At 37.9% G+C, this 72089-nt stretch overlaps 2 protein-coding genes and 2 non-coding genes across 4 annotated transcripts; 2 read left to right on the top strand and 2 right to left on the bottom strand.

The window, feature by feature from the left end:
- Positions 1–18678: 18678 nt before the first annotated feature.
- Positions 18679–22313, bottom strand: LOC136223363 (uncharacterized). Its single transcript, XM_066011313.1, has 3 exons — positions 21645–22313; positions 21098–21494; positions 18679–20999 (listed from the first exon to the last, which is right to left on the bottom strand). Exons 2-3 carry the CDS (start codon positions 21108–21110, stop codon positions 18943–18945), a joined length of 2070 nt encoding a protein of 689 aa, XP_065867385.1. The 5' UTR covers positions 21111–21494; positions 21645–22313; the 3' UTR covers positions 18679–18942.
- On the top strand, positions 22033–22243 carry LOC136225313 (small nucleolar RNA U3). Its single transcript, XR_010687033.1, has one exon. It is a non-coding gene; the product is annotated as a small nucleolar RNA U3 (small nucleolar RNA).
- A 3196-nt stretch (positions 22314–25509) lies between the features above and the next one.
- LOC136223298 (probable disease resistance RPP8-like protein 4) lies at positions 25510–28129 on the bottom strand. Its single transcript, XM_066011230.1, has 2 exons — positions 27675–28129; positions 25510–26878 (listed from the first exon to the last, which is right to left on the bottom strand). The coding sequence occupies exon 2, from the start codon at positions 26856–26858 to the stop codon at positions 25527–25529; it is 1332 nt and encodes a 443-aa protein (XP_065867302.1). The 5' UTR covers positions 26859–26878; positions 27675–28129; the 3' UTR covers positions 25510–25526.
- LOC136225309 (small nucleolar RNA U3) lies at positions 28002–28216 on the top strand. The gene has a single exon (XR_010687031.1). It is a non-coding gene; the product is annotated as a small nucleolar RNA U3 (small nucleolar RNA).
- Positions 28217–72089: the final 43873 nt, after the last annotated feature.

The following is a 72089-nucleotide window of genomic DNA, read 5'->3' on the forward strand; positions in this document are numbered from 1 at the left end:
GGAATTGACTGCATTTGCCAAACTTCCCATGGAGGAGTTCGAGAGTGGCAACTGGAAATGCTAGGCATTGGTATCAACATTGAAGACTCGAATGAAGCTATCAAGTGAAGCTTACAAAGCTGAGAGAATCAGAAACAATAAATACAACTAGGGGTGTTTAAAATTGGTTGGTTTATTATAACCAATCAAATTTCAACCCATCCAACCCATGGAAGATAGGTTAAGTGGGTTACAATATAATGGGTTAGATGGGTTGAATGGGTTATAAAACTTATATTTGATGGTTTATCATAACCCATCTTAATAACCCGTCTAACCCACTCAACTCATATAATTCTTTATATTCTCACTTTGTCTTTTATTTGTTTCATTTAAATTTAAAAAAAAAATGTGGTTATTAATAATATGATATTTTTTAAATTAAAAAAATGAAAATTGTAAAACTGGACAATTGAGAAAAAAAAAATCTAAAAAGGAAAAAATGCGTACTTGAATCGGACATGACGCCCAAATCGTAGGGGTGTTCAAAAACCGAACCGGACCGAAATAATCGACCGAACCGATGAAATTCGGTTTTTCGTTCTATTTGATTCGGTTTCAGTTCTAATATATATGATATTTCGATAACTTCGGTCGATTCGATTTTTGTGATAAAATTACCGAAATAACCGAACCGACCAAAATAAACTCTAAATAGATTGAAAATTATAACCATTTGAATGTGATTAAAATAAAAATCTTTCCAGTTTTATGTTTTTTTTATGAATTAAGTTATATGTTTTCATATAAATAGAAACAACCTAATTTATAACCTATTATTCTTGTATCTCTAACTTTATTATTAACTTCTAAACGGTAATTCTCAAAAATACAAATTTGTATTTATAAATTAAAAGTATAAAATTTATTAATTTTGAAACAATAGCCCAGATTAATTCATATTTTCAATATCCAGTTTAAATCTAACATAAATTCTGAAATCAACGTAATCATATAACATGATTTATATATAAAAAAAATTAGGCTTTTTATTGAAATTAAATTAATTACTTTTTTGTCTATATAGTTTATTTCAATTTAGTGAAAAATACAGTGAACCGATAAGCCGAACCGAACCGAATTATTCGGTCGGTTCAGTTCGGTTTGCTATTAGTATTCGATTAGGTTCGGTTCTATTTTATTGACTATTCGGTTTTCGGTTCGGTTTGGTTTTTAAACCGAACCGACCATTGAACGCCCCTACCAAATCGATGGTGAATCGAGCGAGTACACCGATTCTGGCGATTCATGTACTCCACTAAAAATAATATATTTAAAATTTTAAATGGATAAAAAAAACAAGGAAAAAGTACAAAAATAAACGTTGTGGTTACACTCATTTTCAAACAGCACCCACGTGGTTTAAAAGTTTGCAAATTGGTACCATGTGTTTCATTCCGTTAGCAAACATAGACATTTTTATCTAACGGTGTTAAAATAGCTGAGTTGGCAGTCAAAGTCAAAAGCTTACAAGGGTATTTTTGTCCTTTCATTTATTTTATATTTTATAATTTATTATAATTTTAAAATTTTAAATCTCACCCAATAGGTCAATGACACCTAACATTTTCCATCTCTCCCTCACGTCTCTCTCCCAAATCTTCATCTTCTACAAGCTTCTCCTGCAACCAAGATCAACTTAATCTCAGCCCAAGATTTGAATCCACCCACCGCCAGTTATCGGCGACCGCTTCAAAAGGCGAACAACTTTCTTTTTGGCTAAACCGGAACTATAGCCTACCCCCGTATATTACGCATTTGGAACCAAGCAAGAAAACTACTGCGCTAACCTGCAATCCGAGGCGGGGAGGAGAGGACAGTGAGTTGCCTTTGATAAAATAAAAAATGAGACAAGACAAAGCACACAAACCAAATCAGTGAAAAAAATCAAATCCGCTCCTTTTCATGAGTAAGGCAGAGAAGATCTTCCACTCTCACATGAAATAGGGGAGTATTCAGAGGTAACTTCAACTGGTTTGCCGGCAAATAAATATTTAAAAATAAAGAAGGGTAAAATAGATGCATGGGTCGAGCTTCCACCGCCTCTAAAGAAAGGGATCTGATTGCTTAATTTTGTGTCTGAACAAATTTTTGTTGTGATACACTAAGTTGGATCTGACGAAAACGATGAACATGCAGAAGGAAAAAGGTGGAGATCGGTGGCGGCACTTGATCGGCGGCGGAATCAGAGTGAACGGAGAAAGAGTTTTATATGAACATGATGATTTATCAAAACTTGAATATCTGCTGGCGAGGAAGAATATTCTGTTGGATATGTTTTCTTCTGCCATTGAAGCTTGTAGAAGATGAAGAATTGCAGGAGAAGCTTGTAAAAGATGAAGAGTTGGGAGAGAGATGAGAGAGAGATGGAAAATGTTAGGTGTCAGTTATCCATTTGGTGAGACTTAAATTTTTAAAACTATAGTAAATTATAAAATATAGAATAAATAAAAGGACAAAAATACCCCTTTAAACTTTTGACTTTGACTGCCAACTCAGCTATTTTAACACCGTTAGATAAAAATACCTATGTTTGCTAACGGAACGAAACACATGGTACCAATTTGCAAACTTTTAAACCACGTGGGTGCTGTTCGAAAATGAGTGTAACCACAAGGTTTATTTTTGTACTTTTCCCAAAAAACAATGTTGGCCTAATTAAAAAGAGTTCGAAAAGGAAAGATCACCCGTGATCGTGGAACAAGATTCGTCAATGGTTGATTGATTTGGCTTTTAATTTTTTTTTTATATTTTTCATCGGTTTGTATTTTGATATTCATATACTGATTTATTATCCTTTAACTATGATTTTGAAGTTTACTTATTATTATTATTATTATTATTATTATTATTATTATTATTATTATTATTAAATCAGCAGTTTAAAAAAAATTAACTCAGCAGCTTGTAAAAAAAATCAGCTCAATAAAAAACATAGAGTTGAATTGTTATATACAATTCATGATAAATATACAATAACCCATCTAACCCACTATAACCCAACCCGTCTAACCCACTTAAAAAATTCATACAACCCATCATAACCCACTATAACTCAACCCATCTTAAAAAAAAATTCCTTACATGGGTTGGGTTAAAATTATACTATAACTCACCCACCCAAGTTTGAACACCCCTAAATACAACAATTACAGCAAGTAGTCTGATAATGCACATAACATAATTCAAGTCTAAGCCTTCACCACAATTCATTATCTTCCAATGCCAATGCTGTGATTGTGTCAAGACCCCCGAGATGCAGTAGTGTAAAGGGAGCCCAGAAACGAGTGAAGGAAGCAGATAAGTTTCATTTGGATCATCCATTACATGTATTTATGTATGTAGATCTGAAACCTGTATTATTAATAATAATAAATAGAGCAAGAACTATTTGTGTATTATTAATAATAATTAATAGAGCAAGAACTATTTGTAACAGAATTGAATCATGCTCAAATTATGCACATTATCTATATCTAATTGGATTGGATGTTAATTCATGCTGAAATGGAAAAATGGAACCAGTAAATAAAAACAAAACAAGGCTTTTCTCAATTACTACTTGGCAGAGTAGAGGATTTGAAAAGGCAAAATATTATTTTCATAAACAACTCTATTCTTTCCAAACCAATTCGAATATACTGTATGCCCAGCCCAGAAATGTTATCTTTGAGGTTTTCATTAACTTTAAATCTTAGTAACAGTATGAATGATAAATCAAATCCACAACAGTTAGAAGCCAAAAACGTACCTGATAAAAGCATCTACCTCTCTTCCTGAGCTGATTCTACCATTAATTCTTTCATTTCCTACTTAGTTTTGCTCAATCTTTTCCTATCATCGATTGAAACAAGATCGCTTGAAACAAGATTGGAACACAACTCATACCATCGTCCCACATCGGTTGGAACCCAACTCAAGGTTCAGTTTATAACCCAGAACAAAATAAGTAATGAGCACGAGGAAGATCACGAAGGAAAGCTAAGTCTGGTGGAGAAATCATGACATATTGAGCATAATTTACGATCCAGCTTAGCTTACCGGAGTGATCACATATTTTCTCCAAATTTTTTCAAAACAAATATGAAAGAAGCTTTACCCAGCGCCGCCATGGATGTGTTTGTTTTTTTTTTTTTTTGGTTTGGAGAAACTGCTTTGTTGTTAAAACAAATCAATCCCACATCGGTAAAAAAATATAATTATGAAATATTACAATAGTTTTTAATTGTCTATTTTTATTTTAAATGATTTATCATCAAATAACAAAATAAATTATACTTTTAATTGTTAACATTTTTCAAATTTTATATTCTAAAATGATGAAATTACCACATTATCTTTAAAAAGAAAAAATTACTTCATTTTGCTTAATACTCTCGATGTTCGGTATGAATGTAGGCACAAATTTTTTAATTTTTCAATAGGCAATTTTATTTACTTCTAAAATTGACAAATTGAATCACTTTCAAACATCATTCAAAAAGTTGTATATGTTGTTCATGATTTTGCATCAGTTGTATATCAATTAGTTCCGAAAAATTCATATTTTCTTTTGTAAGTTAATAATAGAATGGGAGCTATAAAAAAATTAGAATTGAAGATTAATATTTTTAAATTCGACGAAATATTTATATTATTTTTATCCAAAGTCATACAAAATGCATTATATTTTTTTTATTTTTTTATTTTAAATAATTCACGTCGATCTATATGGTTGTGATCTGTTACTAATGAGTAATAAAATGACACACGTGTGAAGTCTAAATGACATAATTCATAGCTGCAAAAATAATTTGATGAATTATTTCTTAAAATTGACTCACAACGTTAGGGGTAAATATGCTCTTTGATGCATGCGTTAGAATTTATCAAGTCTATGTGTCAAAATATTATCACATATCAATAGAATAACAATTATGTTAAGTCTTCCATCTAAATTGAGTGAAATTGCACCAATTGGGATAGGGTAGGGGCTAAATGTTACCAAATAATATATCAAGAGCCAAATTATAAAATTTTAGATAGCTTGCGGGTCAAATTGTGGTTTAAGCCTTAATTTTACTAAAGTTATTACTTTGTTAAAAAAAATTATTAAATATGCGAAAAATTGAGTTTTCCATAAAACTTTACATAAATATTATATTTTTAGACATAATTTACATAAAGGAAAATTTAATTTACCTAAAATTGTATTCTTACAAAAAAAAAACTTTGTCAAAAATCGAGTTTCACATAAAACCATTAAACTTTATATAAATCTTTTAATTTTAGATGTAATTTACATAAAGTTTGACTTAATTTACATAAAGTTTTATTTTTACAACAAAAAAATATTATTAACTTTGCGAAAAATCGAGTTTTACATAAAACCTTTTGAGTTTTGCCCCAAATCTTTTAGTTTTAAATATAATTTACATAAAGTTGGATTTAATTTAGGGTCAATTTCATAATTAATTATTTTTATTGATCTAATTATGATCAATTTCATAATTAATTACTTTTATTGACCTAAATTATGTAATTTGGTGGAATCCGGATTTATTAAAATCAGTAAAAAAGAACTATAGGCCGAGGCACATAAGCAACTGATAGGGGTATTTTACCCATATCTTTTAGCGTGATTTACAGGTTGATTTTGGATAAAATAAATAAGTTTAATTACAAAAATAAAGTGTTTTGATAAAATAAAGAAATAAAAATAAATCTCATACTTTCAGTTTATTTTCCTCGTTTTTTATTAGTTTAGGAAATAAAAACGTCAAGCTAACTCGGCTCTCAAGTTTTGTATTTCAGGTACGAGAAAGGAGCAAAAATCCACTCCATACGCGGGACGTATAATCCTCTACGCGGGGCGTGAAACATGGTATCGGTAATGATTGCCTTATCCGCAGGCACCATGTGGAAATGACTCAGCATACGCGGGGCGTATGACACCTTACGCGGGGCGTATGACACATGTCGGAAATGATTGGCCTAATCCTGAAAGTCAGACTGCATTATCTCCCGGAGTCAACTCTCCATACGCGGGGCGTACCACCATTTACGCGGGGCGTAAAAGGCAATCCTTCAACGTAAAAAGATCAGAGACTCTTTTACGCGGGGCGTACTTCAGCTACGCACGGCGTAAAAGCACCAATTCAAGCAATAAAACTCCAGAGACTCAAACACGCGGGGTGTACAATCCTTTACGCAGGGCGTGCTTGAGACAACAAGACAACGAATTGGTCCACATGCAGGAGATTTCTGACGGAATGGGCATTTACGCGGGGCGTAGACCAATTTACGCGGGGCGTATCATGGGATTTCTGCACCAAATAATGTTACTCCATACTTGTGCTTTGTGAAATTACAAACTTGCCCTTGCTTGATGTCTATAAATAGGAAGCTCTTGAACTTCATTTGACACCAATTACATACTAGAGAGCTACACTATACTTTTTTCTTTCCTTGTAATTTAGATTCAGATTTTGTAAGTGAAACTCTCCCCATCGAGAGCTTGTTCGTTGTTCCGGCGTTCCATTGACGTTCCGTTCCACCATTCGTCACCAAGCTCGAGAGTTCCACCTCCACGACCTAGGAGACGGCTTTGAGTCCGGTTAGCTAGTTCCAAGGGTGGATTCTCCCTTTTTACTTGCTAATTAGCTTGAACTCTTCCTATGTACTAGGCTTGGTTGTATTTCATCTAATCACTTTCCACATTTATAATTTATGATTTATAATCTCTATTTCTCTTTATGTGTTAATGTTTATTGCTTGTTTTGATATTGATAATTGATAATTGATTATTGTGTAGGAGAACGCGATTACCGCCGCCATTCGGGCTATCTTTAGGGAGTTATATAGGTGTTGCCTTACCGGAAGTGACAAACCGAAAACCGTAGGAATTGACAAGCCACGGAACTTACGGGCCCTAGTTTCTAATTCCCCCGCATCAGACACGCCTTGACTAGGAATCACGTAGTCTAAGTGCTTCACGGGTCAGTTCTACTACACTTGGTCGTCTTTGCAAGAGTAAACTATTATCCGTATACATCTAGAGTCATTGTTTATCATAGCTATAACTTATCATATTCATCCCACTTCATAGAGTTTTAGCTACATGAATCTGTGTCGCCAATAGTGAGGAATAGTGTGTAGTTGTGTCTTATTTAACCCCAAAGTAATTACCGCTTAAATAACATACGAAACCGAGTCGTCTAATACTTGCAGTTATAAATCCCGTGGATTCGATACCCGGTCTTAACCGGATTATTACTTGATACGACGGGGTACACTTGCCCCTAAGTAGTCGTTGCGTCTAGTAGAGTTAGAGAATTAGAAATACCACATCCATATTAGTAGCACATTCATCGGAATACACATTTAAGTCGTCGTGAGAAACTCTACCACTAGGCGCGCCGCATCAAGTTTTTGGCGCCGTTGCCGGGGATTTATAATTTCTTGCAATATTAGACAAAAACGTTTTATTGTTAGTCTAAGCATTTGTAAATGTTACTTCCTTTTTGTGAATAATTTATTTTGTTTCATACTAATAATCTTCTCCATGGTATCATAGTTGTCATCTGTGGGACGATCTCATGGATGACGAATGTTCGCAATTTGATGTGGTAATCTCTATCCTTAAAGATATTCAAGTGAGATTATCTAACAATGAGGCATATTGCAGGGATTTGGGAAATCAAATCACTAGATTGACGTCTCGTATTGGTTCAACCGCGGACGAATCAATTCGAGACGCCAATCCGGGTGGTCAAATTGTAGGGGTCGAGTTAATTGAGCCCTCTCAAGAGGAGTCTCTAAGTCATGTAGGATGTCTCAACTGCGAGGAGCCGGAAGTCCTAATCGATAAGCCGGTTGTGTGCGGGCCCATGGAAATGAATGCAAAACTAGAAGAGTTTGAGGTTCCTTCTACCTCGGGTTATTTCACTCTTTTTGAGCTACCCAAGGAGTCAAAGAGGGAGCAAACTAAACTCTTCAATAATTTCTTTAAATATAGTTTTTGGTTTTCATTAAATTTCTTTGAATCTAACAATCCGTTTTGTAGGTACGGATTGTTCATTCAAGAAATTGCATTTCTAACGCGAGAGAAAGCATACACCTAGGAGGAAACGCTAAGTCGAGCTCACTGACTATAACGTAGCGCTTCTTGGGAGGCAACCCAAACTCGAATAAGGGAGTTTTCTTTCCCACTTTTATTTTCCGCATGTCATTTCTTTTAAAATAAAAAAAAATCCCACTTTATCCAAAGGAGAATAAGCCACGCGGGGCGTACACACCTATACACCCCGCGCACCGTGCTTGTTATTTCTGTTTTTGCGTGAGTTAATAACATTCACACGGGGCGTATCCCTGTTACGCCCCGCGTGCTCCACCTTTCCATAATAAGATGGCTCAGAGCTCGGAACACGCGGGGCGTCCCTCTACGTGCGCCCCGTGTATCTGAGTCTCTGGCCCCGGTGCACTTAAAAAAAAACCTCTTCTACGCGGGGCGCCCCCAGGGATACGCCTCGCGTAGGATCTGACCTTAAGGGTCCCTTTTTCAGCTCATTCTTTATTTTTGTTTTTGTTTTGTTTTCTGTTTGCGACGCCCTTGGAATAGGCGTCATTTTAATAACGCGAAGGGACGTGCAACCTCATACTTTTAGTTTGGTTTGCACTAACAAAAATAAAAATAAAAATCAAATAATTATCAAAATAATTAAACAAATTTATTAACTCTTGAAATTCTTCCGACACGCTACACCTCCCTCGGAAATTAATTAAAGTTCCGTTATTTGTCGTTAAAAATAAAAACATCGGAACACAAAGGATGGTTTAATTGAGAAATTTTAGTCTTGGTTTTGAAGTTAGGGAATTTATGAAAAACTTAGGCTAGTACTAAACAAAAGCATTGAGTCCTAACTCACATGTCACCTCCATAATGAACTTTAAAAAGGCAATAAAAACGGGATAGTTGAGAATTTAGCGAAGACTTGATAGTACACAATTTAAACCCAAATCTTTGTGAGGTATTTTTGAGCCTAAAAGAGTTCGTACGAGAACTCTAATTCTTTCACAATTTTTCGAGAGCTTTGACTTCACTCGACTCATAGAATTTGCATCCAATACCGGGTTAAGTACACTTATTTTTGGTAAAAAGGCAATAGATGATAAACCGAACCCATTTAGGCTAATTTTTCTTAATTTATTTTTCTCGTTTTCACTAAACATTAGGAAACCCGTTCGAGCCTATTAACCAACTTTTTTGTTAATACCCTTTTTAACATTTTACCCTTTTTAACATTTTACCCTTTTTCCTCTTGTTCAAATACCGACAAAATCAATTTGCACCCAAATCACTTGGAAAAAGTCACGGCCTTAACAAACGAGCACCATAAGCCTTCAAAATATTGTTTTTGTACCTCTATAAAAAACAAAGGATACAATAAAAACAAAAAGGCATTCTCAAGCTCCACCCGAGCAATTTTGAAGTATATTTTGTAAAAATCGCCAAGGCCGAAATAAATAAAAATACGGTGCGATCATAAGTTGGTATTTTGGAACTTGAGTCTCTTTAAACTAACCACTAAAAAGCCACCCACATTACAACCCCCCTCCGGGTTCATTTTTAATGTTGCCTAACCATGCTATAGGAGGAAAAACCCGGATGAAAATGCAAATTCAACATGATCTTGAGTAAGTGCAAGGAAGAGTGCTAAAACACCGACCCACCAAAAATTGAGCGTAAGAGTGAAATTCCTTGGTGAGGTACTACCGAGTTCTCAAAAGATGATCGGCTCCCGTTAATATCGCCTATTAAACTTAATCATGGAGGTCTCAAATAAGTTTTTTTTACTCAATTGCTTGCGTAGGTACTTACCGAAACCTTTGCATAAAACCGTAACTTTGAAATCACGCACTTGGTAAAACCAACCTTCGGTTTGTTTCTCAATTATCTCAATCCCTTGTCTTTCGATTTCTTTTACTTGAGGACAAGTAAAACTTTAAAGTCCGAGGAGGTTTGATAGGGGTATTTTACCCCTATCTTTTAGCGTGATTTACGGGTTGATTTTGGATAAAATAAATAAGTTTAATTACAAAAATAAAGTGTTTTGATAAAATAAAGAAATAACAATAAATCTCATACTTTCAGTTTATTTTCCTCGTTTTTTATTAGTTTAGGAAATAAAAACGTCAAGCTAACTCGGCTCTCAAGTTTTGTATTTCAGGTACGAGAAAGGAGCAAAAATCCACTTCATACGCGGGGCGTATAATCCTCTACGCGGGGCGTGAAACATGGTGTCGGTAATGATTGCCTTATCCGCAGGCACCATGTGGAAATGACTCAGCATACGCGGGGCGTATGACACCTTACGCGGGGCGTATGACACATGTCGGAAATGATTGGCCTAATCCTAAAAGTCAGACTGCATTGTCTTTCGGAGTCAACTCTCCATACGCGGGGCGTACCACCATATACGCGGGGCGTAAAAGGCAATTCTTCAACGTAAAAAGATCAGAGACTCTTTTACGCGGGGCGTACTTCAGCTACGCATGGCGTAAAAGCACCAATTCAAGCAATAAAACTCCAGAGACTCAAACACGCGGGGCATACAATCCTTTACGCAGGGCGTGCTTGAGACAACAAGACAACGAATTGGTCCACATGCAGGAGATTTCTGACGGAATGGGCATTTACGCGGGGAGTAGACCAATTTACGCGGGGCGTATCATGGGATTTCTGCACCAAATAATGTTGCTCCATACTTTAGCTTTGTGAAATTACAAACTTGCCCTTGCTTGATGTCTATAAATAGGAAGCTCTTGAACTTCATTTGACACCAATTACATACTAGAGAGCTACACTATACTCTTTTCTTTCCTTGTAATTTAGATTCAGATTTTGTAAGTTAAACTCTCCCCCTCGAGAGCTTGTTCGTTGTTCCGGCGTTCCATTGACGTTCCGTTCCACCATTCGTCACCAAGCTCGAGAGTTCCACCTCCACGACCTAGGAGACGGCTTTGAGTCCGGTTAGCTAGTTCCAAGGGTGGATTCTCCCTTTTTACTTGCTAATTAGCTTGAACTCTTCCTATGTACTAGGCTTGGTTGTATTTCATCTAATCACTTTCCACATTTATAATTTATGATTTATAATCTCTATTTCTCTTTATGTGTTAATGTTTATTGTTTTGATATTGATAATTGATTATTGTGTAGGAGAACGCGATTACCGCCGCCATTCGGGCTATCTTTAGGGAGTTATATAGGTGTTGCCTTACCGGAAGTGACAAACCGGAAACCGTAGGAATTGATAAGCCACGGAACTTACGGGCCCTAGTTTCTAATTCCCCCGCATCAGACACGCCTTGACTAGGAATCACGTAGTCTAAGTGCTTCACGGGTCGGTTCTACTACACTTGGTCGTCTTTGCAAGAGTAAACTATTATCCGTATACATCTAGAGTCATTGTTTATCATAGCTATAACTTATCATATTCATCCCACTTCATAGAGTTTTAGCTACATGAATCTGTGTCGCCAATAGTGAGGAATAGTGTGTAGTTGTGTCTTATTTAACCCCAAAGTAATTACCGCTTAAATAACATACGAAACCGAGTCGTCTAATACTTGCAGTTATAAATCCCGTGGATTCGATACCCGGTCTTAACCGGATTATTACTTGATACGACGGGGTACACTTGCCCCTAAGTAGTTGTTGCGTCTAGTAGAGTTAGAGCATTAGAAAGACCACATCCATATTAGTAGCACATTCATCGGAATACACATTTAAGTAGTCGTGAGAAACTCTACCACTAGGCGCGCCGCATCAGCAACCCAAAACTAAGTAGGAAGAGGGAGTTAGTGGGCAGTTGTTGGGTATCCTTGAGCATGGGGATATTTTCTTTGCTATTGTTTGTTACCAGATTTGGAAGTGGAGGAACGAAGAAATATTTGAGAAGAAAATTGTTTCTTTGCCTAACTTAATTGAGTTCTTCTCGGGAAAAATGGTCAATATTACTGATAGCTTCAAAGGAGATTCTCTTGCTAGGTCTACCCAGAAGAAGGTTGTTCATCTCATTGGTTAGTGCAGGCCTAGGGAAGGAATGGTGGAATTAAATACAGATGGATCTTGTCTGAAGGATGGTAGGATTGCTGCAGGAGGTTGTTGTAGCTCGAACTCAGAAAAACAGGAATAGACCGAACAAAATTAAATGGGCAGAGTCGCGGACAATGTCGCTTTCTTTAAGACGTTCGCGGAACTGTCGGAAATTAGCAAACAGTATGAACTCCGATCGCCTCCAATATAAAACAGCCCTCTGAATATACGATTTTTGTATTGCACCGTACAAAAATCGTTCTGTATACACTCTCTGACTATTTGCTCAGTTTCGAAAAAAACACAGAATGAATGAAAAGTAATTGTTGGTGAAAAGCAGTCTCACATCACCTATTTATACAGGGAAAAAAGAGCTGTTGAGCTCTGATTTCATGGAGAAGGTGAAGGAGGAAAATCAGGAAGGTGGAGGAGACTGAAGACACGTTCAGAAAAAATGGACGTTATGAACAACGTTCACAAAGACTAAATCAGAGTAAAAAATAATTAAATAAAAATTGATTTCCGAAATTAAAAAAAAATAATAATAAAAATATTATTAATTTTTTTCAATAAAAAAATATACATTTTACACCACACCAACCCAACCCGGCCCGGTCGGACGGACGGCGCGCGCGCGTGTGTGGTGGTCAACCAAAGAGATGGGTCCTCACCCTTTCACAAAAGTGGGTACCCCTTGGGGCACACCCCAAGCATGTAAGGACCTTCATTATAAACATCTCCACCAAGTGCTTTGAAAGCAATGTGGGATGTTTTTTCACTTGAAAAGACTTAAAGACAAATGAAGACACATGGGTGGGCTCATTTCATAAATTATATTTGGGCCAATCCCAACAATCCCCCACTAGAATTTTTGAAATCATTTTACTGAGCATTTACATAAGGTCAGACATAAACAGAGGTATCTTTCGATTTGAACCTTTGCGTAGTGAGTATAGTTCAGATTTTACTAGAGTGACTCGTAGTCTTGAACTTTATCTCTGATGTATATCACGCCATAACCTTTTCAGAGTGTAGTTCTAGTAGCCCGTGCGTTTATGGCCATGCACGTCTATCCCGGTTTGATGAATGCTCTAGAGTTTTGCCCTAAACTCATAGGAAGTGGCCTCACTTCCACATTCATATAGGTGAGTCTATCAAAAGTACTCATGTAGCTATGTACTTCACTCCAAATGGAGTATAGACTTCATTAAGAGTTTCTATTATCTGAACCTCAAGTCGCTTCAGGATATTCATGCTTCAAATTGCATGATCTGACACATATTACAACACAACTTGTTATTACCCATTGAACCTATTTCTTGGGATCTCCAGTCTATAGGTTGGGTTACCATTGTGTGTAACTCATCACTGTAGGGGCATAAGTCCCATACTCTTTGCCGTATTATGGACTTTCTCTCTAGCTAATCCTTTCGTCAAAGGATCGGCTAAATTCTCTTCTGAGTGTATGTGATCCACTCTAACAGCTCCTTTAGTGAGTAGCTCTCTCACAGTGCTGTGCTTACGATGTATCTGTCGTTTCTTATCGTTGTAATAACGATTCTGAACCTTAGCAATAGCCACGGTACTATCACAGTGGATCAATACAGCTGGAATCGGTTTTTCCCATAGGGGAATCTCAGCTAACAGACTTCTCAACCAACCTGCTTCTTCACTAGCCACAGCTAGTGCAATCAGTTCTGATTCCATGGTTGATTGAGCTAGAATAGTCTGTTTCTTAGACTTCCATGAAACAGGACCACCAGCTATATTGAAAATATAGCCACTGGTAGCCTTGGAATCATCTGATAAGGTATTCCAGTCAGCATCACTATATCCTTCAAGGACTGCTGGAAACCTTTGATAATGTAGTCCAAGTTTCATTGTTCTTTTAAGGTATCTCATGACCCTTTCTATAGCATTCCAATGCTCCACACTAGGTCTACTGGTAAATCTGCATAGCAGTCCTACGACATACGCGATGTCGGGTCTAGTACAATTAGTGGCATAGCGAAGGCTGCCAATTATGCTAGAATACTCTGATTGTCTTACACTGTCTCCAGTGTTCTTAAAAAGTTTTATACTAGGGTTGTAAAGTGTACATGCAGGTTTACAATCAAAGTAGTTATATTTCTTTAGAATCTTCTCAACGTAGTGAGATTGATCTAAAGAAATTCCAGTTTCAGACCTAGTTATCTTTATGCCAAGAATGACGTTCGCTTCTCCTAGATCTTTCATGTCAAAGTTTTCACACAACATTGACTTAACAGCATTCACAACATGAATATTAGATCCAAAAATAAGCAAGTCATCAACATATAAGCAAATAATGGTGCAAAGACCATTTTCATATTTATAGTAGATACACTTATCACTTTCATTCACCTTAAAGCTATTTGAAATAATCAAGTTATCAAACTTTGCATGCCATTGCTTATGTGCTTGTTTTAGCCCATATAAAGACTTATCTAACTTACATACCTTATGGGCTTGACCAAAGACTACAAAGCCCTCAGGTTGATCCATATAAACCTCTTCTTCTAGTTCACCATTCAAAAACGCAGTTTTAACATCCATTTGGTGCATCACTAGATTGTGCATAGAAGCAATAGCAATCAAAACACGTATAGACGTAATCCTAGTGACAGGTGAATAAGTATCAAAGAAATCAACATTTTCTCTTTGTCTAAAGCTTTTAGCTACAAGGCGAGCCTTAAACTTATCTACTGAACCATCAGGTTTCAGTTTCTTCTTAAGGATCCATTTACAACCTATTGGTTTACAACCTGGTGGTAAGTCTACTAAGTGCCAAGTTTGGTTTGACTCAAGTGAGTCCATTTCATCATTAATGGCTTCTTGCCATAAATCAGCATCTAATGAGGTTAAAGCTTCTTGTATAGTAAGTGGATCCTCTTCTACTGTGAAAGCGTAAAAGTCAGAACCAAAGTCTTTAGATACTCTAGGTCTCTTACTTCTCCTAGGTTCAGATTCCTCAATCTCTTTTTGTACTATAGGTCTAGTAGCAGGTATGCTACTCGATGATGCACCCCCACTATTTCTTAATTTAAAAGGAAATCTATCTTCATAAAAGTCAGCATCATTTGACTCCAAGATGACTTTTGCATTCAAATCATAGAACCTATATGCTTTGCTATTCACAGCATATCCAATAAATACACATTCATAAGCCCTACTAGCAAGTTTGACTCTCTTAGGGTCAGGAATCCTAACATAAGCCAAACAACCCCAAGTTCTAAAATATGATAGACTAGGTGTTTTATTTTTCAAGATCTCATAAGGAGAGATTTTGCTTCTGGATTTAGGGACCCTATTTAGCACATAGCAAACAATCAAAAGGATTTCTCCCCACCAATGTGAGGCAGCACCTGAACTAAGCATAATAGCTACTACAGATCCGGTAAGTGTCCTATTTTTCATTTCAGCCTTTCCGTTCATTTCTGGTGAGTAAGGTGTTGTGGTTTCATGTATAATGTCATGTGTTTTATAGAAATCAATAAACAGGCTAGAACCATATTTTGTGCCTCTATCGCTACGAAGTATTTTGACTTTCCTATTGTATTGATTTTCTATTTCAACTATGAACAACTTAAACATGTCAAACGCTTCACTTTTATTTTTCATAAGATAAACAAAAGTAAAGTCAGAGCAATCATCAATAAAGGTTATAAAGTACCGTTTGTCTTTTCTAGTCAACTTTCCATCTAATTCACATATATCTGAATGAATTAAATCTAAAGGTTCAGAATCCCTAACAACAGATTTATGAGGTGTTTTTGTGATTTTTGCCTGACTACAATAATCACATTTAAGAAATTCATTCAAATTCAATTTTGGAATTAATCCTAAGTTACTCATATTTTTAATGATATGCTTATTAACATGACAAAAACGAGCATGCCAAACATTAAAAGTACACAAAGAGTAAACAGAAGCATTCACTTTATTAATCTCAACATTCAACTTAAACATGCCTTCAGTAGCATAACCTTTTCCTACAAATACATTGTTCTTAGTCAAAGTAAATAAATCTGCTCCTATAGTCTGAGTAAAACCAGCCTTATTGAGAAGATAGCCCGAAACCAAATTTTTTCTCATTTCTGGAGTATGCATCACATCCTTCAAAGTTAAGGTTTTTCCAGATGTGAAGTTCAATTCCACAATACCAATTCCAGCAACAATAGTAGTATGGGAATCACCCAATAACACTTTCTTATCTTCGGTCACAGCACTGTATGTTTTGAACATACTTCTATCATAGCAAACATGGCGAGAAGCACCAGTGTCTACCCACCACCCATCTGATCCACCTGTGAGGTTGATCTCAGAAATCATAGCAACAAAGTTATGTTGTTCTTCAGTCAGGTTAACACTAGGAGTAGTGTTTGGCCTGTTCCTGCACTTACGTGCCATATGACCTGGTTTCCCACAATTAAAGCATAGGAAAGCAGCATCATTTCTAGGTGGTTGTTGTTGTGGCCTATTTTGGTTCCTTTGAAGGTTCTAATTCAAATTAACTCGGGTGTTGCGATTTTGGATTGGTTTGCGGTTCTGATTCTTAATTCTTTTGAGTGGGTTTCAGAACCGCAGTGGACCTTTTAGTGCTATTAGAAACAATAAGCACTTCCTCTTTTAAATCTTGTTTTCGAGCTTCCTCCTCAATTCGGAGGCGAGTAATCAAACTTTCCATCGAAAATTCTTTTGTTTGTGCCTCAAAATATTTTTAAAATCTTTCCACGAAGGAGGCAATTTGTCAATAATGACAGCAACTTGAAATTGATCGTTTAAAGGCATACCTTCTGAAATAATTTCATGTGCTATCTTCTGTAATTCATGAGATTGAATTTCCACTGACTTGTCATCAGTCATCTGGAATTTGAGGTAGCGGCTTACAGCGTACTTTTTCGATCCGGCCTCCTCAGTGTCATATTTCCTCTGCAGTGCTTCCCATATTTCTTTGGCAGATTTTTCTTCAGCAGTGTAATAATCATACAGATCATCTGTCAGCCCATTGAGAATATAGTTTTTGCACAGAAAATCATTTTCTGTCCATCTTTCAGCAGCACGAACACCAGCACGAACATCTGCCTCATCACCATCTTCAAGAACAATTGGTTTTTCAGAAGTCAGAACAGAAGCTACCTTCTTTGTTGTGAGATAGAACAGCATCTTCTGTCTCCATCTTCGGAAGTGAGCTCCTTCAAACCGGAATGGTTTGTTGATTTCAGCGATGCCATTTGATTGTTCGGTAGCCATCAGCAGAAATTGAATCGTCTTAAAATTGTTGTAGCTCGAACTCAGAAAAACAGGAACAGACCGAACAAAATTAAATGGGCAGAGTCGCGGACAATGTCGCTTTCTTTAAGACGTTCGCGGAACTGCCAGAAATTAGCAAACAGTATGAACTCCGGTCGCCTCCAGGATAAAACAGTCATCTGAATATACGATTTTTGTATTGCACTGTATAAAAATCGTTCTGTATACACTCTCTGACTATTTGCTCAGTTTCGAAAAAAAACACTGAATGAATGATAAGTAATTGTTGGTGAAAAGCAGTCTCACATCACCTATTTATACAGGGAAAAAAGAGCTGTTGAGCTCTGATTTCATGGAGAAGGTGAAGGAGGAAAATCAGGAAGGTGGAGGAGACTGAAGACACGTTCAGAAAAAATGGACGTTATGAACAATGTTCACAAAGACTAAATCAGAGTAAAAAATAATTAAATAAAAATTGATTTCCGAAATTAAAAAAAAATAAAAAAAATATTATTAATTTTTTCCAATAAAAAAATATACATTTTACACCACACCAACCCAACCCGGTTCGGTCGGTCGGACGGCGCGCGTGTGTGGTGGTCAACCAAAGAGATAGGTCCTCACCCTTTCACAAAAGTGGGTACCCCTTGGGGCACACCCCAAGCATGTGAGGACCTTCATTATAAACATCTCCACCAAGTGCTTTGAAAGCAATGTGGGATGTTTTTTCACTTGAAAACACTTAAAGACAAATGAAGACACATGGGTGGGCTCATTTCATAAATTATATTTGGGCCAAGCCCAACAGGTGTTATGAGGGATGATGGGGGTGCCTGGATATCTGGGTTTTCTCAGAATATTGGTTTAGGTTCATCCTTTTTGGCGGAGCTTTGGGGGATCTTTTCAGGCCTTAAACTCGCCTTGAATCTAGGTTTGAAAAATCTGATTGTTGAATCTGATAACCTTGAGGCTATTGAAATGATCTCCAGAAAAAATGCTATTTGTCTAAATAGCCATAATCTTATCAAAGGAATTAATAGGTGTTGCTCTTCTTTTGATTTCATTAGCTTCAGTCATATCTTCAGAGAGCAGAACCGGATTACTGATCGGCTGGCGACTGCTGGGCATTATTGCATGATGGGCGTCACTACCCTTTCTCATCCTTCTATTTATCTTAATTCTCTTCTTAGGGATGATGTAGTGGGGGTTAGCTTCCCGAGACTAATCCCTGGCTAGGCTTTCGGGTTCTTTGTTTTCTTCTCTTTCCCATTCCCACCAAAAAAAAAAAAAAGTAAAAAAGAACTATACTCTTACTTTTATTTATCTAAAGTTATAATTTACTAAAAATAATTCATGAACATTATCCCAAATGACAACTACAAATTATAACAACATTCAAAATTATAAAGTACTAGTATTAAACAGAAGAGAAATTGACTTTGAACTCCCTTCTCCTTTTATCATTCAAAAACCTTTAATAATAAGGGAAGGAACATGTAACTCTGGCCTGCCATGGCTTTCTCCAACCTGGAAATGGTTCAATTTCATGGCTTACTTTACTTCTGAAACCTTTCACTGATACCCAAATGAGTCATGAGAAGACATACATGGGTTAGGAACTCTCCACCTTGTCTAAGCTGCTTGGCATGTTCATTAAAACTACAATGAATTGCAGCATAACAAACCATCTCTACCCAAACATCCCTTATCATCTCCCACTTCTCCTTCTCCCATGCTTCGTATGGCCGCAACATCAACAAACACCCCGCCAGTCTGCACCCCTCACCGAACACTGATTGATCATTTCTATCTTCCCTTCCTTTGACATCGAAGGTCCTACTGGTGCATGCTCTCACTATCATTTCCATATTGCAAACTTGGTGATCACCCTCGAGAAGTTTTCTTTGTTCGTTGAAAAACTTTGTTGCTTCTCTGTGTGTATCTCGGTATCTCATCTTGCTGCCAATACAATAAGGCAGCATGGGATGGCATTCAAGTAGAATATACAGCAAGTAGTCTGATAATGTTTTGCTTGCCTTACATTCTCCACTTTCTACTATATTTGGATTCTTGTAAAGATCAGAATGGTAGCAAAGATCTGTGGCAATATGCCATACAAGAACGCTCTCATCGAATTCAGCTTCCATACTCTTGTGAATTCGAGCAGCGTAACTAGGGCCTGGTGTATCTCCGATATAATCCAATTCGAACTGCATCCATTCTGTTAGTACTTGTTCTCCCTTTTGGCTGCATAATCGCTTACGTTCAGTAAAGTCAGTTGCTTGACTTGATTTCTTCTTGAGATCTTCAAATATAAACATCTTTAAGTGAGTTAAATCCTTTTGTGAACTTGTGTATTGCCGACTCTGCAACAACTTGTAGAACTTGTTCAACATATTGCTTTTAAACGGTTTTCTAATCAGGCAGGAACAGATGAAATTGTGTCGGGACAAGGAATTACACCACTTGTCATTGGCAGGCACCAGATGAAGTCTTTGGAACAAAGGTTGAGGCCAAGATATGACTTTATATGTAGCATCCACGAGTGAATTCTCGAGTCTGCTCAAAGAAACAGCTGTCCAATCTGAGAAAAGTAGAGTGATGGCTGCATATAGTTCTAACACAATAGCTCCAATCATCAGCAAGTTAGCTATAAACATGTGGCGAAACGAATTAGATGGTTTTCCCACAACCAAAAATGCAACAAATACAGATATTGATAATAATACATTGATGAAACGTATAAACCTTCCTGTGTGAGAATGAATCACAGTGGCCTTTGTGTAGAGAATATCAAACAAAAAACCAAGCTCATATTCAATCACATCAAAAGCTTTCTCCCAGGTCTGGCTGCGGAAGTAAGATTGGCTAACCTTCCGATCATCACTAGCAATGTTTAGATCGACAAACAAGGGCCTGAATTTGACAAAGAAGTAATAAGCAGTACTCAAAGTAGCTGCATTTGGAATATTACTTTCTGGTGGAAGAGGGATATGCGACACAGGTTCATTATGTTTCTTGCCAAGAACATGAGGGTCTGGATCATGGAGCGTGGACTTCCGGAATTGATCCTTACTTAAAGACCAGAGAATCCAAATTCGCTCCCCATACTTGAGTACTCCCATGAAAAGGATGAGAATTGATAGAATATTGAGCGGAGTGGCAAGCCATGATTTGTAAATGATTAGGCATGCCAAGATAAGCCGAGCACATAATGCAAGCCCATTCCTTAGCCACAACTCATTATCTTCCAACGCCAATGCTGTGATTGTGTCCGGACCCCCGAGATGCACGAGCATAAAGGGAGCCCAGAATGCCATTATCAATGTATATCTTTTGTCTACTTCTGGACATGCAAAGCTGTAGGAAATTGCGGTAAGTGAATAAGTTGCAGCCCATTCTGCAGCATTATAAGCAACCCAAACAAACATCTTGATCCTTTTCCTGCCCATATATTTTCTTCGGTTGCCAAGCAGAATGAGGACAACTTGACATAAGAGACTGATAAAAACCGTTGCATGGATTTCCAATTCACTGAAGTCCATCTTTTTGGAGGTTAAGGAAAAGACATCAATTAACATCCAAGGCTGCAATAAACCCAGACTTGCAAGAACTGAAAATAAGGAAAAACATCTCATCTCATGTATTGCTAACTAATAATGTTTCAAACAGAAGAAAAAAATAAAACACAAAGATAATTCATGAACTTACGCTTGAATAACATGGCAGCTCTAACTCAATATGAAACTCAAAAAGTGAGCATGCTGCTATGAAGGAAATAAAGAATTCACAAACAAGTGAAGGAAGCAGATAACTTTCATTTGGATCATCCATGTATGTATGTAGGTTTAGATCTGAAACATGTATTAATGATAGAGTTCTTTTTTAATATTGATTAATTATGCACATAATAGCAAAATAATTGCAAATTCAACTTTTTATTCATGAAATTAATGGCAAGAAAGTTGAATGTAGGGCTCAAATTATGCACATTATTGATATCTTTCTTATCCAATGTAGTACACATGCATTAAGCAAGAACTTTTTGTAACAGAGTTGAATTGAGTCTGATTCGATGTTAATTCATGCTGAAATGGCAATATGGAACCTGTAGATAGAAGAAAAGAAGGCTTTTCTCAGTTATGGGGACTACTTAATTAATTCGCAACTCTCTCCTTAATCAGTTTTTCAAGATTAGGAAAAATGGTCCATCAAACTCACAACAGCTAGCAGATGAAGTAAAAGCCAAAAATCATACCTGAGAAAAGCATCTCTCTCCCTTCTCTGAGCTGATTCTGCTATTAATTCAACGATCAATTCTCCAATTTCGTACTTAGTTTTGCTTACGCTCTTCTTATCAGAACAATATACCTTCTCCCGAAATTCCATTTCAATTGATGGAAAATGATATGCGAGCAAAGGATAGGGCTCTTCTTCAATAAGAAGAATGAAAGCTTTACCCGCCGCCGACAATACACACACTCTCGCCATGGAAGTATTTTGATAGTCTCTTTCTCTGATATTGCAGTTACTGGTTTGTTCTACTTCTTCAATTTCGAATTCAAGTCTGGTCTGTATTTATCCCACATCGGTCAGGAAGGAAGCGAATATACAGTTCATAAGGCCACACAGAAGAAGATATAAACACGACCTTACTTGAACAGGATCTGTTCTATAGGATCGTAACTCTGTATCCTTGATCACTAAGGAGACAGGAACTTAAGTCTGGTGGATGAACCATGACCGTGTGATCAGAGCGTGATTAACGGCTGGATCATTCTTCGGAATGGTCTGAGCTGTAGAGGATCATTTCAAGCCATCTTTGGGTAGAGTGGTCACACGGTTATCTGACAGAATAATTTTTTTTTTGTGATCAGAGCGTGATTAACGCACGGTTATCTGACAGAATAATTTTTTTTTTGTGATCAGAGCGTGATTAACGCACGGTTATCTGACAGAATAATTTTTTTTTTGTGATCAGAGCGTGATTAACGCACGGTTATCTGACAGAATAATTTTTTTTTTTGTGATCAGAGCGTGATTAACGGCTGGATCATTCCGTCAAGCCATCTTTGGGTAGAGTGGTCACACGGTTGTCTGACAGAATAATTTTTTTTTTGTGATCAGAGCGTGATTAACGGCTGGATCATTCCGTCAAGCCATCTTTGGGTGGTCTGGAGTGGTCACATGGTTGTCTGACAGAATAATTTTTTTTTTTTTATGTTTTATATGCATTATTTGTTTTTTCTTGGTGCATAAGCCTTAAAATAAATTCATCAAATGTTTTAAGAATTATTAATAGAATAATATTAGACTATTAGTTAGTTAAATGGCTCATTTTAACTTGAAATGGGAACCCATTGCGTTGGATCCTCATCTCAATTAGACTAGTTTATGACCGGGCTGGATCAGGCTCGGGCCGGACCCAACAGGCTTTTGTCTATAAATGCTGGACCGAACTGGACTCGGGTTCAAAAATCAAATCTCAAACTCATCCCATATAAGCTCATCTAAACATACATGTATAATTTTTAATAATAAAAAAGTAAATTTATAGAATAAAGTAAATAATATATAAATTTATTATTTAATATTAATAGACGGACTGGACGATCCGTGCTATCTTTATAAATCACAAACCCGTCTAAAAAAGAGGAGGATTTTAGCGGGTCCAGACCGAGCTGGGCCTAAAGATAAATTTCATATCCAAGCCCGGCTTAGGGGACACGGGCCTGGGCGGACCGGACGGGTACACGGGCCGGTGAACAGGTCTAATAATCTCAAACTCAGCCTATATAAGCTCATCTAAACATATATGTATAATTTTTAATAATAAAAAAGTAAATTTATAGAATAAAGTAAATAATAATATATAAATTTATTATTTAATATTAATAGACGGACTGGACCGATCCGTGCTATCTTTGTAAATCCCAAACCCGTCTAAAAAAGAGGAGGATTTTAGCGGGTCCAGACCGAGCTGGGCCTAAAGATAAATTTCATATCCAAGCCCGGCCTAGGGGACACGGGCCTGGGCGGACCGGACGGGTACACGGGCCGGTGAACAGGTCTAATAATCTCAAACTCATCCCATATAAGCTCATCTAAACATATATGTATAATTTTTAATAATAAAAAAGTAAATTTATAGAATAAAGTAAATAATAATATATAAATTTATTATTTAATATTAATAGACGGACTGGACGGACTGGACCGATCCGTGCTATCTTTATAAATCTCAAACCCGTCTAAAAAAGAGGAGGATTTTAGCGGGTCCAGACCGAGCTGGGCCTAAAGATAAATTTCATATCCAAGCCCGGCCTAGGGGACACGGGCCTGGGCGGACCGGACGGGTACACGGGCCGGTGAACAGGTCTAATAATCTCAAACTCAGCCCATATAAGCTCATCTAAACATATATGTATAATTTTTAATAATAAAAAAGTAAATTTATAGAATAAAGTAAATAATAATATATAAATTTATTATTTAATATTAATAGACGGACTGGACGGACTGGACCGATCCGTGCTATCTTTATAAATCTCAAACCCGTCTAAAAAAGAGGAGGATTTTAGCGGGTCCAGACCGAGCTGGGCCTAAAGATAAATTTCATATCCAAGCCCGCCTAGGGGACACGGGCCTGGGCGGACCGGACGGGTACACGGGCCGGTGAACAGGTCTAATAATCTCAAACTCAGCCCATATAAGCTCATCTAAACATATATGTATAATTTTTAATAATAAAAAAGTAAATTTATAGAATAAAGTAAATAATAATATATAAATTTATTATTTAATATTAATAGACGGACTGGACGGACTGGACTGATCCGTGCTATCTTTATAAATCTCAAACCCGTCTAAAAAAGATGAGGATTTTAGCGGGTCCAGACCGAGCTGGGCCTAAAGATAAATTTCATATCCAAGCCCGGCCTAGGGGACACGGGCCTGGGCAGACCGGACGGGTACACGGGCCGGTGAACAGGTCTAATCTCAATCCACCATATCCTCCCAAAAAAAATTTAAATAAAAATAAACTATGTACATGGTTACATTATCAATATTTATTTATTTTTTTCTAATACCATTTTTCATTCAAATGTTGCTGACTCCATTGCCTGCACCTAAATATAAGGCCAAACTAATAGACTGATTTTCCAATGAGTTTAACTATAGAATAAACATATAATATTGTTTCTTAATTAATGTTGAATAACTTTTTCAAAAGAACTGTAAAAATAGATTCCACCTGCAACCCAACATACTTTTACATACATATATCTAGAAAAATTCGATTGACTTATTCTGAATTTGTCATTGTGTTTGTGTAGCAACCATTGTTACCAAAGAGAAAAATTATAAGAACATTGAGACAAAAAGTTGAATATCTTAGGAGCAATATATTCAATCCATTTAAAAAAGCTTAAATTTCTGCATCTAAATACATAATTAATATTAGTTAACAGGTCTCAGCAATGGAATTGCTGCAGTTTTCATACAAAGGAATGCCCCCATGAATCTCTTCCAATACCAGAACTTATGCTTATAATTGTGCCTGTAGACATTGTCAATCTTCGATGCAGACATCAAGTACATGGCCCTGGAGAAAATTAGTTTCCTTAGCTTTTGTGAGCCAGTGCACTCGTAGAGCCTCAGGTAGGCGACACGCCTTGATCTTCCCATTGAGTTTCCTCTCTGTCACTTGGACCATGTTATACTTTTCCAACTCTTCCAAGCATTTCTCCGCAACACTTTCAACACTCCTTTCATCAGCCTTTCCATGAACTAAACCCTCTGCCACCCACAAGTTTATCAATCTTCTGGCTGGGATTTTATAGTCTGCTGGAAATAATCCGAAGTAAAAAAGACATCGCCTCAAATACAATGGCAGATATTTGCTGATGTCTTTTTGGATTTGTGGCCAAGGTTCTTCATCTTGATTTAGCTGTTCAAGTACTCTTGACCATTCCTCTAGAGTGGCTTCTCTCTTTGACAACAATCCTGCCAGATTTACGATGATCTTCGGCAGCCCTCCACATTTCCTTAAAATATGTTTTTTCAGATCTTTTTGCAGTTGGGAAGAGATGTTTAGCTTCAGAGTATGCATAAACAACGCCCAAGTCTCATCGTCACTTCATAGATGCAGTATGTACCTGAAGTTAGTCTCAGAGATTGGTGGTGCTTCCTTCGGGTTGCGCACAGTGAAAATTAGTCTTGAACCATTGAACAAGTTTGTGAATACTCTACTCATTTTTCCCCAGAAATTTCTAGCACACGAGTCCTCAACAACAATGAGAAATCTTTTATCTGCAAACACAGTATTAACCATTCTGAAAACTTGTCTGTCATAAAGACAACCTCCAACACCCAATATCTTTTCCATGATATCCACTTCGCTGGTTCCTGAGACCCAGAGGCGTAGAGGAAAATGATGCACAACAGCGTCATTGGTGTAGACTAACTTCGCAAGGCTTGTCTTGCCAATGCCTGCAACACCGACAATCGAAATAGTGATGCAACGGATATCTTCTACCAGCAACTTTGCAGTAATTGCATGTACATCCTCATCAAAGCTAACCATGTCAAGTTGGTCAGCAGCAGAAGCAAGGGTTAAGCTTCTAATGTTGTTGCTTAAGGAAATTGGTGATGAAACGAGTTGAGGTTTTCTATCAGCAATGTCATAAACATGATCTTTTATCTGTGATAACTTTGCTGCAAGCTCGTGTTGAGAAATCAAACCAGGGACAGCCTTGATCATTTTCTTTAAAGGCCCTTGCTTGTTCTTCTTTCGTTGCTGAAGGGAGCAAAGGAAGGAACTAACTGCATTATAAGCTGAATAACAAACATCAAAAATTTCATCAATCCACAACATGTCTTCTTTACTGAGCTTTTCTATTTCAACATCCTTGAGAAATTCTTGAAAAGCTTTGAACTTGTCACATAACCACAGAACTTCCCTTTCCACAGTAGGGCTAAGCTGCTTTTCTGCTGCCAAAGCTTCAAACTGTGTTATGGTTCCAAAAATGATCGTGTTCCTCACCGAAAGACCATCGGAGTTCCTTTCAAATTTGCCAGAGCATAATGTGGCGAAAAAAACAAGTGTGTCCCATATCTGCTCATAGATGTTTGACCACTTGTGAACGAGTTTAGAGTAATCAACCATTTGCATGACAAGCATAACAAAGAATAGATCTTTTGATTGAACACCAAAAGACATAACATACAGAAGGAAAGCATGTTTCTTCCATTTGTTGTCTGATGTAATTATTAACTCAGTGATTGCATCTTCAATGTTGTGAATCAGTTCATTCAACTTTCCTTGGTCAGTACGTTCTTCCGAGAATTCCTCGAGCAACAGATCTTCAACCCTTTCAATATGAGGTTCTACTCCAAGCAAGAAGTCTGACTCTTGAATAAGAAGATTGGAGAGTTTTCCCAATACTGCAGATAAATTTTGTGTTTCCATGGATGAGATTTAGAACAGAGCTGCAAGGAAGAATTTCATGTTTTTAAAGAATTAGGAGTTTGAAATTTTTCTAGTCCACAAGCATATGAGAAGATTGACAATTTTTCTTGTAACAGCAAAGACAATAAGTTTCGATTTATTCAATGAAAGATGTTACCCAAGGCAGTTGAGCCGTCCACATCTTGTTAGGAATGTTATTGACTTTGATTTTTCTTAATAAAAAAAAAAAAAGGGCGGCCCGGTCGCATTACGCGTCCCCGCTGAGCGAGGGTCCGGGGAGGGGTCCCACCACAAGGGTGTATTGGGGGCAAGCCTTCCCTTGCCAATTTAATTGGCAAGAGGCCGCTCCTAAGACTCGAACCCGTGACCTCAGGTCACACGGCAACAACGTTTTTACCGTTGCGCCAAGGCTCGCCCTCTTTGATTTTTCTTAATAAATTCATTAATTCTAATTTGAAACCCTTCAAAATTGCCCTAATCCATATGAACCCAACTAGTACATAAGCCTAATTTGATGTTAATTCATGCTAAAATGGGGACTACTTAGCAGAGGATTTGAAAAGGCAAAAAAATATTAACCAACATTTTCCCTTTCAGTTTCCTTCTCTATCACTTTTTCAAGATTAAAGGAACACTTAGCCAGCAAAAAAGTCATGTTGCAGATAAAACTATCAAGTGTACATGTTTACAATTTGGAACTTTTAGGTTTTCATGAACTTTTATATTACCAAGTATGAATGATCCATCAAATTCAAATCCACAGCAGCTAGCATATGAAATAAATGATTTGGAAGATGATTAAAAGACAAAACATACCCGAGAGAAATGCATCTCTCTCCCTTCTCTGAGCTGATTTTACTATTAATTCTTCAATTTTATACGTAGTTTTGCTCAGTCTCTTCGTATCAGACACAGTATCCCGCAATTCCATTTGAATCGACTTAAACTGATATGGAAGCAACGGATTTGGCTCTTGAATGACAAGATTGGAAGCCATGGATGTGTGTTCATAATCTCTGATATTGATCTTACTGGTTTGTTGTACTTCAATTTGGGGAACGCAAGTCTGGTTGATGAATCCCACATCGGTCATAAACGAAGCCAATATACAGTTCATAAGGTCACACAGAAGAAGAAATAAACACGACCTTACTTGAACAGGATCCGTTCTATAGGATCGTACCTCTGTATCCTTGATCACTAAGGAGACAGGAACCTAAGTCTGGTGGATGAACCATGACCGTGTGATCAAAGCGTGATTAACGGTTGGATCCTTCTTCGGAATGGTCTGAGCTGTAGAGGATCGTTTCCATCCAGCTTAGGCTGCCTGGATCGGTTACACGGTTGTCTGACAGACTCCCAATAATTTTTTGGAAGTTGAATATACATTCTTCTTATTAGCACATTAATTTTAAAATATCTATTTTATTAATTTATTTGATCAAATAAAAAAGGTATTGTTTTAAAATTTAAATTATTAATAATTAACATTTTTTTTAAAGTTAATCCTTGTAGCAGTGATAGTTACTTGTCCAATGCCAAAAATAATACACCATTTATTTCATAATAGATGTTTTTTAAAATTAAAATACAAGAATTAAAAAATGCAATTAATTTATACTAAATACTTTGTTATCCTTTGTTAATTGCATCCATTAATTAATTTTTATTTATTCTCAAAGTAAAATAGCAACTTAAATAGAGGTATATTTGATTAAAGTCAATTAATGTGCAATAGAATGAATCAGAACGTCATATATTATGGAACAAAAAAATCTCTAAAAATACATCTTTTGTGGAACGGATGGAGTAATATTGAAAAAAGTATAGTATAGAGTTAATTAAATGTGTGGTCAATTCAAAATCTAATCGAAAACGGGATAATATGAGGCACTCACATGAGTTTTTCAATTCTAAGTCTAATGTAACGAGACTTAGAATTGAAAACGGATGGAGTAATAGAGGTATACTAAATACTTTGTTATCCTTTGTTAATTGCATCCATTAATTAATTTTTATTTATTCTCAAAGTAAAATAGCAACTTAAATAGAGGTATATTTGATTAAAGTCAATTAATGTGCAATAGAATGAATCAGAACGTCATATATTATGGAACAAAAAAATCTCTAAAAATACATCTTTTGTGGAACGGATGGAGTAATATTGAAAAAAGTATAGTATAGAGTTAATTAAATGTGTGGTCAATTCAAAATCTAATCGAAAACGGGATAATATGAGGCACTCACATGAGTTTTTCAATTCTAAGTCTAATGTAACGAGACCTAAATAAGGACAACCCATAAAGCACGGTGATAGAATCAGAAATGAACTAATCCATATTGGATATGGAAAGAGAATGACAATGTTATATTGGTAAATTGGATTTTCAATAGGGTTGTCAATTAGTTGGGATTCTCCATCCCCGTTGGAGATCCGCCCTGTTGAGGATGGAGAATCCCCGTTTGGGATCCCTATGGGCGGGGATGGTTTTTATATTGTCCCCGACAGTCGGGGGCGGGGATGGTTATAAGTATCTCATCTCCATCCTCGTCCTCATTTTCGTCCTCGAATGTCTCCAACGGATCCCCGACTAAATACCTGAATATAGAAAAAAAAACTAAAAAAGTATAGGGTAGTTAATTTATTAGTCCCTATATTTTGACAAAACACATTGTTTAGTCCCTGTATTTTCAAAAACACATGGTAAGGTCCCTAACTTTTTCTCAATGAATTGTTTAGTCCTTCCGTCTGTTTGTTAGATTGTTTACCGTTTATGACTTCGGAAATGACTAAATTACCCTTTACGATTTACCTTCAAACTTTAGAAGAGAAAATCCAATTTAGAAGAAGGGGCTATTTGTATGGAGAACAAGAAAAAGAACAGCACGGACTAAACAGTTCACCGAGAAAAACGTTAGAGACTTTACCGTGTGTTTTTAAAATACATGGACTAAACAGTTTGTTTTGTCAAAATATAGGGACTAATAAATTAATTACCCAAAAGTATATATTATTAATTTATTTTGGACTTGTTTTTATTTTATGCTTTGAATCTTTGTTTGTAATTGTTTAGTTAATGTTCTATGTCTAGTAGTTTATAACTTTATGTCATTGGAATAGTAGTTTATGGCTTTTAAAAAAAGGGATAATTACTAATCTAGCCCAATGAAGAACCCCACTTTACATATCTAACTCACATTCCTTTCATTTTACCAAATTAGACAAATAAACCCATTTTGGACAAAACTACCCTTATTCTCATATAACAACCATCTTCTCTTTCCCTTTCATTTACTTTCACATTCTCACAGAAAAATTTATCAACTCAACCCAAGATCTAAAGATATCCATACCCCATTCAAGTTCATGTAAGTATCATTCCCTCATTTTTCATACATATTACTAGAAATACACAGTTGGTTTTCGAATACATTTGTTTGAATCTTGACATTTTCCGATTCCGCCATTGTCTCTCGATCTGTCGCATTCGGTGGTCAAATGCGACACAGATAATAAAATGCGACAAGGACTAATATATAGCTTGTCGCATTCATATCCATGTCGCATTTACGGTCGCATTTGGCGGTCGCATTTGATGTACCATATCGCATTTGGCAGTCGCATTTTGGTATAGCTTGTCGCATTTGAGTCGCATTTTGGTGTATCATGTCGCATTTGAGCTTCATTTACATATGAATTGGCTTTATTATGTTTTGATCACGTGTCCATTTTACTAAATGTAGAAGTATGTCAACCAAAGAGAGGTGTACGTGTTTTTTATCTTGGAATGGACAGTGGACTACAGAAGGAAAAGTGATGACATACGTGGGTGGTAAAGCGAAGTTGTTGGTTTTGCCAATAGATATTGACTTGCAAAAGTTGAAAGAGAAAGTTTATGGTGCACTCCGCGTTGACTCAACCTCGTATGATCTCCAAATGTCAATGCAGGCGACATATGGTCCAAATAAACTACGTGGTGGGATAGCAGATATTGATGACGATGGAGATGTCATGGGATTCATAGAGTACTGCCGAATGAATCCGACCGATTTGATTCCATTGTATGCTACTCTAAACATGCGAACAATACAAGCTTCAACATTGCGACCTAACAAGGATGGACATGTTGGTCAAAGCAAACCAACGGAAGTAGTAAGTAATGATCCCACCATCGAACTGGATGCTCCTATACATGGTAAGGATGACAACGATTGTGGAAATGGCATCGATGATTATATGAATAATGATAATCACGATCATTATGATGAGCATTATGATAATGATTATTGTTACGATAATGGTGCTAATGTGGAGAATGAAGATACCACTCAGAATGAAATTCCTGTTAAAAGTGTTCACGAAACAGTTAAGCAATCTAAATGCGTCCAACGTATCCCATATGAGGATGGCGATGAAGATAGAATGAAAAGGATGACTGATCCATTTCGATGGTGTCCAAAGCCATGCGATGCGCCCGTGAATATGATTGCACCTAAACAATCAAACAGAGGTACTGCTTTGAGGGTCAATGATATATTTTCAAACAAAGTTGAATTGCAAGATTCACTTGGAAAATATGCAATTGAAAATAAGTTTGAATGGAAGGTTTACAAATCAAACAAGTCTTTGTTTGAGGTGAAATGTAAGGATGTGGGCAAATGCAATTGGAGGGCTAGAGGGATCGTCATTTCAGGTTCCAATTTGTCCAGGCTTTTAAGAATAGATGGTATGGACATGCATGCTTGTGGGAGAGATCAGATATGTCCGCACCATAGGCAAGCGGGGAAACGTGTTGCAGGGATACTACTCCGAAGCAGGTTTGATTTGGAAAATCGGGTGCATCGACCAAAGGATATTGTTTTTTATTTTGAACGAGATTTTTCCGTCAATCTTTCTTATATGCAAGCTTGGAGAGTAAGACACTGGGCATTGGAAGCACAAAGTGGTTCCCCGGAGGAATCGTTCATGTTGTTGCCGGACTACTGTGAGATGTTGAAAAGTACAAATCCGGGTACCGTGACACATATCGAGACAGATGATGATGATCAATTTAGATTTTTCTTTATGGCTATGGGTGCATCATTGAGAGGTTTTAAACTACATATTCGACCTGTCATTGCCGTTGATGGAACGTTTCTAAAAGGTAAATATCCCGGCATATTATACATTGCAGTTGGTGTTGATGCGAACAAAATGATCTTTCCTGTTGCATTTGGAGTTGGACCGAAAGAAAGTAATGAATCATGGCTCTGGTTTTTCAACAAATTGAAAGAGTGTCTGAATGATGTTGAAGATCTAGCCATTATATCAGATCGGAACCAAAGCATGATACATGCAGTTAGTTTGGTTTTTCCTAATGCTGTTCACGGGGCGTGCGCACGTCATCTGCAATAAAATGTTAAGGCCAAATTTCGTGGAATTCGTAAGATAGATGAGGCATTTTGGAAATGTGCAAAATCCTATCGGGTATCTGATTTTGAGGAATCCTTTGCAACACTTCGTTCACTACATTCCGGTGCTGCCGAATATTTACTGCAAGCTGGAAAAGAGAAATGGTCCCGTGCATTCTTCTGTGGTCGTCGATATAACATTATCACGACGAATGTGGCAGAATCATTCAACGCGTTAATGGTGGAGGCTAGACGTCTACCAATCACAATGTTGGTTGAGTTCATACGCATGACACTACAAAAATGGTTTTACGAGAGACGTACAGAAGCAGGTTATAAACGTGTATTCTATTTTATTTTATTTTATTTAGACATACGTAATTATTTACGAGATTAATATGTTTCTGCAGAAGAACGTGTGGGCTATTTGGCAAGGAAGCCGGAAGAAAGGATGATAAAGCATGTAGAGACAGCGATACGTTGTTCATATTTCCCTATGGATAATCACACCTTTCAAATCGGTGATCGGGTTAAGGGGGGACTTGTTGATTTAAATGCAGGAACATGTACGTGCAGGAAATGGCAACTAGCACAATTTCCATGTGAACACGTATGCAAAATTGCTTCCAAACATAGGATGGATAACGCATATAGGTGGGTACATCGCTACTACACCAACGAGTCAGTTAAGTTGGCATGGGGTGAGTCGATATATCCACTTGGTCATCAATCAGAATGGAAAGTGAACGAGAATCCTATGAAAGTGCTTCCTCCTAAGAAGGAGGGACGGTCTGCTGGTCGACTAAAAGGTCAAAAAAAAAGGCCATCTGTGGGTGAAGACGTAATTCGCACAAGGTGTAGCAGATGCGGAAGCATCGGTCATAATCGTTTGAATTGTCCATCCATGCTTCCAAACACTAGTCGGCTTCCTAGTGTAATCTCAAGTTCAGCAAGTTGTTCTAACACTACTACCTCGAAGCATTTATGATCATTTGTCTTTATCATGTGCTTGTATGATTCTATTGGGGACAAACAAATTTATATTGTATAATACTTTATCTTGTTATCTTGTACAAATTGTGAATACTTCACGTCGCATTTGAGCGCATTCCACTCAAATACGACAGCGTTTATAAGAATCTTAGTCGCATTTGTGCATTGAATGCGCTCAAATGCGACTCAGGAAATTCATTGTGAATACTTCACGTCGCATTTGAGCGCATTCCATTCAAATGCGATAGGGTTTAGAAGAATCCTAGTCGCATTTGTGCGTTGAATGCGCTCAAATGCGACTCAGGAAATTCATTGTGAATACTTGACGTCGCATTTGAGCGCATTCCTTTCAAATGCGACAGGGTTTATAACAAATTGTGCATAAATATTACATATATAACAACATCATGAATCAGAGTACAATATCATTTGAAGTCTAACAAACGTCCATGAAACAACTCAACCGTAAGTCGTAAACGAAAGAAAGTGCCATCCGTAGAATTGTATGGATATACATAAGAGTCGTCATGCGGGAGATCATGTAATCCACTTAAGAATTGTGCGTTTATGCAAGTCCAAACGCCACAGTCATTTGAGCCGGACATTTGTTGTGGCACCCCTGTAACTCTGCTCCAAGTGATCATCTGTCGCACATTTTCCCGTCCATCTACGAAATAGCCACTCAATTCCATTACTCTAACAATGACTTGCAAGGGTGTTTGGAGAACCGCATCCAAAGGTTGCTCCGACATGTTTGATACAAGACTGTCATATATATATAAGTGCATATTCCCCAACTCGAACACTCCTAGGATCCAGTGCTCTTGCTTGTAATTTATCGGAATAAACACTCTCTTCACTGTGTGCCAAGGGCGTACAAAATTATCTGCATCACCTTTTACTCTTCGTACGAAATAGTCTTCACTATCCCACCCCGGTTCATTGAACCCCTTCACAAACATGGCTTGGCACATACATCCAACAAAGTCAGTATCAACAGTGGTCCATTCTGCAGCCACATCAGTTTGTACTGACTGTCGTCTAAGTAAATACAGCCAACCATTGATATGCTACAATAAGATTATGCAAACATTTAATACAGTAAAAGTCACATACTTACAAATGAATATGATATAAGATTAAGGTTACCTCATTCCAGATATACGTCCCCACATCCCGAAGTGTATTGAAAAATTTTGCATCCAAACTGTATATTTCTAAACCTTTCAAACGTATTCCCTGAGTTGATTCAGGCCCGTTGATCCACGATTCCAGCTCTTCTATCAAACATGCATCTATTCGGTGGCGCTGATCATCAACATTACAAATGACTGGTCTTTCCTCAAATCCGGACTTGATATGGCCACCATATAATGCTACTGGATCGGTGTACTTTAATGGATCGGTCCACAACGAATTCAAATACTTGCTAACCTTAGCAACCCGTTTACCTTTTCCACGTACTACTTTTGTTCCACGTCCTGCTCCTTTTCCACGTCCTGCTCCTTTACCTCTAACTGTGCCTCCACCTCGGGTTGGAACTATACCTCCTCGAGTATTTTCCTTAACTTCATCTTTTCCGGTCCCTCGACCTTTATCTTCTTTTGGATCAACCACCTACAAAAACATGGTAATGAATAATTCATACGTGAAAGCTGTAATTCAACATCTTGTCGTATTGGAGATGAATGCGCTCTAATGCGACAAGTCATAGTGCAACATCTTGTCGCATTGGAGATGAATGCGCTCTAATGCGACAAGCCATAGTGCAACATCTTGTCGCATTGGAGATGAATGCGCTCTAATGCGACAAGCCATAGTGCAACATCTTGTCGCATTGGAGATGAATGCGCTCTAATGCGACAAGCCATAGTGCAAAATCTTGTCGCATTCAAGCGCATTCCACTACAGAATGCGACACAGAGATATGATATGTATAAATTCAACCAACTTATACCTCTTGCTGCAACTTTGGTGTCACTTCCTCAGGCACAGAATCATCAAGATGGACAACCTCATCTAATTGCGCAACTTCCTCCTGCACAGAATCGTCTGGTACCACAATAACATTCTGAACCTCCTCATCTTGAACCATATCTGCCTCTTGTTCCTTTCCATCTTTCATCGGCTCCTCTTGAACCATACCTGCCTCTTGTTCCTTTCCATCTTTCATCCGCCCCTCTTCGACCACTGGCTCCTCCCGAATTTTACTGGCCTCAGCCTCCTCATTCTCCACATTAGCATTGGGTCGACCCATCGCCTTTAATTCTTTTATATCTCCCTCAATCAATGATACCCGTTTATCTAGGTTGTCTAACCTACTGTCGACCTTACTAAATTGTCCCTTGCACCACGTATGATGCCTCTCAAGCACATCCGTTAGAACTTTTTGAAGTTGTTTTATCTCGGTCGTTTGTGACCGTGATGCAATGATATATCTATCAACTTGATCCCCTTCCTCACCACCCTCTTCATCATCACCTCCATCACCTACATCATCACCCTCCTCTTCATCACCTTCCTCCTCATCACCTTCCTCCTCATCACCTTCCTCCTCCCCATCACCTTCCTCTTCCTCAGCTTCAACCTTCTCCTTACCTTTCATTATTGGGGCAAATATAGCATTTATATCAAATTCCCGTCCTTCAACATGGTCCACCAAATACGTGTACCAATCGAACTCTTTCTCTCTATCCTCAACCACAAGACACGCGTCTGGAGGATCAGCAACCTTACATTGAAAAAAAAATAGCAATGTATTGGTAAACAAATACAAAGTAAAGAGAAACACACGAATCTCATTCCACTTACAGAAAACGTTTCTTTGATTGCTTTGTTTGAGGGGACTATTCTCTGGGACCATCTAAACAAGCGTGGAAGTGGGCTGCCACTTCTCATTGTGTAATATGCATGAGTCACATTCCACAACTCAATAATCCAAGTCTGCAAATAAGAGGTATCCATTGATAAGAATTATAACATTGTCGCATTCCATTTGAATGCGCTCGAATGCGACATGGTTATAACCTAATCATGTCGCATTCCAATTTCAATGCGCTCGAATGCGACACGGTTTATAACCTAATCATGTCGCATTCCATTTTCAATGCACTCGACTGCGACACGGTTATAACTCAATCATGTCGCATTTGAGCGCATTCCATTATAAATGCGACACAGATGGAAATTGGGCGCATTCAAACACTAAACATATATAGACAAATCATACACAAATTATACACAAATCATACCTGGAATACGTGTGCAAATCCAATAAGTTGATATGGCACACGTTTCCTATTTTCCGCTGCATTTGCCTCTAATTGCTTCAGTCTTTTGCTAATGGCCCAGTCCAAGAACCTATACGTCTCCTCCCAAGCCAACGTCCCCCATGGAAACTCATTAAACAGGCTTGGATAATCTGCAAGATCCAAAACCCAATCCTTTGCATGCCTCTCGTTAGCATTATCCAATACATTGCCATGCACAAAGTACAACATGGCAATCATCACAGCATCTTGGTTAAATCGGTCGGTCGCATCCTTCTTCTTCCATTGTACACTTTTCAAAACTTCAAAGAAGTGAATTGTCGTTATTGTCTCGTATTTCTTGAAGTACTTATTTCGCAACCTATGCGGCATCTCTAATTCATACATTCTTTCCATGAATTCCCCAATGTTTACCCCAAACCTTAAACCACTTATCAGGCCAAACTCCCAATCTCCAAACCGCATATCAACTCCCCTCACCCTGAACCACATCTCCATGTGTTTACTTTCTTTATGTTTAATCTCCCGTGATAGGACATGATGCACTATTCCAGCAGAGAAACTAGCAACTTTCATATCCAAATATTGACCAAAACATGTTTTCCTATACATTTCTAGCTGCTTTTCACTCAAATACTTCTTTATCATGACCCCAGAATCCATATTAAACCTGACTGTTACTTGAGCATCCGAATTAACCGCCTTGGGATATTTGAAAATGGAACTATGTTTTCTCTTTTTAAATTCACTGGGATCATGCTGTAACAATTTTAAACATACACACATTAAATTCTCTAACAAAACTGACATATTCTATGTATAAGGCTTACAATCATGTCGCATTCGTCTGTGAATGCGCTCAAATGCGACAATGTTTCATGGTGTATAATGTCGCATTTGAGCGCATTTAGGTAATAAATGCGACAGTTTAATGGAATGGCTCGTCGCATGTGTCGCATTTAGGTAACAAATGCGACACTATGTTCGTCTATTATACCTTGTCGCATTTGAGCGCATTTAGGTAACAAATGCGACCATATCTACATACAGTTAACATACGAGCGCATTCGAGCGCATTCGAGCGCATTTAAACCATTAATGGCGGTAACATGGAAGAAGATGATGCATGCTTACCTTATGCTTTGTCCGTCCTTCCTCTTCGCTTGCCGCCGCCGCCGTCGCCGTCGCCTTCCGTTTTCTTGCCATCACAGTCGCGCTTCGCAGGGAAGAAAGAAACCGGAGATGAAAATGTCGAGGTAGGAGAAAATCAAAATGAAAATGTAGAGAAGAACAACCCGGATTATATATAGTGATGAGTTCAAAACGTAAAATGCAGTTGAAACGAACTGAAAATGAAGAAGATGAACCACAATGAAGTTGAATGGGAAAGGTCAGGTGAGGAAGTGGAAGTGGAAGGAGCGGGAGGTAGGAGATGAACCTTCAAACTAAAATACGGGTAGTTTTGTCCAAAATGGGTTTATTTGTCTAATTTGGTAAAATGAAAGGAAGGTGGGTTAGATATGTAAAGTGGGGTTCTTCATTGGGCTAGATTAGTAATTATCCCTTAAAAAAATTATATACTACAAATGGATGTTTTACAAGAAAAAAGGTAAAAAACTTAAAAACTTAAACGGGGATGGAGTTTTCCTACGGAACGGAGATGGTAGCCAAATTTTCTTCATTTGTAATTCGGGGACGAGGAGTCCCTGATAGACTAGCGGTCGGGGATGGTTAATGCAATCCATGTCCCGTTTACAGCCCTAAATACACATAGATGTGTTTTAAAGTCTTTAGATCCAAAGAAGGAATGATGTGTTGATTCGGGAATGAACTAGACGAAAGTTGGTGGATTCGTAACAACCCTGTTTTGAGAGTTTAGTAAAGTGTGTTTCAAAATATGTAGATACATTTCAAAGTTAGCAGCTAACAACATGAATAGATTCATGAAAACATAGTTAGCAGAACAAGACATGTAGCTGAGGAAACACCCAATTTTGCTGATTACATAGGTGCCTCAAATCTGAAAATCTATTTCTCAACAAGTATAGCAGCAATGAACCAGAAAGTTTAAGTCATGGTTGCATTCAGGGTGTTCTTGTTAAATTTTAATATGACAGCCTCGAACACCATCAATGACTATAGGGCCTGTACGATTTCTTCTCAGCGTTCTCACCGGTTCCTGAAACCCAAAAATTAGACCAAGGACATTCACTGCAATCTGTCCCTTCAACTGACAACTAACTTGACTCTTGCATTGCCTTTAGAAATCTGAAACTGTTCAGTAATGCCAAGATGAGCCATCAATAACCAAACATGAGTAAGCAGCTCTCCTCCATTTGTAAGCTGCTTGACATGGCTGCGCCATCCACATTGGTTTGCACCATAACAAAGCATTTCTATCCACACATCATTTATCATCTCCCATTTCTTCTCCCTCTCCATGGACTGTATCGATTTCACCATAATAGCACAGACTTGCTTCTGTCTCCTTTTACTTGACATGGCAGAATATCAGTGCTCACTTCTAGCAATGCACAACATGTTTTCATCCTGTCTAATTTGTATCTTTTTTCTTCAAAAAACTGTATGGCCTCAGCACATGAGTCTTGAAATCTTATCTGTCCAATCCCATTCGGAAGCATGACAGGGCGCATCACCAGAAGATACAGCATGTAATCCGATATCGACTTGCTTTCTTTACATGTTGGGTTTTTTAGTACGTTAGTGTTTCTTTCAGCATCAATGTAGAAGCAGAGATCTGTAGCAATGTGCCATAGAAGGATACTTTGGTCGAATTTTGCTTCGATACTCCAGCCTATTTTGTCGAAGCATCCCATTTCTCGAAGGACCTGATCTCCCCTTTGAGCACATAATTTCTTAGAATTCTTCATGTCTAATGGTTTCCTAGATTTCTCCAGAAGTTGTTGAAAGATGAGCTTTTTCAAATCAGGAGAAACAGAATGCTGCACTTTGTATTGATGGCTCTCCACCATCTCATATATGCACAATAACTTAAGTATTCGGCTGAACCTAATTGGCTTGTCTTTGAGGCAAAAATCTACAAGATTGTATTTTGACATGGAATTTGACCATCTCTTGTTCACAGCAGGCACCAGATGACAAAATTGCAACCGTGATTGGAGAAAGGAGATGGTCTTGTAGGCGAGATCGACCAACGAATTTTTTGTTGAGAAAATTAACTATTAATTTAAAACAATTAAATAAACAAGGGGAATTATTGTAAAGTCTTAATTAATGTGAGACTATTTTTGTAATTTGTAGTGATGGAAGATTGTTTTTGTAATTTGTAAAAAAAAAAAAATTATAAAATTGACCACCAGAATTCGGTGGTCAATCAGGCCATTAATTGTGCCAGCAATTTTTGCTGGCACAATTAATGCAAACCTTGATCCTTGGCTTATAAAAGCCAAGGAACCATTCCTTGAATATTGTGGGAAATATAGGAAGAGAAAGGGAGTTAGGGTGGAACCAAAATGTAGTGAGAGGAGGCACAATTGTGCCTTGTGAATTTTGAGAGTTTATTTAGAGGGTAGTCTAATATTTTGGGGAGAGATAAAAATAGTAAAGATAATTATTTCGGGGTATTTTCGAGAAACACCGGAGTGTACTATTTTTGTTTTATCTCATTGTAATTCTAGAAAGTTTCTAGAGTGTGCCCTCTTATAAACCTCATAAATTCAATAAAATTGTTTTATCGCTTCCGCTAAATTGTCGCAATCGAGAAAAATTCCCAAAAAAATTTGTCCAACTTTCTTGCCAATGAGGGTTGAGTGGTAAGTCGTTGAACCTCTGCTTGACAGGTTTGAGTTCCCCACTCCGTCAAAATTTAGCCCTCATTGGTAGGTGATCTGTAAATTCCACTGTAAACCCTCATCGAGGTCTGTGGTTTGCCCTGACCTTGGGAGTGGGTAGACCTACCCTTACCTAAACTTTTCATTACCAAAAAAAATTTGTCCAACTTTCACACCATTTCTTTTTTTTTCTTTAATTACAAATTACAAAAACAATCCCTCAATAATATAAATTACAAAAATAATCCCTCATTAATTGGGATATCACAACAATTCCTTTTTTTATTTAATTGTTTTAAATTAATAGTTAATTTTCTCAACAATCTTCCCCTTAACTATTAATTTAAAACTTTCATTTTTTTTTTCATACTTTTCCATCATCAACTTGTAAACGGAGCACTTCTCTCCGCAAACAACTTCCCGGTGCACTTCTCACCGAATCAATTTGTTAATGCACTTCTCATCAACCTTCAACTATTGGAGCACTTCTCTTCAAATTAAGCAAATTCTTTTTCGTCAACATGATTTGCCACATTGACACTTTCTTTTCTCTTGTCATGCAATTCCATTGCACGTGCCCAAACTTCTTACACGAAACATTTAGGCTTCCCCTTGTGACATTGAACCATGGCTCTAATACCACTGTTGGGAATTTTTCTGGATTGCGACAATTTAGCGGAAGCTATAAAACAATTTTATTGAATTTATGAGGTTTACAAGAGGGTGTTCTCTAGAATCTTTCTAGAGTTACAATGAGATAAAACAAAAATAGTAGCACTCGGGTGTTTCCTAAAAATACCCAAAATAATTATCTTTACTATTTTTATTTCTTCCCAAACTAATTAGATTACCCTCTAAAATAAACCCTCACAAACTCACAAGGCACAAATGTGCTTCTCTCACTCTACATCATTGATCTCTCTTTATTAACTCCCTTTTTTTCTTTATTCTCACAATACTAATATTGATCTCCTCCTTGCCTTTTTATAGGGCAAGGTGAGACATTGCCAGCAATAATTTTGTTGGCAATGTTGACGAATTTGGTGGTCAAATTAGACCACCAAATTTGTCCAACTTTCACACCATTTCTTTTTTTTTTCTTTTTTTTTCTTTAATTACAAATTACAAAAACAATCTCTCAATAATATAAATTATAAAAATAATCTCTCATTAATTGGGATATCACAACAATTCCTTTTTTGTTTAATTGTTTTAAATTAATAGTTAATTTTCTCAACAATCTTCCCCTTAACTATTAATTTAAAACTTTCATTTTTTTTTCATACTTTTCCATCATCAACTTGTAAACGGAGCACTTCTCTCCGCAAACAACTTCCCGGTGCACTTCTCACCGAATCAATTTGTTGATGCACTTCTCATCAACCTTCAACTATTGGAGCACTTCTCTCCAAATTAAGCAAATTCTTTTTCGTCAACATGATTTGCCACATTGACACTTTCTTTTCTCTTGTCATGCAATTCCATTGCACGTGCCCAAACTTATTACACGAAACATTTAGGCTTCCCCTTGTGCCATTGAACCATGGCTCTAATACCACTGTTGGAAATTTTTCTGGATTGCGACAATTTAGCGGAAGCTATAAAACAATTTTATTGAATTTATGAGGTTTACAAGAGGGTGTTCTTTAGAAACTTTCTAAAGTTACAATGAGATAAAACAAAAATAGTAGCACTCGGGTGTTTCCCAAAAATACCCTCATAAACTCACAAGGCACAAATGTGTTTCTCTCACTCTACATCATTGCTCTCTCTTTATTAACTCCCTTCTTTTTCTTTATTCTCACAATACTAATATTGATCTCCTCCTTGCCTTTTTATAGGCCAAGGAGAGACATTGCCAGTAATAATTTTGCTGGCAATGTTGACGAATTTGGTGGTCAAATTAGACCACCAAATTTGTCCAACTTTCACACCATTTCTTTTTTTTCTTTAATTATAAATTATAAAAACAATCCCTCAATAATATAAATTACAAAAATAATTCTTCATTAATTGGGATATCACAACAATTCCTTTTTTGTTTAATTGTTTTAAATTAATAGTTAATTTTCTCAACAGAAAGTAACTACCAACCAGAATAGAAATTGTGCTTCTCTGAGGAGTACAAGTAAAATTACAATATCAGTTAAAAAAATGAAGAAAAGAATTATTCACCTCTGAGCTCCAAGGAAGAATGTGAGTCTTCTTCTGGAAGAGAGAATGAGATCAGGTTAACATCTTTTATTCCCGCTTCATCTGACTGAGCAAGTTTTCTTTCTATCTGGAAAATATTACCATTGCCTTTGAATGCTTTCATTTTGCTATTGTGTAAGCTTCCAACTGGTCAACGGCCAGATGATGGCCATTGACCCATCATTAATTTCATAAAGCCCATTTTGTTGGCCTTCTCTTTTTACTCAAATTATAAATACAAAAAATTAAATCTTATCATTGGCATTTGTAAAGACGTTCCTATAATTTAAAAGTTTATAACTGTAGGTTTATGGTTTCTTTAATCTGCAAAGACAAGTTTTTCCACTAAAACTGTCCAAATTTTTGAATTAAGAGTAAATGGTTAGCAGACATGATAAGTTTAGGACAAATCCAAGTTTAAGTTTAAATATCAACTTGATGACTGGTGGAGAATTTCCGATTAGCTTCCGTCCCTGTGGGGGCGTCGTTGGGTTCGACGAGGGGAAGCTCCGATGCCAAAGTCAGTATAGAGAATGGAGGAGTAAACTGAATTGACAAAGTAGGGTAGCTAGGATTGTGAGAATGTGTACCTTGATAGCTTGAGATGCAAGCTATATATAGTCATGAAGTTGTAACCTTTAGTAACTAGAAAGTCTCCATTAATGCTTCATTAATGGCGGTTACTGGTTTCCTTTAAGTATGTCCGTTAGCTCATTAATAGCTCATTAATAGCTTTTATTGAGGAATCGGCTCAGCTGTTCAGCTGGCGGATCGAAGGGTGATGGCGAATCTAACGTAGGTTTGACTACGGATCTCGCGTGGCGGAGTCTCAGTGATCCGCCCATCGGATGTCTTTGCTTGAAGAAAAGAATTATTCACCTGTGAGCTCTGAGCAAGAATTATTCACCTGGAAGAGAGAATGAGATGAGGCTAACATCTTCTGTTCCTGCTTCATCTGACTGAGGAAGTTTTCTTTCTATCTGGAAAATATTTCCATTGCCTTTGAATGCCTTCATTTTGCGCTTGTGTAAGCTTCCAACTCGTCAACGGCCAGATGATGGGCATTGACCCATCAGTAATTTCATAAAGCCCATTTTGTTGGCCTTTTTACTCAAATTACAAAAAAAAAATATTTTCAAATATATACCACAAAAAATTAAATAGGTAAACTACAAAAATAAATCTTATAATTCTCATAATTGCATGCATTTGTAAAGATGAGAGGAATTGAAGCTGCATACAAACAGACAAAAAAAGAGGGTTTTGAGTTTATGAGATGAGATTACCTGATTTTTCCTCCTTTTCTTTCTATAATCAGTAACGATATCAACCCATTTTTTTCTTATGTTATATTGATCTTCTTCAGCAATGCATATGCGCGTATTGGCTTAAGGAGAGACTTTCAGTTTCGAAAAAAGAGATGATAATCAGCTGAGGTAAAAAATGGATTTGAATGAATCTTCTAGACTTTTTCATAGGCCTAGTGGCAGGGGAGGAGAGAAGAGAATAGACTTCTAGACCAGAAAGGACACATCCCTTTTGGGACCGAGCCAAAACAGCCAAGATGAAAATTATGAAATTTCACAGGAATTCTACCATTTCTTTACAGAGTTGTAGCAAGCTTTTAAAAGACTGGGCATTTTAAAACAGTCAAGTGAAACAGTTGGCACCACAATTGAGGTACAACAACTGTTAAGTGGGTTCATAATATACTCTTGCAACATTGGCTTGTTTCTTTGCTGAAATTGGGAAACAAGCTAAGTAATTGGAGGCAACATCTGCATGCAAAAACATTTATTATATGGACATTAACGATCATCACAACAAAAGTGTCAGTGCATAAATACCTATATTAGCAGCAATGACATTATGCATAAAACTTCCCCAGACTTACATTTGCAAAAATCAATTACCAATCTGAGCATTTAATATGTGTAAATTGTGAAAACCGCAATCAGATATAGCCAAATGGAAACACTTATTATAACTACTAACTTTGAAATGCAATCTTACTTGTGAAGGCAAGAAATAGTGAACTAATAAACTTGGCATTTGCAAAGTAGAGTCAAATTGAAACCCTAGACTAGTGGAAAGTTATCCGAAATTGATATTCTTATAGTTGAGTTGAGAATTAGGCTTACATAATTATCTTAGAATACATAGAAAATTTATAATTAAGGGGAAAAAAGGTTAACTAGTCACAGGTTTGTGAAGCCAGCCCACAGACCACATATTACTATGATGGTTATATTTCCCGAGACATCGTCGATCGGAAGGCGGTTGCTGCCCCGAGGAGCTAGCCCGCGAAGCCTCCACTCCTAAGAGTGATACGGCATCCAGATATGTACCCACGCAAGCCCAGCCTTGTCGGCTGCGTCATACATACCATCACAGTGTTGCCTCCACTGGAATGATAGACTTGCGTTACTAAGCCCGACGATAGTAATGTACTTGGATCGAACTTATAAAGTATAAAAATGAGATATAATTAATAAATGTGGGATAGAAAAAAAAACATACACTACATTAACCTGCTGAGATGAACTTCCAGATCTGTGGATCCCCATCTTCATCCATGGGCAAAACAAATCATCTGCAAGACTGATTCGATTTGAGGAAACTCACGTCTACAAGCTTTTCTTCAACTGGGCTTTTCTTCTTTTTCTTCTGATCTAGTACCTTCTTCTGGAAATTGGGAAGAGAGTTGGGTTGGAGATTAAAGAGCAAAACGGCATCCGGATATGTACCCACACAAGCCCAGCCTTGTGGGCTGGGCCATACATACCATCACAGTGTTGCCTCCACTGGAATGACAGACTTGCATTACTAAGCCCGGTGGTAGTAATGTATTTGGATCGAAGTTATAAAGTATAAAAGTGAGATATAATAAATAGATGTGGGATAGAAAAAAAACATACACTGCATTAAACTGCTGAGATGAACTTCCAGATCTGTGGATCCCCATCTTCATCCATGGGTAAAACAAAGCATCTGCAAGACTGATTCGATTTGAGGAAACTCACGTGTACAAGCTTTTCTTCAACTGAGCTTTTCCTCTTCTTCTAATCTAGTACCTTCTTTTGGAAATGGAAAAGGAAATTGGGAAGAGAGTAGGGTTGGAGATTAAAGAGCAAAACGACATCCGGATATGTACCCACGCAAGCCCAGCCTTGTGGGCTGGGTCATACATACCATCACAGTGTTGCCTCCACTGGAATGAAGGACTTGCGTTACTAAGCCCGGCGATACTAATGTATTTGGATCGAAGTTATAAACTATAAAAGATAGATATAATTAATAGATGTGGGATAGAAAAAAAAACATACGCTGTATTAAACTACTGAGATGAACTTCCAGATCTATGGATCCCCATCTTCATCCATGGGCAAAACAAAGCATCTGCAAGACTGATTCGATTTGAGGAAACTCACGTGCACAAGCTTTTCTTCAACTGAGCTTTACTTTTTCTTCTTCTGATCTAGTACCTTCTTCTGGAAATGGAAATGGAAATTGAGAAGAGAGTTGGGTTGGAGATTAAAGAGCAAAACGACATCCGGATATGTGTTGAAACACCTTTCCACATGATTTTGATTTGACAAAATTATTTAAGTAAAATTAAATATATTCTAAACACACTAAGTTTAAATGCTTTGATTTATTATACTAAGGTGTTTGTTCAATGTTGAGTTAAAATTGTTTATAAGACATAAAGAATAAAAATCCCAAGGCTCATACGGAAGTCAAGGCCCAAGTCAAACAGATCAAGACAACTCGGCCCGCGTGTGCAAAACGCTGTCATTATGTACAAAACGCAGCTCAGCGGAAGAAGGATCGAGAAGACCTTCATTGAATAACTTCGGAACGAAGCTGCTGAGTTGAATCGACAAAGAGTACAAGACAGCAATTGAGCAAGAATAACTTCTAGACAAAGTGTTTCCACTTTGGGTAAAGTTCAGAAGACACAGGACGCTGTCTAGTTGACCTTACCATAAATGGAGAGACATTCTGCCAAGCTGACTAAAATCTGCTCAACACTGACCGAGGACAGAAGATACTTAAATCTGATTGGCTGAGAGCTCTGAGCAAGACTGAGTGACAACGACAGGAAGCCGTTTCCCTCCAACGGTTATTTCGAAATTCGAAATGACCGATGTCTCAGACGTCTCTATAAATAGAGCCCTTCAGTTGCTTCATTTGACACAGAACTTTTATCAAGCCATTACGCTGACCAAAATTCTACGAAAAGTTCTGCAAGAAAAAGAAAAGCAAATTCTTACACCAAATTTCATATCTTTTGTGTAAAAGTCTAGAGTGATTATTCAAACATCTAAAGTGTCTTAGCAATTGTTGTTTAGGACAAATCTTTATCATTTCTAGAGATTAGAAAGGAGAGGCTGAGTACTCGGTTATAGTACTCAGCGAGAGATTAGGAGTGAGTAGAGGTATAGAGGAAGGTACTCTTGTTATACTCAGCTTCTAAGTTGTAAAAGGTTTGATGCTCTACCGTTAAAAAGCTCAGTAGAGAATTCGAAAGCTCGGAACGTGTTCCGGGGACATGACGTAGGCTCAGAGGCCGAACCTAGATAAATCTGCTGAGTAACATCTTTCTAACCTTAAACTCCTTAATATATATATTGCTTGCTTAAAAAAAACTGACCAAGTAAAGAGGTCAAGCTGAGTTGTGTGTATTGAGTGTCTGAGTTCAGGAATAGACTCAAAGTGATATTCCCTGACTCAACGAAAGAAGCTGACTTAGTCACCAGTTGACTAAGCTAGTGTCTTACTTACTCAGCGCGCTGTGTAATCCTTTTTCAAAGAAAAAGAAGTCAGCCTCAACGTACTTAATTTTTAAATAGTTCCTTGGAACTAACTTGTTACGTTATAAGGGACCAACAATATGTACCCACGCAAGCCCAGCCTTGTGGGCTAGGCCATACATACCATCACAGTGTTTCCTCCACTGGGATGACATATTTGCGTTACTAAGTCCGACGATAGTAATATATTTGGATCGAAGTTATAAAGTATAAAAGTGAGATATAATTAATAGACGTGGGATAGAAACAAAACATACGCTGCATTAAACTGCTGAGATGAACTTCCAGATCTATGGATCCCCATCTTCATCCATGGGCAAAACAAAACATCTGCAAGACTTATTCCATTTGAGGAAACTCACGTGTACAAGCTTTTCTTCAACTGAGCTTTTCTTCTTCTTCTTCTAATCTAGTACCTTCTTCTGGAAATAGAAATGGAAATTGGGAAGAGAGTTGGGTTGGAGATTAAAGAGCAAAACAACATCCGGATATGTACCCAACCTTATAGGCTGGGCCATACATACCATCACAGTGTTGCCTTCACTGGAATGACAGACTATCATTACTAAGCCCAACAATAGTAATGTAATTGGATCAAAGTTATAAATTATAAAAGTAAGATATAATTAATAGATGTGGGATAGAAAAAAACATACACTGCATTAACCTGCTGAGATAAACTTCTAGATCTGTGGATCCCCATGTGTATAAACTTTTCTTCAACTGAGCTTTTCTTCTTCTGCTTCTTCTGATCTAGTACCTTCTTCTAGAAATGGAAATGGAAATTGGGAAGAGAGTTGGGTTGGAGATTAAAGAGCAAAACGACATCCGGATATGTATCCATGCAAAAAAAAACATAGGCTGCATTAAACTGCTGAGATGAACTTCCAGATCTGTGGATCCCCATCTTCATCCATGGGCAAAACAAAACATCTGCAAGACTTATTCGATTTGAGGAAACTCACGTGTACAAGCTTTTCTTCAACTGAGCTTTTCTTCTTCTTCTTCTAATCTAGTACCTTCTTCTGGAAATAGAAATGGAAATTGGGAAGAGAGTTGGGTTGGAGATTAAAGAGCAAAACAACATCCGGATATGTACCCAGCCTTGTAGGCTGGGCCATACATACCATCACAGTGTTGCCTTCACTGGAATGACAGACTATCATTACTAAGCCCAACAATAGTAATGTATTTGGATCAAAGTTATAAATTATAAAAGTAAGATATAATTAATAGATGTGGGATAGAAAAAAAAACACTGCATTAACCTACTGAGATAAACTTCCAGATCTGTGGATCCCCATGTGTATAAACTTTTCTTCAACTGTGCTTTTCTTCTTCTGCTTCTTCTAATCTAGTACCTTCTTCTAGAAATGGAAATGGAAATTGGGAAGAGAGTTGGGTTGGAGATTAAAGAGCAAAACGGCATCCGGATATGTATCCATGCAAGCCCAGCCTTGTGGGTTGGGCCATACATACCATCACAGTGTTGCATCCACTGGGATGACAGACTTGTGTTACTAAGCCCGGTGATAGTAATGTATTTGGATCAAAGTTATAAAGTCTAAAAGTGAGATATAATTAATAGATGTGGGATAGAAAAAAACATACACTGCATTAAACTGCTAAGATGAACTTTCAGATCTGTGAATCCCCATCTTCATCCATGGGCAAAACAAAACATCTGCAGGACTGAATCGATTTGATGAAACTCACGTGTACAAGCTTTTCTTCAACTGAACTTTTCTTCTTCTTCTTCTTCTAATCTAGTACCTTTTTCTAGAAATAGAAATGGAAATTGGGAAGAGAGTTGGATAGGAGATTAAAGAGCAAAACAGCATCCGAATATGTACCGAGCCTTGTGGGTTGGGCCATACATACCATCACAGTGTTGCCTTCACTAGAATGGCAGACTTGCGTTACTATGCCAAGCAATAGTAATGTATTTGGATCGAAGTTATAAAGTATAAAAGAAAAATATAATTAATAGATGTGGGATAGAAAAAAAAACATACACTGTATTAAACTGCTGAGATGAACTTCCAGATCTATGGATCCCCATCTTCATCCATGGGCAAAACAAAACATCTGGAAGACTGATTCGATTTGAGGAAACTAACGTGTATAAGCTTTTCTTCAACTGAGTTTTTCTTCTTCTGCTTCTTATGATCTAGTAACTTCTTCTAGAAATGGAAATGGAAATTGGGAAGAGAGTTGGGTTGGAGATTAAGAGCAAAACAACATCTGGATATGTATCCATACAAGCCCAGCCTTGTGGGTTGGGCCATACATACCATCACAGTGTTGCCTCCACTGGGATGACAGGCTTGCGTTACTAAGTCCGGCGATAGTAATGTATTTGGATCAAAGTTATAAAGTATAAAAGTGAGATATAATTAATAGATATGTGATAGAAAAAAAACCATACATTGCATTAAACTGCTGAGGTGAACCTTCAGATATGTGGATCCCTATCTTCATCCATGGGCAAAACAAAGAATCTGCAAGACTGATTCAATTTGAGGAAACTCACGTGTACAAGCTTTTCTTCAACTGAGTTTTTCTTCTTCCTCTTTTGATCTAGTAGCTTCTTCTGGAAATAGAAATGGAAATTTGGAAGAGAGTTGGGTTGGAGATTAAAGAGCAAAACGGCATCCGGATATGTACCCACACAAGCCCAGCCTTGTGGGCTGGGCCATACATACCATCACAATATTGCCTCCATTGGAATGACAATCTTGCGTTACTAAGCCCGGTGATAGTAATGTATTTGGATCGAAGTTATAAAGTATAAAAATGAGATATAATTAATAGATGTTGGATAGAAAAAAACATACACTACATTAAACTGCTAAGATGAACTTCCAGATATGTGGATCCCCATGTTCATCCATGGGCAAAACAAAGCATCTGCAAGACTGATTTGAGTTGAGGAAACTCACGTGTACAAGCTTTTCTTCAACTGGGCTTTTCTTCTTCTGATCTAGTATATTCTTCTGGAAATGGAAATGGAAATTCGGAAGAGAATTGGGTAGGAGATTAAAGAGCAAAATGACTTCTGAATATGTACCCACGCCACGCAAGCCCAGCCTTGTTGGCTGGGCCATACATACCATCACAGTGTTGCGTCCACTGGAATGACAGACTTGCGTTACTAAGCCCGGTGGTAGTAATGTATTTGGATCGAAGTTATAAAGTATAAAAGTGAGATATAATTAATAGATGTGGGATAGAAAAAAAAACATACGCTGCATTAAACTGCTGAGATGAACTTCCAGATCTGTGGATCCCCATTTTCATCCATGGGCAAAACAAAGCATCTGCAAGACTGATTCGATTTAAGGAAACTCACGTGTACAATCTTTTCTTCAACTGAGCTTTTCCTCTTCTTCTGATCTAGTACCTTCTTTTGGAAATGGAAAAGGAAATTGGGAAGAGAGTAGGGTTGGAGATTAAAGAGCAAAATGACATCCGGATATGTACCCACGCAAGCCCAGTCTTTTGGGCTGGGTCATACATGTTGAAACACCTTTCCACATAATTTTGATTTGACAAAATTGTTTAAGTATAAATTAAAATACATATTCTAAACACACTAAGTTTAAATGCTTTGATTTATTCTACTAATGTGTTTGTTAATGTTGAGTATAAATGTTATAAGTCATAAGGATTGGAAGGCCCAAGCCCAATACGGAAGCCAAGGCCCAAGTCAAACAACTCAGTACACTCGGCCCGCGTATGTCAAGACGTTGCCGTTTTGAACAAAACGCAACTCAGCAACCGGAAGGATCTAGAAGACCTTCAGGAACAACTTCACAATGAAGCTGCTGAGTAGTCTCGACAAAGCGTACAAGACAGCAGCTGGCAAAGGAAAACCTCCAGACAAAGTGTTTCCTCTTTTGGCAAAGTTCAGACGACACAGTATGCTGTCCAGTTGACTTTACCATAAAAGGAGAGACCATCTGCTGAGCTGACCGAGGACAGAAGATACACGATTGTGATTGGCCGAGAGCTCTGTACAAGTCAGGATGACAACGACACATAGTCGTTTCCCTCCAACGGTTATTTCGAATTTCGAAATGACCGATGACCCAGACGTCTCTATAAATAGTGCCATCACAAGCTTCACAACATACAGAACTTGATCAAGCCATTACGCTGACCAAATCTCTACAAGTTCTGCAAGCAAGAAGCAAAGCAAATTCTTACACTACATTTCTAATATCTGTGTAAAAGTCTAGAGTGATTGTAAATCGTCTAAAGTTTCTTAGCACATCTTTGTATTAGGACAAAACACTTATCATTTCTAGAGATAGAAAAGAGAGGCTGAGTACTCGGTTTTAAGTACTCAGCGGAGAGATTAGGATTGAGTAGAAGTATAGAGGAAGGTACTCTTGTCATACTCAATTGCTAATATTGTAAAAGGTTTGAGGCTCTACCTTTAAAGAGCTCAGTAGAGTATTTGAAATCTCGGAACGTGTTCCGGGGACAGGACGTAGGCTTAGAAGAAGCCGAACCTGGATAAATCTGCTGAGTGAAGTATTTCTTACCTTAACTCCTTATTTATATTGCTTGCTTTAAATAATCAAAACTGACCAAGTAAAGAGGTCAAGTTGCGTTGTGCGCGTTGAACGTCTGAGCTCAGGAATAGACTCTAAGTGCTATCTCCTGACTCAAGCTAAGAAACTGACCTAGTCACCTGTTGACTAAGCCAGTACCTTACTGTTTACTCAGCACCGCTGTTCAAACTTTTTTTTAGAAAAAGAAGTCTGCCTAAATTGCAAAAAAGTTTAAATAGTTCCTAACCCCCCCTTGGAACTATACTTGCAACTAAACAAGGGACCAACAAGTGGTATCAGAGCTTAAAAGCTCACTTTAAAAGGTCTAACAACCTTGAGCTGATCCCTACCATGGGCGGAAACAGCACTCGGTTTCTCCCTGGAAACCAAACAACTCAAATACTGCCTGAGGGGCTGTCCATTACTAGGCCTCCCCTATTCTTCGGGTCAAACTATACCTTCTGGAAGAATAGGATGAAGAACTTCATTCAGGCTACAAACATGAGTGTCTGGCTATCTATAGTCCAAGGCCCGTTTGTACCTATCGAGGTTGTGACTGGCCAAACAGTTATAAAAGCTGAGGCCAAATGGACAGAGGATGATCTTAAGAAGCTTCAAAACCATGCTTCGGCTATCAATATGCTTCACTGTGCGCTCGATGCTGCAGAATATAACAAAATCTCAGGTTGCGAGTCGGCACAAGAGATCTGGAAAAAGCTGGAAGTCACCTACGAGGGAACAAATAAAGTAAAAGAATCCAAGGTGAATCAGCAGATGAGACTGTACGAGCTGTTCGAGATGAACAATGATGAGGGCATTTCAGACTTGAACGCAAGGTTCACCAACATCATAAATGAGCTCAAGAGACTTGGGAAAATCTTCACTGAGGAAGAACAAGTCAAAAAGATACTCAGGAGTCTTCCGAAGGACTGGCAAGCAAAGAAGACAGCAGTTGAGGAAGCTCAGGATTTAACCACCTACAAATATGACGAACTCGCCGGTTCATTGCTGACCCATGAGATATCCATGAAAAACTTTGAGGTGAAGGAAAAATCTGATGACAAGAAGCAGAAGTCACTTGTCATGAAAGCTGACTCCACTGCTGGGAATACCCTGATGACGAGGAATCAACTCAGGAAGTACCTCAGCAATGTTGCTTTCGTCTCAATACAAGAACTGAAAAATTTCGCTGAAGCTGAGTACGATGAATTCTAGATGAACGCAATGCAAGAGGAGCTCGAACAATTTCGAAGAAATGATGTATGGGAGTTAGTGCCTCATCCAAAGAGTCAAAAGACCATCGGAACAAGATGGGTCTTCAGGAACAAGATGGACGAACAAGGAAACGTAGTCAGGAACAAAGCAAGGCTTGTAGCTCAGGGCTACAGTTAGTAAGAAGGTATAGACTACGGTGAGACCTTTTCCCCAGTGGCAAGGCTAGAGGCAATTAGAATATTACGTGCATATGCATCTTACATGAATTTTAAATTATTCCAAATGGATGTCAAAAGTGCGTTTCTTAATGGAGTTATAAACGAGGAGGTTTATGTAAATCAACCTCCAGGTTTTGAGGACCATAAGTTCCCAAACCATGTCTACAAACTCAAAAAGGCTCTGTACGGCCTCAAACAAGCACCACGTGCTTGGTATGAGAGGCTGACCAGTTTCCTGCTGACTAGAAATTACGTCAGGGGCAAAGCTGATACAACCTTATTCATTAAGAAAAATGGTAAAGATACCCTGCTGGCCCAAATTTATGTTGATGATATAATATTTGGTGCAACTAACGAATCAATGTGCAAGGAGTTTAGCAAACAAATGCAGACTGAGTTTGAAATGTCCATGATGGGAGAACTCAACTTCTTCCTCGTTCTTCAAATTAAACAAGGAAAGAATGGCATCTTCATCAGTCAAGCCAAATATGCCAAGGAGATCTTAAAGAAATATGACTTGGAAAATTGCAAGTCAATATCCACTCCTATGGGCACTGACACTGTCCTCTGTGCTGATGAGAATGGTAAGTCAGTAGACAGCAAGTTATATCGAGGTATGATAGGCTCTCTACTTTACTTGACAGCCAGTAGACCGGACATTCAGTTTTCAGTATGCTACTGTGCTAGATATCAATCTAACCCTAAGGAATCTCATTACATTGCTGTAAAAAGGATCCTTAGATATTTGCAAAGCTCAGTGAACGCAGGTTTGTGGTATCCAAATACTCATGATTTTACACTTATCGGATACACTGACGCTGACTATGGACGAGATAAGCTGGAACAAAAAAGCACCTCTGGAGGATGCCACTTCTTAGGAAGCTGTCTTGTATCCTGGTTCAGCAAAAAGCAGGCGTCAGTAGCCCTGTCCACCACTGAAGCTGAGTACATTGCTGCTGGTCATTGTGTTGCTCAAGTCCTATGGATCAAGCAATAGCTTGAAGACTATAGTGTTCAAACGAAAACAATTGAAGTCAAATGTGACAACAAAAGCGCAATTGATCTTTCCAAGAACCCAATTCAACACAGCAGAATGAAGCATGTCAGCATCAGACATCACTTCATTAGAGACCATGTACTCAAGGGTGAGATCAAGCTGACCTTTGTCCCAACGGACAAACAGCTTGCTGATATCTTCACGAAGCCACTGGCCCGTGAGCAGTTCAGCATACTGAGAGAAGCAATTGGTATGTTTAATCCTCTTCAGTAAATTCCTGTGCTAAATGAATATGAATGCTGAGTGAATTACATGCTGAATGATTTTTTGTTTGCTGAGTATCTCATTGAAACTGACTGAATATACAATACTGAGTAAACTTGCACACTGAGTAAATTAGTTTAGAACTTGAACTTAAAATCATCCTTAAATAACGCACTGACCACTCAGAATATCAAACGCTTGACATTCTAAATACTGAGTGATTAATCCGTTAGCATAAATGCAAAGCACGCATATAGCCTAGGATAACGTATTCGCCGTAATGTGTCATAAATGCCAGGATCATTGTCGGTACATGATCCCAAGGCAAAACTGACACATGGATTCGATTAAGATCCACACCGTTCATTTCGTCTATAAATTATGGGTATTTCCCCATCTTTTACTCTTTACGCTTAATCAATTCTTAAGGCAAAGAAATCACTTAGAACTTCTTTTCTTTCACATTCCTCTAATTCCTCCATCTCCGAAGAATGACTAAGTTATCTTTCAAAGTCTCCGGTGCCGGCCACCAAAAGTCCAGCTCCGATGAACCTTCACAAAACCCTTCTACACCGAGCAAGGGTAAAACTGGCCAAACTTCTGGCAAAGAGAAAGCTGTTAAGATCAGGACCTACTCCAAGGTCTTCGACAATATATCTGAATGGAAGGTAGAACCCTCCAGATGGGTTTCGGAGCACTTTGTACAGAACGAACAGCCATTTGCCGAATGGATTTCTAAAAATGAATAGACTGGGCTGTTCTCGGTCAGGGATGAGACATATCCTGACCCAGTGAGAGAGTTTTACCACAACCTCAAGGTTGCCAGTGACTCCACCGACTACCTAAGCACTGAAGTAAAAGGGAAAACCATCTTCATCAACCCTCTGTACATAGGAAATCTCCTCCAGCTCAAAACTGAGAGAGTAAGGCTGAGGAAGTCAGGAGATCAGGACAAAACCAACTACGTCCATACCTTCTGCAAACCTGAGGGTCACTCAGGAGAGATCTCAGCATCTTCAATGGGACAGCACCAGAAGATGGCTCACTACCTGCTGAGCTATTTCATTTACCCAAAGATCAAATGCACTACATCAGCAACCAACTTTGAACAGTGCTTCATATGGCACATGCTGACGTACACCCCCATCAACATGCCGGTCTTCTTAGTTGCTGGGTTCCTACGCAGCACGGGTACGATGAGATTTGGGTCACTCATAACTCGAATTCTTCTTGACCACAAGACTGATCTCAAAGGCGAGGAATCCTTCAGAGGAACTGAGATCACAGCTCCCTCGCTGAGGGCACTTAAATTTGGACAACCCTTGAAGAAGGGAAAAGTTGCTGCTGCTGGTCAAACTGACCAAGCTGAGGAATCCACTGCTGTGCCTCAGAAAGGGCGACAATCTAAGGCCCCAGCTTCTCGCAAGAGAAAGTCTGCTGAGACTCCTTCATCGAATGTTGAGTCTCCTGCAAAGAGGCAGAGGTCAGCTGGAAAGTCAACTGAAAAGAGAACCAGGCAAGATGAGCTTGGAACTGAGGAAGCTGCTGAGCTCTCTCAGAAGAAGCAGAAGACTTCATCTATGACTCCTCTACAGGCCATACCAACTGATTTCATCGTACCGAGTGATTCTCATTTCACTCAATGCCAGGGTACTGATGCTGAGGAAACTGAGGTCCAGTTAGATGACCACTTCATCTCCCAAGTTGAGGAAGAACTTGATGGAGACAGCACTGCTGAAGAAGAAGCTAAAGCCAGCGGTCAGGATGACGCTGAGGAGTCTGAAGAGTATGACAGCGAAATCGAGGTTGAAAATGCTAACACTGGGTTAGAGTGTGGAGCTGTGCAAACTGACACCGTGTTAGCTGCTGGAGTTGAGCAAGTTGAGCAAGCTGACGAGACCCATACTGAGCAAAAGGAACCTTCTCCTACTCACTCAGAAGAACCTGTTCATCATACCACTCCACTGCATAGAAGGCGAAAGCTGGTTAAGGCCAGTGAGAAAATGGTCAGTGAACCTCCTGTGCAATCACCATCTATTCCTGAACTTGTCCTCTCCAAGACAACAAAGGATCCTTCTACTGTCAAACTGACATTCTTCAAGCGGCAATCCACTTCAACTTCCTCCGCGCCGTTGGAAAAACAAGCCTCTGTTTCTTCTCAACAGGAACATGCCGACCATAACACTTCAACCACATCAACTAGTCAGGTTGAACCGACCACTGCTCATGCTGTCTCCTCAAGCATGGTGCTGACTCCCCATCTTTCTATTGTCAGCACAGACAGTGTTCGGGTTATGTCTTCCATCAACAACCTCTCTGCTGATCAATCAATAATTCCTCCAACTCAAGTGCAGATTGAGCCAACTCGTCCAGTCACTGACCAAGGTACTTCCTTCACTCCACCTTCTTCTGGTCATACTGATGTACATCGGGATGCCACTGAGTCCGGAAAAAAGCTCATTGACTCAGTGCAAGCACTCATCCACGATCTTCAACACTCCGCTTCGCCTGCTGCTGGATCTTCAATTCCTGAGACAACTCAGCTCTCCCAGGTCACTCTACTTCTCAACGAAGTCAAGGGACTCAAGGATCTGCTGAATGTAGTCTTGTCACTCCAAGCCCAACAAGCTAAGCAGGATTCACTTGCCAAGTTGGCAGAGATACAGCTGTCAATAATTCAACACATGAACTCACTCCATCAACAAGTTCAGAAGTTGTCTGCTGTGAACACTGACTACTCACTCCCTCAGAACTCAAGATGCTTTTTGCTCAGCTTCATACTGAGCAACTTAAGACAAATGAGCAAATGGTGTCCTATAGTCAGTGCTCAGTCGAGCAAATCGGTGAGGCCATCAGGCTACTTAACCTCAACAAGCAAGAGATGGATACTGACGCTTTGAAGCAGAATGAGTTGCTGTCTCTCGCACAGCAATCTTTCAACCACATTCGTCATAATAATATCCAGCGTCATCATTATGACTCAGCTCTCTTGAAAACTTTCCATCAAGTCTTTGCTGGCCTCTCTGAAGCTCTCATCTGGCAAGCCAAAGCTCAAGCTTTCAGTGTAAATATGCTCAGTGCTGCTGATCTTCATATACCAGTCGAAGTATCAGCTGATGGAGTTGCCATTTTTGATGGCGTCAATGAAAGTGCTGACAAACTAAAAGAGCTTTCACAAGAACTAACGCGTGCTGTCTTAACCGATGCGTTTAAGCTCCCTGAAGTTGACAAAACGGGGGAGAAAGCGCAAGCTGCTAGAGCTCAGCATGAGCAACGTCAGTACGAGCGAAGTCAGTCACAGGGCAAGAAAAAGAAATAGATAGGCTAGGTCTTAACATTTGTAATCTATGTGCTATGTTTATTTCTTTTGCTGTGTAACTGCTGACTTCTTTCAAATTATATATCATACTTACTTTTCTTATTCAAATACTGAGTTATGATATATGCTAATAAGTACTGAGTTATTATGTATCTTCATTTATATCAGCTTTGTTTAACACTTATAATATTTATTGACTAAATGATATGCTGATAACATGTTTGACATGAACCTATACACTTATGAAATATTCTGATAAGAACTCATTGAACATTACTCAGCGCGCTCTATATGTCTAAAACTTCCGCCTAACACTGAGTAAATAGAATATGTGATATAGCTGACCTATATCTGAAAACTGACCTTAGACTTACTCATTTAAATCCTTAAATGTCTTAAGTAAAACTAAGTCAGTAGCTCAACCCTTACGGGGGAGTTTGCTAAATTATACTAGGTCAACTATCATGGGGGAGCTCATACTGAGTTCCTTGCTGAATAGTTTTACCAACCTCAAAATGGGGGAGTTTGTTGAAACACCTTTCCACATAATTTTGATTTGAAAAAATTGTTTATGTATAAATTAAAATACATATTCTAAACACACTAAGTTTAAATGCTTTGATTTATTCTACTAATGTGTTTGTTCAATGTTGAGTATAAATGTTATAAGTCATAAGGATTGGAAGGCCCAAGCCCAATACGGAAGCCAAGGCCCAAGTCAAACAACTCAGTACACTCGGCCCGCGTATGTCAAGACGTTGCCGTTTTGAACAAAACGCAACTCAGCAAACGGAAGGATCTAGAAGACCTTCAGGAACAACTTCACAATGAAGATGCTGAGTAGTCTCGACAAAGCGTACAAGACAGCAACTGGCAAAGGAAAACTTCCAGACAAAGTGTTTCCTCTTTTGGCAAAGTTCAGACGACACAGTATGCTGTCCAGTTGACTTTACCATAAAAGGAGAGACCATCTGCTGAGCTGACCGAGGACAGAAGATACACGATTGTGATTGGCCGAGAGCTCTGTACAAGTCAGGATGACAATGACACATAGCCGTTTCCCTCCAACGGTTATTTCGAATTTCGAAATGACCGATGACCCAGACGTCTCTATAAATAGTGCCATCACAAGCTTCACAACATACAGAACTTGATCAAGCCATTACGCTGACCAAATCTCTACAAGTTCTGCAAGCAAGAAGCAAAGCAAATTCTTACACTACATTTCTAATATCTGTGGATCCCCATCTTCATCCATGGGCAAAACAAAACATCTGCAAGACTTATTCGATTTGAGGAAACTCACGTGTACAAGCTTTTCTTCAACTGAGCTTTTCTTCTTCTTCTTCTAATCTAGTACCTTCTTCTGGAAATAGAAATGGAAATTGGGAAGAGAGTTGGGTCGGAGATTAAAGAGCAAAACAACATCCGGATATGTACTAAGCCTTGTAGGCTGGGCCATACATACCATCACAGTGTTGCCTTCACTGGAATGACAGACTATCATTACTAAGCCCAACAATAGTAATGTATTTGGATCAAAGTTATAAAGTATAAAAGTGAGATATAATTAATAGATGTGGGATAGAAAAAAAACATACACTCCATTAACCTGCTAAGATAAACTTCCAGATCTGTGGATCCCCATGTGTATAAACTTTTCTTCAACTGAGCTTTTCTTCTTCTGCTTCTTCTGATCTAGTACCTTCTTCTAGAAATGGAAATTGGGAAGAGAGTTGGGTTGGAGATTAAAGAGCAAAACGGAATCCGGATATGTATCCATGTAAGCCCGGCCTTGTGGGTTGGGCCATACATACCATCACAGTGTTGCCTCCACTGGGATGACAGACTTGTGTTACTAAGCCCATTGATAGTAATGTATTTGGATCAAAGTTATAAAGTATAAAAGTGAGATATAATTAATAGATGTGGGATAGAAAAAAAAACATACACTGCATTAAACTGCTGAGATGAACTTTCAGATCTGTGAATCCCCATCTTCATCCATGGGCAAAACAAAACATCTGCAAGACTGAATCGATTTGATGAAACTCACGTGTACAAGCTTTTCTTCAACTGAACTTTTCTTCTTCTTCTTCTTCTTTTAATCTAGTACCTTTTTCTAGAAATAGAAATGGAAATTGGGAAGAGAGTTGGGTTGGAGATTAAAGAGCAAAACAGCATCTGGATATGTACCGAGCCTTGTGGGCTGGGCCATACATACCATCACAGTGTTGCCTTCACTAGAATGGCAGACTTGCATTACTAAGCCAAGCAATAGTAATGTATTTGGATCGAAGTTATAAAGTATAAAAGTGAGATATAATTAATAGATGTGGGATAGAAAAAAAAACATACACTGTATTAAACTGCTGAGATGAACTTCCAGATCTATGGATCCCCATCTTCATCCATGGACAAAACAAAACATCTGCAAGACTGATTCGATTTGAGGAAACTAACGTGTACAAGCTTTTCTTCAACTGAGCTTTTCTTCTTCTGCTTCTTCTGATCTAGTACCTTCTTCTAGAAATGGAAATGGAAATTGGGAAGAGAGTTGGGTTGGAGATTAAAGAGAAAAACGGAATCCGGATATGTATCCATGCAAGCCCAGCCTTGTGGGTTGGGCCATACATACCACCACAGTGTTGCCCCCACTGGGATGATAGTAATGTATTTGGATCAAAGTTATAAAGTATAAAAGTGAGATATAATTAATAGATGTGGGATATAAAAAAACATACACTGCATTAAACTGCTGAGATGAACTTTCAGATCTGTGAATCCCCATCTTCATCCATGGGCAAAACAAAACATCTGCAAGACTGAATCGATTTGATGAAACTCACGTGTACAAGCTTTTCTTCAACTGAACTTTTCTTCTTCTTCTTCTTTTAATCTATTGTCACGTCCGTGTTCAAATGTCTAAACTTTATACCTAGATATTAATATATATTATTATTATGGGGTATGTGATTTTTATTTGGTGTTATAGGAAAAATTTGGAGTTAATTTGATGGGTTGATGTGCAAATTAAAAGTTTAGGGTAATTATTAAAAGATTATATAAAGATGGAGGATCAAAATGGATATTTGTCAAATTTGGGATATAAATCCCAATGGTTCCAGGAGCTACGATCATCATCATCTTATTTCTTTCTTTTCTTTTCTTCTGTTTCTTTTTCTTTCATTATTATCAAACCGTTCTTCGACCGTTTCTCCACCGTTTCTTTGATTTACGGAGATTCGACCGTCCAAATCACTTGAACTTTAAACTATAGCATCCTTAGGCATAGATCTAAATCCTAACCGAAGAGTTTTTGAGTTTCAGAAGCGTTTGGAGGGAAAACGTCTTAGACAGGATTTAGAGGCGAATTGAACGAGTTGTTTTCTTCAATTAGCAGTCAAGGTAAGTCACTATCACCTATATTTTGAGTTTTATGTATATAGATATATATATATAATCAAAGAATTTTCAGAAATTGATATTTTAGGGTTATGCTGGAATTTTATAAAATTGAGGTTTTTCACAATCTTGCGAAATTATAGTTCAAATAAACTATTGACTATGTTTAAATATGAATTACAGCTTTTACTAGGTTATATTGATTTGAGGTTTCGTTGGTTGATTACTGTTGGAATTTTATTTGATTAACGATTGATATTTTGGAGAATTGAACACTTGTGAACTTGATTATGATCAAGTGAAGTATATACATATATATATTTGGTTTCAATCTATATCTATATATGGAATTAAATGTTTGGTATCCATTGAGAGTAGTCCGGTATGGTGGATTTAAGTTTCAAAGACCATATTTAGTGAGAAATATGGCATGTGTACACAGTCTGAAGACCTATTGGGTATGGCAGAGAAGTGTTGGGTAAGACCATATGGGATAGGCAATGTTAAGAGACGTCTCGTATATATTGTGAATTGTGATTTGAATTATAAGGGGATGAACTCAAGAATGGATACAAGATTATATATTTTTGGTTTTTGGTTTAATACCTTGATCCTATTACGAACTTTAGTTTTGAGTATATTTTACAAGGTTTTGATTAAATCCTTTATAAATGTATATATATGTAGTTATATTAAGTAAAGTTGATTTTTATAGCTGATAGTTTCTTATTGAGATTTTTATCTCATGTTTTCCAAATGTTTTTATTGTTTTGTTTTAGGCGAGGAAGTGCAAGGTACCGAGAGGGGTACTCGATCCTAGGGCGAGGTTCGGTTACAGCTACGAGGTGCAAGTCGTCTCTAGGGTATTGCATCCATTTTGTTCATGTACATATAAGTGGATATTATACGCACACTTGTATAACTTGTTTTGGCAGTGTCCTTTTGTTTGGTTTGTACTATCTACTGGTATATCTATAATTAGCTGGAGTTGAGAACTTATGAAATAGTGTGATATCGGTTATGATTAAGTCATAACTTTGAGCTAGTGATATAGAGAATTGTCTATATAGGTGCTGCTGGAAGATCAGATTCACACCTGAATCTTAAGATGCATTTTTCGACCAGATATAGGCCAAATCTGTCATGGAGTCCTAAATGAAAGTTCTTTATTTTTATCTTATGTTTCCAGGAGTTTTTGAATTGCCTTAATCGGACTCCGTATGACAAAGTTAAGCTGGAAACGATATATGTTATTCATTTTAGCTTTAAACCAGAATTTGGTTTTTGATTTGATTTTTCTCCTTAATTGAGAGATATTGCTACTGGTTTATATAATAAGTCGGTGGTAATGTCTCACCGTCTTATCTGATCTTATTTTGGGTCGGGTTTGACATTTTGGTATCAGAGCATAGGTTTAATCCAGATCCATAAGTGGATATATAGGTAATATAATGTGATTCTTTGTATTTCTTGTGTTGCACACATGACATTCATGCATAGCATATATCTACATATAATTATAATTGTGTCTTTATCATATAGATGCATCCGAGACGACCGCGTGGCCGACCGCCTCTAAATAGAGGTAGAGGTAGAGGTAGAGATGAGGAAAGAAGAGAGTTAGGATGGGGTCTTGAGGGCATAGGGGATAGTGAAGCCTCTGATGCAAGAGTTCCACCCATTAACCAACCTCAAAGACAACAACAACCATTGCCTCCACGTCGACCTGTTAATCTTCAAGCTGAACAACCTGCACCGTATGTGGCTCCACAAGCTGCAATGCCACAAGTAGTACAACTTGAACCCCGAGCTTTAGTTGAAGCTTTTGTTACTATAATGGAAACACGGGAAACACATAGAAGGCCCAGTGAGTTAATTGAGGATGCTAAAAATTGTGGGGCATTTGATTTCAAAGGTACAATTGACTCTGAGGAAGCTGACAATTGGTTAAAGGCTACAGAAAAAGCCTTTAGTACTATGCAGTTACGGGATGAGGATAAAGTCAGGGTTGTGTTTGGTTTATTACATGGACCAGTAGATGCATGGTTAACTCGAGTCAGGGGTTTGTATCCTGAAGGTTTGAATTGGGGAGTTTTCAAACGTGAGTTTATGAGAGAATATCTCACGTGTACAAGCTTTTCTTCAACTGAACTTTTCTTCTTCTTTTTCTTCTTTTAATCTAGTACCTTTTTCTAGAAATAGAAATGGAAATTGGGAAGAGAGTTGGGTTGGAGATTAAAGAGCAAAACAGCATCCGGATATGTACCGAGCCTTGTGGGCTGGGCCATACATACCATCACAGTGTTGCCTTCACTAGAATGGCAGACTGGCATTACTAAGCCAAGCAATAGTAATGTATTTGGATCGAAGTTATAAAGTATAAAAGTGAGATATAATTCATAGATGTGGGATAGAAAAAAAACATACACAGTATTAAACTGCTGAGATGAACTTCCAGATCTATGGATCCCCATCTTCATCCATGGGCAAAACAAAACATCTGTAAGACTGATTCGATTTGAGGAAACTAACGTGTATAAGCTTTTCTCCAACTGAGCTTTTCTTCTTCTGCTTCTTCTGATCTAGTACCTTCTTCTAGAAATGGAAATGGAAATTGGGAAGAGAGTTGGGTTGGAGATTAAAGAGCAAAATGGAATCCGGATATGTATCCATGCAAGCCCAGCCTTGTGGGTTGGGCCATACATACCATCACAGTGTTGCCTCCACTGGGATGACAGACTTGTGTTACTAAGCCCGATGATAGTAATGTATTTGGATCAAAGTTATAAAGTATAAAAGTGAGATATAATTAATAGATGTGGGATAGAAAAAAAAACATACACTGCATTAAACTGCTGAGATGAACTTTCAGATCTGTAAATCCCCATCTTCATCCATGGGCAAAACAAAACATCTGCAAGACTGAATCGATTTGATGAAACTCACGTGTACAAGCTTTTCTTCAACTGAACTTTTCTTCTTCTTTTTCTTCTTTTAATCTAGTACCTTTTTCTAAAAATAGAAATGGAAATTGGGAAGAGAGTTGGGTTGGAGATTAAAGAGCAAAACAGCATCCGGATATGTACCGAGCCTTGTGGGCTGGGCCATACATACCATCACAGTGTTTCCTTCACTAGAATGGCAGACTTGCATTACTAAGCCAAGCAATTGTAATGTATTTGGATCGAAGTTATAAAGTATAAAAGTGAGATATAATTAATAGATGTGGGATAGAAAAAAAAACATACACTGTATTAAACTGCTGAGATGAACTTCCAGATCTATGGATCCCCATCTTCATCCATGGGCAAAACAAAACATCTGCAAGAATGATTCGATTTGAGGAAACTAACGTGTATAAGCTTTTCTTCAACTGAGCTTTTCTTCTTCTGCTTCTTCTGATCTAGTACCTTCTTCTAGAAATGGAAATGGAAATTGAGAAGAGAGTTGGGTTCGAGATTAAAGAGCAAAACGGATTCCGGATATGTATCCATGCAAGCCCAGCCTTGTGGGTTGAGCCATACATACCATCACAGTGTTGCCTCCACTGGGATGACAGACTTGTGTTACTAAGCACGATGATAGTAATGTATTTGGATCAAAGTTATAAAGTATAAAAGTGAGATATAATTATTAGATGTGGGATAGAAAAAAAAACATACACTACATTAAACTGTTGAGATGAACTTTCTGATCTGTGATTCCCCATCTTCATCCATGGGCAAAACAAAACATCTGCAAGACTGAATCGATTTGATGAAACTCACGTGTACAAGATTTTCTTCAACTGAACTTTTCTTCTTCTTCTTCTTTTAATCTAGTACCTTTTTCTAGAAATAGAAATGGAAATTGGGAAGAGAGTTGGGTTGGAGATTAAAGAGCAAAACAGCATCCGGATATGTACCGAGCCTTGTGGGCTGGGCCATACATACCATCACAGTGTTGCCTTCACTAGAATGGCAGACTGGCATTACTAAGCTAAGCAATAGTAATGTATTTGGATCGAAGTTATAAAGTATAAAAGTGAGATATAATTAATAGATGTGGGATAGAAAAAAAAACATACACTGTATTAAACTGCTGAGATAAACTTCCAGATCTATGGATCCCCATCTTCATCCATGGGCAAAACAAAACATCTGCAAGACTGATTCGATTTGAGGAAACTAACGTGTATAAGCTTTTCTTCAACTGAGCTTTTCTTCTTCTGCTTCTTCTGATCTAGTACCTTCTTCTACAAATGGAAATGGAAATTGGGAAGAGAGTTGGGTTGGAGATTAAAGAGCAAAACGGAATCCGGATATGTATCCATGCAAGCCCAGCCTTGTGGATTGGGCCATACATACCATCACAGTGTTGCCTCCACTGGGATGACAGACTTGTGTTACTAAGCCCGATGATAGTAATGTATTTGGATCAAAGTTATAAAGTATAAAAGTGAGATATAATTAATAGATGTGGGATAGAAAAAAAAACATACACTGCATTAAACTGCTGAGATGAACTTTCAGATCTGTGAATCCCCATCTTCATCCATGAGCAAAACAAAACATCTGCAAGACTGAATCGATTTGATGAAACTCACGTGTACAAGCTTTTCTTCAACTGAACTTTTCTTCTTCTTCTTCTTTTAATCTAGTATATTTTTCTAGAAATAGAAATGGAAATTGGGAAGAGAGTTGGGTTGGAGATTAAAGAGCAAAACAGCATCCGGATATGTACCGAGCCTTGTGGGCTGGGCCATACATACCATCACAGTGTTGCCTTCACTAGAATGGCAGAGTTAGATTACTAAGCCAAGCAATAGTAATGTATTTGGATCGAAGTTATAAAGTATAAAAGTGAGATATAATTAATAGATGTGGGATAGAAAAAAAAACATACACTGTATTAAACTGCTGAGATGAACTTCCAGATCTATGGATCCCCATCTTCATCCATGGGCAAACCAAAAACATCTGCAAGACTGATTCGATTTGAGGAAACTAACGTGTATAAGCTTTTCTTCAACTGAGCTTTTCTTCTTCTGCTTCTTCTGATCTAGTACCTTCTTCTAGAAATGGAAATGGAAATTGGGAAGAGAGTTGGGTTGGAGATTAAAGAGCAAAACGGAATCCGGATATGTATCCATGCAAGCCCAGCCTTGTGGGTTGGGCCATACATACCATCACAGTGTTGCCTCCACTGGGATGACAGACTTGTGTTACTAAGCCCGATGATAGTAATGTATTTGGATCAAAGTTATAAAGTATAAAAGTGAGATATAATTAATAGATGTGGGATAGAAAAAAAAACATACACTGCATTAAACTGCTGAGATGAACTTTCAGATCTGTGAATCCCTATCTTCATCCATGGGCAAAACAAAACATCTGCAAGATTGAATCGATTTGATGAAACTCACGTGTACAAGATTTTCTTCAACTGAACTTTTCTTCTTCTTTTTCTTCTTTTAATCTAGTACCTTTTTCTAAAAATGGAAATGGAAATTGGGAAGAGAGTTGGGTTGGAGATTAAAGAGCAAAACAGCATCCGGATATGTACCGAGCCTTGTGGGCTGGGCCATACATACCATCACAGTGTTGCCTTCACTAGAATGGCAGACTTGCATTACTAAGCCAAGCAATAGTAATGTATTTGGATCGAAGTTATAAAGTATAAAAGTGAGATATAATTAATAGATGTGGGATAGAAAAAAAAACATACACTATATTAAACTGCTGAGATGAACTTCCAGATCTATGGATCCCCATCTTCATCCATGGGCAAAACAAAACATCTGCAAGACTGATTCGATTTGAGGAAACTAACGTGTATAGGCTTTTCTTCAACTGAGCTTTTCTTCTTCTGCTTCTTCTGATCTAGTACCTTCTTCTAGAAATGGAAATGGAAATTGGGAAGAGAATTGGGTTGGAGATTAAAGAGCAAAACGGAATCCGGATATGTATCCATGCAAGCCCAGCCTTGTGGGTTGGGTCATACATACCATCACAGTGTTGCCTCCACTGGGATGACAGACTTGTGTTACTAAGCCCGATGATAGTAATGTATTTGGATCAAAGTTATAAAGTATAAAAGTGAGATATAATTATTAGATGTAGGATAGAAAAAAAACATACACTGCATTAAACTGCTGAGATGAACTTTTAGATCTGTGAATCCCCATCTTCATCCATGGGCAAAACAAAACATCTGCAAGATTGAATCGATTTGATGAAACTCACGTGTACAAGCTTTTCTTCAACTGAACTTTTCTTCTTCTTTTTCTTCTTTTAATCTAGTACCTTTTTCTAGAAATAGAAATGGAAATTGGGAAGAGAGTTGGGTTGGAGATTAAAGAGCAAAACAGCATCCGGATATATACCGAGCCTTGTGGGCTGGGCCATACATACCATCACAATGTTTCCTTCACTAGAATGGCAGACTTGCATTACAAAGCCAAGCAATAGTAATGTATTTGGATCGAAGTTATAAAGTATAAAAGTGAGATATAATTAATAGATGTGGGATAGAAAAAAAACATACACTGTATTAAACTGCTGAGATGAACTTCCAGATCTATGGATCCCCATCTTCATCCATGGGCAAGACAAAACATCTGCAAGAATGATTCGATTTGAGGAAACTAACGTGTATAAGCTTTTCTTCAACTGAGCTTTTCTTCTTCTGCTTCTTCTGATCTAGTACCTTCTTCTAGAAATGGAAATGGAAATTGGGAAGAGAGTTGGGTTGGAGATTAAAGAGCAAAACAGAATCCGGATATGTATCCATGCAAGCCCAACCTTGTGGGTTGGGCCATACATACCATCACAGTGTTGCCTCCACTGGGATGACAGACTTGTGTTACTAAGCCCGATGATAGTAATGTATTTGGATCAAAGTTATAAAGTATAAAAGTGAGATATAATTATTAGATGTGGGATAGAAAAAAAACATACACTGCATTAAACTGCTGAGATGAACTTTCAGATCTGTGAATCCCCATCTTCATCCATGGGCAAAACAAAACATCTGGAAGACTGAATCGATTTGATGAAACTCACGTGTACAAGATTTTCTTCAAATGAACTTTTCTTCTTCTTCTTCTTTTAATCTAGTACCTTTTTCTGGAAATAGAAATGGAAATTGGGAAGAGAGTTGGGTTGGAGATTAAAGAGCAAAACAGCATCCGGATATGTACCGAGCCTTGTGGGCTGGGCCATACATACAATCACAGTGTTGCCTTCACTAGAATGGCAGACTGGCATTACTAAGCCAAGCAATAGTAATGTATTTGGATCGAAGTTATAAAGTATAAAAGTGAGATATAATTCATAGATGTGGGATAGAAAAAAAAACATACACTGTATTAAACTGCTGAGATAAACTTCCAGATCTATGGATCTCCATCTTCATCCATGGGCAAAACAAAACATCTGCAAGACTGATTCGATTTGAGGAAACTAACGTGTATAAGCTTTTCTTCAACTGAGCTTTTCTTCTTCTGCTTCTTCTGATCTAGTACCTTCTTCTAGAAATGGAAATGGAAATTGGGAAGAGAGTTGGGTTGGAGATTAAAGAGCAAAACGGAATCCGGATATGTATCCATGCAAGCCCAGCCTTGTGGGTTGGGCCATACATACCATCACAGTGTTGCCTCCACTGGGATGACAGACTTGTGTTACTAAGCCCGATGATAGTAATGTATTTGGATCAAAGTTATAAAGTATAAAAGTGAGATATAATTAATAGATGTGGGATAGAAAAAAAAAACATACACTGCATTAAACTGCTGAGATGAACTTTTAGATCTGTGAATCCCCATCTTCATCCATGGGCAAAACAAAACATCTGCAAGACTGAATCGATTTGATGAAACTCACGTGTACAAGCTTTTCTTCAACTGAACTTTTCTTCTTCTTTTTCTTCTTTTAATCTAGTACCTTTTTCTAGAAATAGAAATGGAAATTGGGAAGAGAGTTGGGTTGGAGATTAAAGAGCAAAACAGCATCCGGATATGTACCGAGCCTTGTGGGCTGGGCCATACATACCATCACAGTGTTGCCTTCACTAGAATGGCAGAGTTAGATTACTAAGCCAAGCAATAGTAATGTATTTGGATCGAAGTTATAAAGTATAAAAGTGAGATATAATTAATAGATGTGGGATAGAAAAAAAAACATACACTGTATTAAACTGCTGAGATGAACTTCCAGATCTATGGATCCCCATCTTCATCCATGGGCAAACCAAAAACATCTGCAAGACTGATTCGATTTGAGGAAACTAACGTGTATAAGCTTTTCTTCAACTGAGCTTTTCTTCTTCTGCTTCTTCTGATCTAGTACCTTCTTCTAGAAATGGAAATGGAAATTGGGAAGAGAGTTGGGTTGGAGATTAAAGAGCAAAACGGAATCCGGATATGTATCCATGCAAGCCCAACCTTGTGGGTTGGGCCATACATACCATCACAGTGTTGCCTCCACTGGGATGACAGACTTGTGTTACTAAGCCCGATGATAGTAATGTATTTGGATCAAAGTTATAAAGTATAAAAGTGAGATATAATTATTAGATGTGGGATAGAAAAAAAAACATACACTGCATTAAACGGCTGAGATGAACTTTCAGATCTGTGAATCCCCATCTTCATCCATGGGCAAAACAAAACATCTGGAAGACTGAATCGATTTGATGAAACTCACGTGTACAAGATTTTCTTCAAATGAACTTTTCTTCTTCTTCTTCTTTTAATCTAGTACCTTTTTCTGGAAATAGAAATGGAAATTGGGAAGAGAGTTGGGTTGGAGATTAAAGAGCAAAACAGCATCCGGATATGTACCGAGCCTTGTGGGCTGGGCCATACATACAATCACAGTGTTGCCTTCACTAGAATGGCAGACTGGCATTACTAAGCCAAGCAATAGTAATGTATTTGGATCGAAGTTATAAAGTATAAAAGTGAGATATAATTGATAGATGTGGGATAAAAAAAAAACATACACTGTATTAAACTGCTGAGATAAACTTCCAGATCTATGGATCCCCATCTTCATCCATGGGCAAAACAAAACATCTGCAAGACTGATTCGATTTGAGGAAACTAACGTGTATAAGCTTTTCTTCAACTGAGCTTTTCTTCAACTGAGCTTTTCTTCTTCTGCTTCTTCTGATCTAGTACCTTCTTCTAGAAATGGAAATGGAAATTGGGAAGAGAATTGGGTTGGAGATTAAAGAGCAAAACGGAATCCGGATATGTATCCATGCAAGCCCAGCCTTGTGGGTTGGGCCATACATACCATCACAGTGTTTCCTCCACTGGGATGATAGACTTGTGTTGCTAAGCCCGATGATAGTAATGTATTTGGATCAAAGTTATAAAGTATAAAAGTGAGATATAATTAATAGATGTGGGATAGAAAAAAAAACATACACTGCATTAAACTGCTGAGATGAACTTTCAGATCTATGAATCCCCATCTTCATCCATGGGCAAAACAAAACATCTGCAAGACTGAATCGATTTGATGAAACTCACGTGTACAAGCTTTTCTTCAACTGAACTTTTCTTCTTCTTTTTCTTCTTTTAATCTAGTACCTTTTTCTAGAAATAGAAATGGAAATTGGGAAGAGAGTTGGGTTGGAGATTAAAGAGCAAAACAGCATCCGGATATGTACCGAGCCTTGTGGGCTGGGCCATACATACCATCACAGTGTTGCCTTCACTAGAATGGCAGACTTGCATTACTAAGCCAAGCAATAGTAATGTATTTGGATCGAAGTTATAAAGTATAAAAGTGAGATGTAATTAATAGATGTGGGATAGAAAAAAAAACATACACTGTATTAAACTGCTGAGATGAACTTCCAGATCTATGGATCCCCATCTTCATCCATGGGCAAAACAAAACATCTGCAAGACTGATTCGATTTGAGGAAACTAACGTGTATAAGCTTTTCTTCAACTGAGCTTTTCTTCTTCTGCATCTTCTGATCTAGTACCTTCTTCTAGACATGGAAATGGAAATTGGGAAGAGAGTTGGGTTGGAGATTAAAGAGCAAAACGGAATCCGGATATGTATCCATGCAAGCCCAGCCTTGTGGGTTGGGCCATACATACCATCACAGTGTTGCCTCCACTGGGATGACAGACTTGTGTTACTAAGCCCGATGATAGTAATGTATTTGGATCAAAGTTATAAAGTATAAAAGTGAGATATAATTATTAGATGTGGGATAGAAAAAAAACATACACTGCATTAAACTGCTGAGATGAACTTTCAGATCTGTGAATCCCCATCTTCATCCATGGCAAAACAAAACATCTGCAAGACTGAATTGATTTGATGAAACTCACGTGTACAAGCTTTTCTTCAACTGAACTTTTCTTCTTCTTCTTCTTTTAATCTAGTACCTTTTTCTAGAAATAGAAATGGAAATTGGGAAGAGAGTTGGGTTGGAGATTAAAGAGCAAAACAGCATCCGGATATGTACCGAGCCTTGTGGGCTGGGCCATACATACCATCACAGTGTTGCCTTCACTAGAATGGCAGACTTACATTACTATGCCAAGCAATAGTAATGTATTTGGATCGAAGTTATAAAGTATAAAAGTGAGATATAATTCATAGATGTGGGATAGAAAAAAAAACATACACTGTATTAAACTGCTGAGATGAACTTCCAGATCTATGGATCCCCATCTTCATCCATGGGCAAAACAAAACATCTGCAAGACTGATTCGATTTGAGGAAACTAACGTGTATAAGCTTTTCTTCAACTGAGCTTTTCTTCAACTG

The sequence above is a fragment of the Euphorbia lathyris genome, chromosome 3 (genome assembly GCF_963576675.1).
Source record: "Euphorbia lathyris chromosome 3, ddEupLath1.1, whole genome shotgun sequence".
Lineage (NCBI taxonomy): Eukaryota > Viridiplantae > Streptophyta > Magnoliopsida > Malpighiales > Euphorbiaceae > Euphorbia > Euphorbia lathyris.

What these genes read in the sequence shown, in the direction of transcription:
- LOC136223298 (XM_066011230.1), bottom strand. Translation starts at nt 26,858, where the DNA reads ATGGAAACACAAAATTTATCTGCAGTATTGGGAAAACTCTCCAATCTT.